The 68,791-nt window shown below is 38.6% G+C and overlaps 5 protein-coding genes and 1 non-coding gene across 6 annotated transcripts; 1 reads left to right on the top strand and 5 right to left on the bottom strand.

The window, feature by feature from the left end:
- Positions 1–344: 344 nt before the first annotated feature.
- On the bottom strand, positions 345–7,881 carry LOC111238040 (meprin A subunit alpha-like). Its single transcript, XM_022767424.1, has 14 exons — positions 7,775–7,881; positions 7,648–7,672; positions 7,496–7,549; positions 7,362–7,399; positions 7,204–7,279; positions 6,997–7,114; positions 6,621–6,796; positions 6,125–6,346; positions 4,744–4,890; positions 4,115–4,330; positions 2,961–3,407; positions 2,316–2,489; positions 2,034–2,241; positions 345–1,135 (listed from the first exon to the last, which is right to left on the bottom strand). Exons 1-14 carry the CDS (start codon positions 7,835–7,837, stop codon positions 985–987), a joined length of 2,115 nt encoding a protein of 704 aa, XP_022623145.1. The 5' UTR covers positions 7,838–7,881; the 3' UTR covers positions 345–984.
- A 1,660-nt stretch (positions 7,882–9,541) lies between these two features.
- On the bottom strand, positions 9,542–14,181 carry LOC111238062 (meprin A subunit alpha-like). Its single transcript, XM_022767463.1, has 14 exons — positions 14,095–14,181; positions 13,977–14,001; positions 13,845–13,889; positions 13,624–13,664; positions 13,312–13,387; positions 12,893–13,010; positions 12,181–12,356; positions 11,823–12,044; positions 11,572–11,718; positions 11,261–11,476; positions 10,610–11,074; positions 10,039–10,212; positions 9,838–9,922; positions 9,542–9,739 (listed from the first exon to the last, which is right to left on the bottom strand). The coding sequence occupies exons 1-13, from the start codon at positions 14,152–14,154 to the stop codon at positions 9,873–9,875; spliced, it is 1,815 nt and encodes a 604-aa protein (XP_022623184.1). The 5' UTR covers positions 14,155–14,181; the 3' UTR covers positions 9,542–9,739; positions 9,838–9,872.
- Positions 14,182–29,594: 15,413 nt separating this feature from the next.
- Positions 29,595–29,676, top strand: trnas-gcu. The gene has a single exon. It is a non-coding gene; the product is annotated as a tRNA-Ser (tRNA).
- Positions 29,677–29,736: 60 nt separating this feature from the next.
- Positions 29,737–31,418, bottom strand: fam177b (family with sequence similarity 177 member B). Its single transcript, XM_022767544.1, has 5 exons — positions 31,210–31,418; positions 30,788–30,946; positions 30,645–30,699; positions 30,447–30,541; positions 29,737–30,244 (listed from the first exon to the last, which is right to left on the bottom strand). The coding sequence occupies exons 1-5, from the start codon at positions 31,222–31,224 to the stop codon at positions 30,041–30,043; spliced, it is 528 nt and encodes a 175-aa protein (XP_022623265.1). The 5' UTR covers positions 31,225–31,418; the 3' UTR covers positions 29,737–30,040.
- An 8,306-nt stretch (positions 31,419–39,724) lies between these two features.
- brox (BRO1 domain and CAAX motif containing) lies at positions 39,725–49,389 on the bottom strand. The gene is made up of 13 exons (XM_022767520.1): positions 49,307–49,389; positions 48,697–48,815; positions 48,303–48,409; positions 46,974–47,070; positions 46,119–46,214; positions 45,902–45,974; positions 45,315–45,420; positions 44,519–44,608; positions 44,315–44,400; positions 43,997–44,078; positions 42,440–42,590; positions 41,679–41,838; positions 39,725–41,518 (listed from the first exon to the last, which is right to left on the bottom strand). Exons 2-13 carry the CDS (start codon positions 48,795–48,797, stop codon positions 41,435–41,437), a joined length of 1,233 nt encoding a protein of 410 aa, XP_022623241.1. The 5' UTR covers positions 48,798–48,815; positions 49,307–49,389; the 3' UTR covers positions 39,725–41,434.
- Positions 49,390–49,995: 606 nt separating this feature from the next.
- LOC111238109 (alpha-1,6-mannosyl-glycoprotein 2-beta-N-acetylglucosaminyltransferase-like) lies at positions 49,996–53,523 on the bottom strand. The gene is made up of 2 exons (XM_022767514.1): positions 53,448–53,523; positions 49,996–53,329 (listed from the first exon to the last, which is right to left on the bottom strand). Exon 2 carries the CDS (start codon positions 53,065–53,067, stop codon positions 51,808–51,810), a length of 1,260 nt encoding a protein of 419 aa, XP_022623235.1. The 5' UTR covers positions 53,068–53,329; positions 53,448–53,523; the 3' UTR covers positions 49,996–51,807.
- Between the last annotated feature and the right edge of the window lie 15,268 nt (positions 53,524–68,791).

Genomic DNA, 68,791 nt, shown 5'->3' with positions numbered 1-68,791 from the left:
CGACAACAAGAGAACATGACTTAGAGTTTACTTTGTGTTAGAATACAGTTCCTAGACTGTTACTAAGGTGAAGGTGGTCGTAGCAAAAGATTGATTATGAACTAAAGCTTATTGAATAGAACACTGATGTTTTTAATATGTTATGCATTGTAGCTGACTTCAAGCGCTGACTATATATAGAACAAAAAACATATTTCTTAATGTGTCTGACTTGGTTTGACAATTTTATTTCGAAAAGAGAGTCTGTGAATGTACGCTATTTGACCTGAACCATAACCTGTATACTATGTGTGCCACTATAACCACTATATGTATCTCAAAATACGCAGTGAAATAAAGACAAGGAATAGAAAGTCTTTTATTGTTCTTCACACATGCGATTTATATATTTGAATCCAAACGTACATTTTTCATAATACAGTTAATTTAGCAGACTACATGTGATTACTTTTAACATACAAATAAACCACTATGGTACACAGAGCTACTGATGCTGTCCTCCTGCATAATGTTGTTAGCTTGGGAGACATCATTTATAATATTTATATTATTTATAATATTACAAGAGTAAAGTCATAATTTAGAGAGAAAAAAAACATTTTTAGGAAAATTACAAGTAATCTTTTCAACGTCCTGATGCAGATGATGTTGTGATGCTGATGTGCCAAAAGATGACGTATCTCCTTATTTGTGAAACCTATGCTAAAGTATAACTTCACAGGACGCTCCAAGTTCCTCATTTTAAAGCTTAAGGTTAGTGCAGCTAAATTTTAAAAGTCAGCCCTGTATTAATTTGCATTTTTGGGGGGAGGTCCAGATTTGAAAAGCCTTACCTTTAGGCTCTTTCTCAAACAGAAAACTACAAATCTTTTAATGTGTACCAGCGATCAGCCCAGGATCCATTTGCATATTTCCCTCTGGTATTGGCACTACTTTTGCTGTGATTTCACTGCTGTAAGAACGTAGAGGACACAATAGTCCGTTTCACTGGGCTCTCCTAATGACGGTGAAGATGGCCAGTGTAAGAACCACCATCCCGGCTGCGCCACCAACCAGAGCTCCCAGAATGCTTCTGTCCATGTTCAGTCGCTCACATGTTTTGCCACTGTAGTAGGTGGTCTGGGTTGTTGCACACCTGAAAAGCAGCAGCACACACACATTCATTTTTATTGTGAAATATAATTTCATAATGCAAGCTAAATTGCTTTCAAATAAATACGCATCTTGAAACCTTTAATTATTTCATTATTTTTATCCACATGTACTGTGTCACCTGACAGGAAGGAGGAATAAGCTCACCCATTAACACAGTGCATTTCATTTGTTTAATCAACACAAAAACAGAAATGTGTAAAAGAGACTGTGTGTGGTTTTACAGGAAGTCATGTGATGTAACTGATCGTGACGACGAGAATCTGGAAAGTCGCCACTGCAGGTGCTGTCGTCAACAAATAGTTACTCAATAAATTCGCCCCATAAAACCACAAATTGTGAATGTTACGTTTCTGTTTGTGGATAAATTAAACAAATGAGTTTCAACATTTTAATTAGTCAGCTTTAAATGTGCTTGTAGGCGTAAGTTTTTGAATTTGGACAGAGGCAGGCTGGTTGTTTCCCCTTGATTCCATTTCTTCATGCTAAGCTTTGCTAACCCCTTTTTTCGAGGCGTGAGTTGAGAAATACCTTAATGTTTTATTTTTAATCATGTCTAGATTTGTTAGAATATATCCATAATGGTCAAAGTAATGCTGAGAAATCGTGTTAATTACTGAGCTTAGCGTTAGCTGTGCTCCTAGGCTTATTTTTCAACTTTATTCTAAGCTAAGCTAATCGATTCCTGGCTCTAGCTCTATACTAGAGTTATGAGTATTGAGCTTCTCATTTAACTGCTGGCAAGAAAGTGAATAAGTGTATTTCTGAAAAATGGGAACATCTGAATACAGCCTCTGTCTAATGTAATTTAGACCTTCTCCAAGTGACCACAGGAACAAAATTTGTTGGATATCCACTCTTTCAAAAGCACAAACACACACCTGCATGATGCTTCCCCTTCACTCTCCACACACACGCCTCCATTAAAACAAGGGTTGGGATAACAGGGGTTGGCAGCTCGTGCTTCTCTGTGTTTTGGAGCCTCCGGCCTCACTTCCACCTCACTGATTGGCTCCTCCTCATCTGTGATGTCATCAATCAGTGCAGCAGGTTTGACAGGCACCTCAGTCTTGATCAGGTGGGTCAAATCTAACAAAACAAGACTTCAGTATGTAAGAAAAAGAATTTGATTTTTGCGTAATAGAATAATTTCCACTTCTCACCATTGAATTCAGCAGTGATGATGAGGTCATTGTTCTTGAGGAAGCTCCTTCTGTGCAGATGCTTGTGAGACATGAATGTGCTCCAGCCAAAGTCGTCGCCGCGGTAACACTTGCAGCTCTCATCAAACACTGCCCCTGAAGTAGCTGTTGGCTTGTTCCAGCGGGCGTGAGTGCCTGAGGGGGAAAACAGGCAAGAAATACACTCAGCACGTTATCAGTTTGTCTTTGTTCAGTACGAGAAAACTGCACCTGAGCGGTGCTGTTACTTTATGTCATATACTTGTGCTTGAAACAACATGTCATGGTGACAGATAACGCAGAGATGGATTGTTCAAACTTAACAGGTTTGGTCAGAACAAACAGAAAGGTGTCAGAGGCGTAGTACGATATGTTGGAATCAAGGTTATTATTATCAACTAAAACAAGCTAAATAACGAAAACTAGATGTGAAAAAATATCTTTAATATATTAACAAGGTTTTATATGAAAAAAAAAATCCATAGCTAGCTGAAACTGTATTGTGTGTTTTCGTCTTTGTCGGTTTATTTCTTAAGAGGTATCAAATTTCAGTTAATGTTTTTATAATTAAGGTGAACCAACCCCTTTCATCCTGCTAGTAAAGTTTGAGTTTCTTCAACGGTCTACCTGTGGTGAAGCTTCTTGTAGAGGACATCCTCAGTTTCACATCAGGGTCCTGATCCACGGCAACGATGGTCGCCTGCCTGTTTTCAGCTGGCCACTGCATCACTGCGTCATTTTCCCCACTGCAGAGATGCAAGCTCATGCCGACGTACTCTGGGTAGACACTGTCTCGTCCATTCGGGTAAACACTGATGCCGAATGAGTAGCCCTCCGAGTTGTAGAAGCACTTGCTTTTCACTGGACTGCCAGCAGGAGTGGTGTCGAGGAGGCTGGTGAAGTTGTGGATTTGCCAGACAGCACTGGGGCAACTAGTCTCTGTAAGAGTGATGTCATCGATTAAGATGGCGCCCGAGGAGTTGGATGAACCTCTGATGCCTTGGAAGAAATAGCGAAACTTCTCTGTCACCTTGAGAGTCACGTGGGCTATTTTCCAGGAGTCATCTCCATCACCTGAGAGACAAAAGGCAGGGGAATCTGTTACCTACTCAGTACTGCAGTTTGTGTTTTAAATGAGTCTTACAATCATGGAACCCAACCCAACCACTACATGGAAAGAATGAAATATTTAAAGGTCCCATATTTTTAACTTTTCAGGTATTTTATTTGATGTTTCAATATCCATAAGAACATATATTTGTATGTAAACTAATGCAGTTTTACATCTCCTCTCTCAGGCTTCTCTCTAGTAATAACAGGTCAGTGAGCCAATCAGAACAGAGGAGGCTCTGAGCCTCTCTTGAGATTGGCTGACTGTTTACTGAGTGATCTAATAAAAATATAGCAGATTTCAGGAAAACACTCAGAGAAACCAAATCTTGCAAGGTTGGACGCCGTGTCCAGGTGGGCGGGGCTTGGGGCATGACTAATAACATTGACTGCTCTGTTGTGACATCACAAGGTTACAGAAGTCCTGATGGCTGGTTTTAAGGCTCAGTTTCTGAATACAAGCTGTGTTCATTTCTCTGTGGACTGAGGCTTTGATACTTTCACAGTATTAATATAGAAGCTAGACCTGCTTTGTAACAAGAAAAGACATAGAGATCTACCTTTATACAATATGGGACCTTTAAAAAAAATAAAATAAACCCTGAAAAATAAGCTTTCCAGCAGTCCAATGCTCAGTGTATGGAAGTGTTAACTCATTGATGACAAAGTACCAGTGATGGTGTGGATTTTCCTGACGCTGCGCACGTTCCCTGTGCCATCATCAGTCCTGATCCATATCACCAGTTTGTCCCCAGCTTCTCCGGTCATCTTGTAGAAGAACTGCAGGCACTGTTCGTCTCTTTTAGGGTAGAGGATACGTGACTCCAGCAAGGCACTGCTGCCAACTGCACCAGAGGACGTGTCAAACTTCATGAAGTAGCCAGCATCTGAAAACAGAAGCAGTGATCGGTGCATATTTTGGTAATGAGCCTTTTCACAGTCTGGTCACAGGAGGAAAAGCGCTGGTGTGAATAATACAATTATCCAGAGGTGGTTTGAATTTTATTCAGCTGTTTCAGTTTCAGTGTCCTGGTATTGTTCATGCTGACTCACTATCACACTGTCATGCCTTACTGGGACACTTGAATAGAACAGAGCCATTATTAATGTAATTAGCTGTACTTTTCCACTATTTAGCAGCTTTTCTTGCTAAGTCAGAGTGTCTGCCCTGTAAAGAAATATTTTGCATTAAATAAATACAAGTATTTTAACCTCCATATGGATATGTTTTCTTCTAGGATTGAATTGAGCTTTACTGTTGCTATACCTTTGTTTATGACCTAGAAAATGTGCTCAGTACCTCTGCAGCGCCCCACCAGGGTGTGATCAGTATCAGCTGGACTGCTCAACGTCTGGACCCAGTCTGCGTTGTCTTGCTCGTTCTGGATCATCCCACAGATGTTGATCAGCTCAAATGAGCACTGGTCCAGGAGAGTGTGTGTACTGGCTGCAATAGGACAGTTATCAACAGTCAATCTACAAAGCTGAAATCACCACCTGCCTGTAAAAATATGACTTCAGCTAAGACAATAATGTAAATAAGGCCTGGCTTCCCTAACCTCCATTTATGGTTCCAGTGTTACCTGCAATAGTTCATGTCAGAACATGTTAAAGGAGCTATTTCAACATAGCCAACGTTAGCGTTTACAGCTGTTTACTTACCAGTCTAGAAGAAAAATTGTGAGTTCAGAATCAAACTTCATTCCTTTCACTTCATTACTTTTTTACTTAAGTTAGCATGCTAACCAGCTAGCCCTGGCCCATCTCACCAATTTCCGATACCGAGTCACTGTAGTATCCAGTCTGCCCTGAAGAAGTAGTACTGCTCACAGGACGTATTATAAACTGTTGTCATGTAAACGCAACAATGGCTGAAGTTCTTGAGAAGTAAAAAAGTAAACAGCTAACGTTAATGCTAACGTTGGCTAATTAGGAATAGCTAAGCTGACAAATAGCTTCCAGGAGCTTATTGTCCAGTATAAAAAGTGGATTATTAGTGATATTGCTATTATTATTTGAGTCAGTCAATGTGGCTACATTGGCTATAATAGTGAGAAATACACAATTAGTCACTTTATACCAAATAATACTTAAAGGACGCCCAGGACATGGTGTTAGTCAGTCGAGCTATCTTCACTGTGCACTTTGTTTTCAATGAAGAAATGTTGCACATCACATTTTTGAATGACCATGCAACTTTTGTTTTAATAGCATATAATATTAACACATGATGAAGGAAAAAAGACTGACATATTCTGATCAGCCGCTGTGGCTATTATAACAGTGATCCTGGCAAAGTGAGAGACAACTGATCTGTTTAGTGCCACTATGTAAATAGCTGTGAACCCTGTCTGTTATATTATAACACTGGTTAGATTTTTTGCTTAAATGCAAATACTAGGTGATCACACACAGCAGCTGTCAGTCTACACAATGACACAGTATTACTTTCAGTTTGAACACAAAGCTATAGCACTTGTTTCTTACTTGAAACACATACGGACAATGCACCCAGCTGACACAGAGCAAAATTAGCATTTATTTACGGGTGTATTTTTGGCCACTTCATGAATGTTTGTCAAATAAGCACTTGTTTTTAACTCTGTTTTCATGTCCAAAAACTCCTGAGAGATATATCTGGCTCTTCCCTATGTTCATCGGCTCGACAGCGAGACACTCACCACAGTCGTACATGCGGTTGAGCCTGATGAGGTCAACAGCACTGAAGTCCAGCCGCTGGCCAATGACCTCATTAAAATACGGTATGGTGGTGGTGATTGTGGGGATGCTCTCGTTCTTGTTGAAAGACAGCGGCCTGTAGTGCATGATGGACTCGTAGTCATACGGCGTGTTCAGATCAGTGACAAAGTCGTCCTCGTACTTATTGAAGTTGTGCTCCCTCCCTGTGAGGAGAGAGTAGCTTTGTCACTGACCAGGTGTAGGTGTTTTGTTGGACCTACAAAAGAAAGGTCCAGAGGAAGCTACCGACTGGTCCATATGGTGAGACTGTCTTGGTTAACAATAATTTCAGATCCATTAATATCAAACGGGAAATTTTCTTCTTATGTTACATACTCAAAAAAATGTAACAGAGTTCGGTTGGTTGCTGGTTCGGGACCTCAGTGTGTCTAAAACTGTGTCCCTGAATGAAACAAAGATGAAATAATATTGACCCACCTTCTTCAATCTGGTCCCACCAGATCTTCACATAGTCGTCTCTGTCTGAGCGAGACTGTTCGTGGTAAAAGCCCAGAGCGTGGAGGAGCTCGTGCTCCACAATGGCCTTAGTGTCACACCTGGCCCCAATGGACACATTCTGCCCGGTTTTATCATCTCCAACATATGACCAGCATCTGAATTGATAAAATGGCAAAATTCAACAGTAAACCTAAGGCACTGTTACTGTGTAATGACCTTTAAATGACATTTCATCAAACCAGCAGTTCCTAATCTTTGGTTCTTAATTCCTTGAGTTTGATGACTTGACAGTATGACCCATAAAAGTTGTGCAACAACCAAGATTTCTGAGTCAATCTGGCACACTGCAGCTCACCCAGAGAGCTTGGTGAAGGAGATGTGGCTGCTCTCTCCCTCGTACGGCTTGAAGTCCACGCAGGATCTCAAACGGTACTCCTCAAAAGCCTGGAGGATCACACCTTTAGCATTCAGATCTGCAGTAATAGAAAGGAATTTCCCAATCAGTAAATGTTTTACCCATTCATCAAATTTCGTCTTGATAGAAATGTTCTCCGCGGCGTACCTAAAGAATCAGTCAGGATGTAGGGGATGGGAAACTTCCATCTTCTTGTTTCATCGAGGATTGCATTTCTGCTGGGCTGCAAGACACGTTGAGAATTCACAGAATAAATACTCTCATGTTCCTGACAAACATAATCTCCACACAGGCTGTATACTTACATTACCAGCGATGTCTCCCTCAAACAGGTGTTTTAAGTCTGAAAATGTGGAAAATCAGTATCAGAAACCAGAAATTCAGAATAAATGAATATCAGTCAGCAAAGTATGTGATCAGAGAGTTTTAAAAAGTGTACCTCTGTTGATGTCAAGTATGTCGTCCCTCAGTTCACCTGCATCTGCATTATCACCTGGAGGAAACACAATTATTTTTTTGTTAAAACTGATGAGTAACAAACAAAGAGCTCATTTTATGTGTGTGTGCTCAGTAAAGTTAATAGGAACCAACCGGTAAATGTCGGAACAGCTTGCACCTAACACACAAAAAGAGATATTTCTTACTCTAAACCATCCACAGAGACAATTTTTCAATTGCTGTGATTGTGATTTCAAATGAAATTTCAAATACTCCCTACCGTCAAAACCGCAAAGACTCCAACCAGCACAGCGATCATCCTCAGACCGTCTCCAGAGCCCATGTCGTTATTCCAAGAGCGGCGTGTTTCCTCAGTGCCACTGTCAACATGTCCATGAAGACAGCGGCTGCAGAGGAACTTTGATCAGGATTATTGTGTTCAATCAGTAACAAACATTTCGCACGTGTCTTGGCCGTCTCTCTCACCGCTGACATGCTGTCAGGTGTTCTCTGGCGCGCACAGGTAATGACAGCAGTAAACAGTTCACCCTGTACAGATGCAACAACAGCTTCGTAAGAGCTGAGCTAGAGTACAATAAAACAGGCAATAATGCTGTTTATGGGTTATGGCAGCTTGAGTCAGAGTCATATCCTCATGGTGCTAAACTTGTAGAGTAACTTCAATCCACCTGTAGTGATGTTTTATAACCGTGATGATGCCTTCAAGACTGTTCTTGGCTAGAGAGTGAAGATTTTAATAAAGTGCTGATAGTTCAGTCCGTCATGCCGTGATATCTCTAATGTTTGATAAGGGTCTATATTACTTTGCACTTATCTTTGAAATACTGCGCTGTTATGTATCAGATGTCCACACAGCTGATTTAGTTGATATTAAAGGATCACTTTAGCTATTTATTATTGCACATGTATAAAGTTCAGGGACTTACAAGAGGCCGAGGTGTCCTGACTTTTAGCTCCTAGTGTTGTTCTAAGTCTCTAAGTCCTGTATCCTGCACCTGGTGGCTTGATTTTGTTATATTTTTGTTATAATGCCCACGAGCCTTGGGCTTGTAAAGCATGCTTTCTGTCATAAATCTGTCGTCTCCGAGCTCAAGCCGAGATAAAACTGACGACATCCTCCGAGTTTTGGTTTCTCAGACTTGACAAGGTTCCTCCAGACATGGTACAACTGTTAACATCAGATGAGCGGCAGTTTTCAGTATAACTTTAGTTTGATTAGGTAATGTAATTGAGATTAAGATGTCTTTTGCAAGAGAGACCCGAGTACACAAAACTGAACTTTTGTGGGAATTTGTAAAATATCTGGGGGAAAAAAATGATTTGCCAATTTTTTGTCTGTAATCGTAGGTTGTTGTTTTTTGGGCCTTATTGGCTCATGAAAATAGTGACGTTCAGTGATGTGAACATTGTCAACTTCTCCAGCAGCAAACAGGAAAAATACAAAGTCCTATCAGTAATTTTAGGGGCAGATCATGTTCCTAACTTTATATGATAATAATAATAATCATAATAATGTTGAGGATTTAGAATTTCAAAGAGCGAAAAGTCATAAGTCTGTGACTTATGACACATTGTCTTAAGATGTGAGAGGGTGTCAGACTCTGTTGGTCATTATATAGTGATGGAACAAAAAAGAGAACATGCACACAGTGGTATGATATTTCATTATTTCTAACGAGACTACCACACTTTACAAAACTTCTAATCAACAATAAAAATAACTCAGTTTACTTTAATTCAAAAGACCTGCACTTTTAAATAATAATAAAGGGTTTCCTTGGTACTAGTGCTGCACTCCAGAATACTCTTGTTAACTCAACTCAACTTACCCCTTTGCACATAGACATTTATTGTATTACATCTACGTTTTTCATTGTTCTGTTTTTTTTGACAAATGAAAAACAAATATAAATAAATACAAGGTTGGCAATTTAAAATTTGAAGTAGAATTTCAGGGACTGGAATGGTCACTGGGTATTTTCATAAATGCACCACAAACCAAACGAAACACCACAGGCTTGTTCTTAGTTTGCTTTTTATTAAGACAACAGTTTAATGAGAAAGAAATGTGTTGTTTAAAATGATGATACACAACTTTTACATACAAATTATATACCACATATAACTTTAACATTTTATGCATCATGTGTGTAATTCTGACATTGTCTCGCAGCAGTAATCTTCCATCTTCACTTCATCTTCAAAGGTTTTTCTTCTCATGCAGCTGCATATGTTGAAAAAATAAAAATCACATTAGCTTCAGTACATACAGGTGTGATGAAATCCTCACAGGTGAAATTGAAATAGTGTCTAGTGTCTTACCTCCACGTCCTCATGATATAAATGCCTGCATGACCTTACTCCTTTGGCTTAATGGGAACTTCTGTTTTGATCAGTGACGTTATGTCTGTGGACGAAGATACTTGTTATGTCTGCTTCCTCACACGCTTCACAACATCACACATGAGGAACAGTATTATATGAAGCAATGCCACATGCAAATGTTAAACACAGATCACAAACCCTCAAAGTCGATAAAGATGATGAGGTCATCGTTCTTGAGGTAATTACGCCGCCGGAGGTCAAAGTGCTTGACGAAGTTGCTCCAGCCCCATGATTGACCTCTGTAGCAATCACAGGAAGGGTCATACCTCCCCACCTTGGAGGGATTGTCCCAAAACAGCTTTCCATCTGACACTAGAAGACACAAAAAGCCCGTGAAGATTGTCAGTCACCCAGGTCATGGTATTTCTAAGAGCTATACAAAGGCAAATTAACTTGTTTGAGGTACTTGAACACGTTTTCACTTCTCATCCAAAAGGCTTCTTCAGTTCTAACTGACGATAAGTGATGAGGAGTCACAGACATTTACAGACATCCCACCTCTTGTGGGATTGTTAACACCTTGACAGTGGTTTTGGCGCTTGTTGATTTTGTTTTCTTCACAGGATCAGTTGAGATTAAAATTGATGTGCATTTAATGTGCAGATTTTCAAATGTACACTATTGTTCTGCCTGTTTTTATGTGTGATGTCATGATAACACCCTGCTTTTGTCTAAATCCCTCTGGGGATAACAGATAAGGAGAACTTACTCGGCCTCATATCAGTAGTGAGGCTGCGAGCTGTGGACATCCTCAGCTTAATGTCGGGGTCTTGGTCCATCACCACCAAGGTGGCCTGTCTGTTTATCGCTGGCCACTGCATCACCACGTCATTCTCCCCGCTGGTCAGGTGGAAGAACAGCCCAGTGTAGTTCCCGGTGTAATCAGTGTAACTCGACAGAGGCATGACGCGGACACCGTAACCGTAGCCTTCAGGGCTGTAGAAGCGAGGGCTGTCGATTACTGTGTTTCTATCAGCCGTTTCCATGATCTGTGTGAAGTTCTGGATTCTCCACACGGCGTTGGGGCAGCGTGTCTCAGTCAGGCTGATGTCGTCGATGTAGATGCCACCGGCGGACGCGGAGGGGTCGCCGCGCACAGCTTGGAAAGCATAGCGGAACTTCTCCCCCATGTTCATCGGGACGTGGGCGATCTTCCATGTGTGGTCAGCATCAGCTGGATAACAGGGACAGGGACACGGTGATAAATCTTACTATGTGGCAATATTCATATATGAAGTAATGGGACGGTGAGGGAGTGAGGGTTTGTTTAAGATTATTCAGTACATGTTGTTAAGGAATAGTTTGACATTTTGGATTCCTAAGAAGCTGCAGGAAACCTGCAACAAACATAAATAAATACCATAAAAGGTCTGTATTTTCTTCATTTTACGAATGGTGCCTGTGCCGTCATCTATCTTGGACCAGATCACCAGCCTGTCCTTGGTGCTGCCAGTCATCTTGTAGAAGAACTGCAGACACTGAAGCTTCCTCTTGGGGTAGAGGGTTCGGGATTCCAGCAGAGCAGACTCCTGAGGCTTCCCGGCCATTGTGTTAAAGTGCATGAAGTAACCAGCATCTGGACGAATCAGACAAAATAAAACAAGCTCTTATGGCACGCAGATTAATTTTTTCTCATTTTCTTTCATGAGAATAAAGTAGTACATTTCCGACCTCTGCATTTTCCCAGGAGTGTGTGATCCTCTGCACCAACTCTGCTCTTTGTATGAACCCAGTCAGCATCATCAGAGGTGGCCTGGATCATCCCGCAGATACTGGCGTACTCAAAGGCACACTGATCCAGCAGGGTGAGAGGGCCAGCTGAGGTGGAGGAGGATGAGGATTTGTCAGGATCATACTTTCTAATGACTAAACTAAGAAAAACACAGAGGAAATTCACTCCGTCATATATGAAATATACATACAGCAGTTGTACATGCGGTTGAGCCTGAAGGTGTCCATCTTGCTGAAGTCGAGGTACTGGCCAATGATGTTGTAGAACTCTGGGATTTTGGTGGTGATGGTGGGAATGGATTCGTTCTTATTGAAGGAGAAGGGCCTGTAATGCATGACGGACTCGTAGTCATAGGCCGTGTTTTGATCAGTTATGTAGTCATCATTGTATTTGTTGAAGTTGTGTTCAAGTCCTGCAGGAAATACCATGTTGTTTTAATTATTCCTATCGCACAAAATGGTGTTACTCCCAATAATAAAACATTGTTTTTATAGAACATGAATGACAAAAGAAAAGGAAATTAGGGACGATGAGGATCCTAGATGTACCTGGTGAAACCTGATCCAGCCAGATGTCGACATAGTCATCCCTGTCTGTGCGGGACTGTTCGTGGTAAAATCCCAGAGCATGGAGTAGCTCATGCTCAATCACCGCCTTGTGGTCACATCCTGACCCCAAAGACAGAATCTGACCATTCTGCTGATCACCAACGCTGGAGAAACACCTACGACAAACCGAATAAAATGGAAAACAAATTGAATTTTTAAAGGAACACTCCAGTGATTCAGTATTGCGCTTCCACAAAGTTTGGGACTCATGAGAGACAATTTAAAATGCAAAAGTAGTCAAAATTGAAGAAGCAGAGGCCATGTTTTCTGGATTTTTAGTCCTGAGTATTGGTTCAACTCCCAAAAGGCCTGGATCTTACATTTCCCATAATGCAACAAATAGCATATTTTTGTTAGATGCACCTGACCTGGCAAAAGCGCACACCTTTTAAATTCCATGACCCAAGTCATAATTTAAGGCATGTCTTAGATCTTTGTTTTTGATTACACTGAGACTTTTAAAGTAACAATATGTCACTTTTGAGAGAAGAAATGCCACATCCTTGCTCTTACAAATAAAATGTTGATTTTCAGTTCTAGTTTTAGCAAAGTTATGCACACTGGGGAGAATTTTAATCAATGGCGCTGGAGATGTGGTTCCAAACAGAAAAACTAGAAGAAAGAAGAAAGAATAACAAAGCTGGAGCCATACCCCCCTCTCTTTTCAAACTTGATATAGGTCTTCTCTCCTTCATAAGGCTTGAAGTCGACACAGGACTTAAGCCGATACATTTCAAAAGCCTGGTGGACGCAGCCCTTGGCATTCAGATCTGAGGAGTGAGAGAAACAAACAGGAAAGTGTGAATGTGTTCTGTGACAAAACATCACATTCCTTCTTTCAAAATAAAAGCATTTTTGCTTAAATTCCAAGTGTGGCAAGACACTGACTCCTGATGGGGGTAATCAATATTAGGAATTCCAACAGTGTAAATTGCTTAAGATGAGTGCATCAGTTAGAAGTTGAAAATGCAGCCTTAACATCACTGTATTGTAACGCTGGGTCACACGTACAACAGTGAGACTTAGCAATTCTCAAAATAAATAAATATTAATACAACTAAAAACACTCACCTAAGTCATCACCCAGAATGTAAGGGATTGGAAATTTCCATCTGTATCTTTTGTCAATCAGGGCATTCCTTCCTTCCTGTTGCAGAAACAAAGGTGTTTAAAAAGCACTTTACTTGTGATCTTAAACCTAATCGTGGCTAATAAAGACACACAACAATAACCAGCTGAGACAAGCTGTCCCAACAGCCACGCATGTGATGATGTGAATGATCAGCAACGATTAAGCAACAACAACAATGAAGAAACAGCATTTCTCTTAAAAAAAAAAAAAAAAAAGAATTAAGAAAACATTTCTGTAAAAATTTAACTCACTGGAACCAAAATGTCCCCTTCAAACAGGTTGGCATCTGAACCTACAGCACAGGCACAGACACATTTTATTTAAATATCATCAGTAACTAAATACCCATTTTTTCTCAAAATTATACATATTATTTTTAAACACAGCATCGCTTGTATTGACTTGGGTCCCAGTTGGGACTTGGGATCCCTGGGTTATGGCCAGGGATCAACAGTGAAACATTGTCACTCACCCAGGTTTAAGATGGGGTTCTCATCCTCACCATTCTCATACACCTCTGTAAAACAAACACAGACACGGTTCAGAGTCTTTTCACATCTAAGAACTTTTATTTCTTCTATTAAAGGTAATTTATTTGACATACCATGTACCACAGAGGAAACTGGTAACTGCATGAAACAAAATCAGTGAAAGTTATCACACAGTTAATGGAAGAATAATGCTTACTATAGTTAATTCATTAAAATTAAATAAATACTTACAGTGTATGAAGTGGCCAGAGCCACTAGTCCAAACAATAACAGCACCCTCTCCATCATCATGCTGAATGTCACAAAGCAAACGTTGCTGTTTTGTTTAAATATGCATATTGACCAGATATGAACTTTGGTTCTGAAGTTTATGCCAGCCATAAAGAGTGACTGAAGGACTTTGACTGAGAATTGTTACTGATTGGTGGGTGGTTTGTGCATGTGTAGCAGCACTTTTCTTTTTTTTTTTACATCACCTGTGTCTGTTATCTGGCTTATTATCCAATTTTATTATAACATCTGACAGGAACCCTTATTGAATTTTTTTTTAATATCATTATTTTATTAACTCACAAAATACAAAATAGAAAAAACAAAGTACATAATAATAATTTTAAACTAATTCTAAACCACGGTACTCCCAGCCAGAAGTACTGCTGAACTTTCAGCTGGACTCCTTGTTACAACAACAAATAGACAAAAACAAATCAAAACCATAACAGCCATAGCAAAAGCAATACAAATACGAAGTAAAAGAAAGCAAAAATAAAAATGTGGTCTCTCCCTCCCAGAACCAATACTTTCGTATGAAAGTACTGGTTCTGACAAGTCTGTTGTTAAAAGTGAAGTGAGGATAAAGTCTGTCACTTTGGTTTTTCCAATGACCCACTTCAACCAGTAGATGGGTAGCCAAAATTAAATATTAGCCTTAAAAACAGGTATTTTTTGGGGGCGTGGCTGTTTGATTGATATACCTGGTCTGCAATGATTGATCAGATGACGCGGCAGGCCGGGAGGTCGATCACCGGAGGATCAGTCACCGGAGGAGAGCTTGGGTCGTGAGCGTTTCGTATTGAATTAGTTGTGATGAATATTATTTTTTCTCAATATTTGTCCGTGGAAGAATAATTTAGCACTGACAGTTTTGCTGTTAGTTATTTAGTTTTAATGAGTTTTCAGTTCACAGTAATTATGGCTCATTCTTCGTCACTAACAAACTTGAGAGATGATGATGATATACAGTTTTTTCGGTAAGTAAATGTTTGTTTTCTGAACGTCCTACAGTTTAATGTGTATGATGCTAGTAAAAAAAAGCTAGTCGTTTTTTCCCTACGTGCTTTGACCGGAGAACGGAGACAGTTAACACTTTGCTAACCTAGCTAGCTAGCTAGCGGGTAGCTTAGTGTTTGTTATGCTAACCGTACCTGGTCCCAAACATGTAAACATTTGCAGACAAGGATAAATATAGTTTAACTTATCTCACTCTCATGTTATTAGAAAAAGTCAGTCGCTGATAGAATTTTCCTACATGCAGCAAAACATTCAGGTTTATCTCATTAACTTATTTTCTGTCTCCTCTTCTCGCTGGTATCTATTGAGTACAACACACAAATGTATACTAGAACATTATCTTGTGGGGGTTTGTCATTAATACTGTAAATTCATACACAGGAGTCCTCAACTGAAGCAGGTATTCATGCACCTGTCCTCACAGCTGGTATATGTGTGTGATTAACTGTGATCCACCATGTGTGAACTAAAGTGTTTGTCTTTTACTGTCATTCAGACGGAATCCACACTGAAAACTGAATGACTGGTGCCCACAGAAGGAGGACCTCATGTAGGACAAAGGAGACTGCACGGACATCCTTAGTTCTCAAATCAGAATTCTCAGAAAAACCACTTCCAGTTCAGCTTCCTCTGATGAGAGGACAGACCAGCTGTTTAGACATTTGATGTCACTTCCTCTTCGTGATGTCAGTTAAAAGCAACAGTATATTGTTTATAGACAAAATATGTTAGTATGTTTAGTGTGACAGGGCGGGTAAATTCATTTATTACAAAAAAGTATTTTTTTGATTAAAAATAAATATCTCATGTAAATAGGGACACACATATAATCCTGACTGAATAATAAAGGATTTGATAAGAAACATTACATTTATTGCTGATATTTTAGATACAAATGTCAAAGTTGTTTCATATGGACATGTGAAAATTGCCATGTTCTAAGAAAGAAGAAATGGCTAAAAAATGGTATGTTAGTCTTTGTAAGGTAGTATATTCTCCTCTAAACATCATGGCAAGAGTACTTGACTTAATAGGTTTTTAAGATTTGGAAACCACACTTTTGCACATTTTTGTGCCATAGTGCATCTCATCTAATGTTGCAGACCCAAATGCACCTGCTTCACAGAATGACTCAGCTATCATCTATATGGGAGATATAGTGGTATAGCTTTATTGCAGATCAACTTTGTAATGCATGTACGTGTGTGTATACATGTCTTGCTATGGTTGGACAAATTTGTGTTTGAAACATCAGTGTGAGGTTATTGTGGCCAGTCGTGACAGGCTTCAAAAGCTTTTTTGAGCGGACATCCGCAGTGACCAAGAGTCAGCGCGTCAGGATAAGTCTCTAGACATGAATAAAACTGAAAGTAACGCTATTTTTGTACAGATTGAAACTGTCGAGGAATGAAGTACTGATGCACGCAGCAGCAGCGTACATCAAATTCCCAGGAGTAACTGCTTCCGAGCATGATATGCTCTTAATGTTTCTCTTCTATACCGCCGCGCAATCTTCCCATAATTATGTCATCAGTTCTGCTTCTTGTTTAACTTTCTGCACATTGATATAAAAATATGTTTCAGTCTGGGATTTTTAAAGTTGTGTTATGTCTATGGCTAATCAGCCTGCACGAACTCGTACTGCGGATTGTCGGAAGGAATAGAGAGAGCCTCCAACTCCACAAGCCGGACTATCTCTATTGGTGCGGCAATGAAATCCTGCCGAGTCATCACCACAGCTGCGGCCGTTTTAAGCATCAGCGGAAGAAGAGTTTAAGAGCCTGGCTGCACATCATTAGTGGCGGCTGACAAATGATAGGCAGCTCGCCTCTACCACGTTTGTGAACATTTGAGTTTGTGTAATATGTGAATTTTGGTTTTTAGGCATGCCTGGTAGTGATTGTTGGGGACCATAGAACCTAAAGACTGGAAGACGTTGTGCCATGACTTACTTTTATATTGCGACGCTGCTGAAACTTGAACCTGGCTCTGTGAGCCAGTAGTAAGTGAAATTTACTCCGTAAGTAAAAAATGTTCCGGGCTGTTTTATCTCTTTTCTTGCCACAAAATCAACTGCCTTGATAACTGGAATGTAAGTCCCACAGTGTCGGAAGGTTTTCCTGTTCTCAGCAAAGTGGTTTCCTACAAAAGGTTTTATATCTTGAACTGCTTCATGTAAAAACAGTGCCACATCTAACTGGCCTTGGAATGCAAAAAAATGGGCAAAAAATACAAATGTTTTCTACATCACAAAATTGAATGTAAAAAGTATAAAGCGAAAAAGCAATGATTGTATTTTGTATTCCAAGCAATAGATTTTATATAACTGTCTCAAAGCAAATCTCAAAAATGTTTGTATGCATCAAATGTGTCAATATCAAGTCAAGTTTAAAGCTCAATGTCTTTGCTTTTAACTTAAAGTGTCAAAACTAAAGTTAGATGCAATGTGGGCAAAGAACATGTTGAGCTTTACTTTTTAAATGTCATCTTTGGTGGTTGTGCTGCCTAAAGGTGCAATATAAGAATGGTCCAGAACATTAGTTTAAAAAGTTCAAAAATGAATTAACAATATCAACAGTGTGTGAAGCAGCCACAGTGACGATGTCATGATCAAGACCTCCATCTGTTCTTTTTCAGTTATCTACTGAAATGAGCACGGTAACCAGCCAGCACCGACCTTTCCTGTGTTGTAATACCACTTTGTGACACTAGAGGCTGTGTGAGTCAGTGGCGCGTCAAGTCTGCCCTCAGTCCCACGAAGAAGAACAACTTCCGGCGGAGCTTGAAGTCAGAATCACAGAAACGCAGGAATGGCTGAACCTCCTAAAAGGTAATATTCATCTATATCCCGCAGGACCGCTCCCGACAAGAAACCACGTTTAACAGCAAAGAAAGGAAGCGACACGAGTAAATCTCGTCGTGGCTTTCCACCGCTGGAGACGGCTCCTGAGAGTAAAGAGATGCGGTTCGATGCCGAGCTCGCAACTTTCCTGTTAGCCAGGTGAGTAGTATCACGGTTGGCTCTTTAGCTAAAAGTATAATCGGTGCAACGACTCACAAACCGTACCGACAAAAACATTTCAGGTGGTGATATTGACGTTGTCGACAGACGTTTTAGCGGTTACAAGAGGTTGTAACTGATGACTGTAAATTGAGATTGTATGGACCAGTAGACCGACTGAATACACGTCGATCGGTTCAACATGTTGTAACCACTTTACATTACTGTTACTCCGGAGATTTCAGCATACCTGTCTTTATCAGGACCTGAGCCAGTACAGATGCAATACCGCCTGTCTCACCAACGGCAGAGTCCAGACAGTGAGGAGCGTCTAGGTGAATAACATGCTATCATTCACTTAAAAGTAAGACTTGTTTATACCACTGATTAAATCAGACTCCCAGTGTATACACGTCCATACGGTTGATTCTTAATAATGAATATACCACTGACTATATTGGTTATGTATTTTACAGTATATCCATATTTGTACTACTGAATATGTTGGTTATATAGTGTGTGTACATTGAATTCTTATCATACCTCTAGCTGTTTACCCTTCATTTACATTTCATAATATTCATACTGTTACTAGTGTTCACATTGTATATATCAGAATATTCATACTGTCTTTATTTTCTTGCATATTCATATCTCTGCTCACAATTTATTATACTCACACAACAGATCTAACATGTTTGAATATAAAGAACTTGTATGATCTAAAGGAATTGTCCTATCACATGTTTGTCTGTATCAGGACCAGAAGTCCAGTCTAATCATCACCAATGATGGACCAGCACCAGCCTTTTCTTCTGCATCTGGCCTCAGCAATCAACCACATTACATCAACACCTTGAGGTATTATCCCTGCACATGACAGATATTGTCTATACTGTGATGTTCTGCACATTCCCTAATCAATACCTTTTGCACATCTTGCCCAGCAGGAGTTTTGTGTAAAACACCTTTGTACATAGTTGTGTGGTATTGTTTTTATATATGGATATTTTGACTGTCGCAGAATTTAATTTTTATTTCCTATGAATACGTGAATTGGATACTACACCAAGTCACATATCTTTTAAGTGAAAACCTACCTGGCAATAAACCTTATTTTCTGAGTCTGCCTTTGTCATGTTGTCGTCCCTTCCTCATGCTGCTATAGCCTGCCAAGGCCCATACATTTGCCATGCTGTATCCCCTTGCTGTGATAAATCTGCAAGTGTATGAAGGTTACAAGTATTTTGATCCTGTTTTCACACCTCCAATTTAAATTGTACTTGTAACCTCAGTGTCACACACTTGCAGGAATTTTGAGCACCAAGTTTTAGTTTTGTGCTTTGCATGTGACTGAGAAGCTGTTCCTTTTCCAGTGTCTTTGAGTTGCCTCACCACTGTTTGTTTTTATATATATATATATGAATCTCTTCTACAACTTCTTCACATGTATCATTTGTTCAGATTTGGTCTTGTTTTTATTACAGTATATGCTAAATAAAGTTTAAATTGTTGTTTGATACATCTTTTATGTTCTGAAGTCCTTAGAATCCTTCAAAAACATTTGATAGTGAAAAGCTTGATATGTCCTTATTTGTGTTTTCATAGGGATGGCAGAATCCACCTCGGGCCAGAAAAGGTAAGTCTGTTAAAAGCAGTTTGTATTTTGTGTAATTGCATTTCCACACAGATCATAGTTAAATGTTTAAGACGAGTTAAAATGATATATTGTTTATTACATTTAAGTTGTTGTCATATCGAATGCATCAGAAAACAGCGTGAATGTGATTAATATTTGGTTTGAATATTACAATTAAAATAGTTGGTTTGAAACTTGCTGTGTCTGATTTGTTAAGGAACTTATTGTGATATAGTGATGGAGTAATGAGGAACTACTCAGTAACAACTGTTTATCACTTCACTGACCAAAGCTCTACAAACAGTAAACTACCATGTAAATGTAAGGTGTAACATAGCGTGCTTTATGCTGAGATGTGTATTAATTAGCAGATGTTTTTAAAAACAAAACTGTTGGCTGTAACTATACATGTACCTAGGCTCAAATTAGGGTCAAAATGATTTTGAGCTTGTAAAGTGATGTTCACAAATAATTCCAGTGTTTGTAGTTGTAAATCAAACTTTGTAAACCTGTAAAATAAATCTGCTTGAGAAATGCAAGTTTGTGTATGTGAAACAATTGCACTTGTGTCAAAGAGAATTGTATTTGTTAAAAGTCTGAATCAACTCCACAAATGATCAGTGTTGAGGTTGAACAAAGACACTGTAACAGAAGAAATGGATTTGTCAACATCTGTGTCGTGATACAGAGAAGAAAACTGTAAAACTCTGGTCAAGTTCCCACAGTGTGACAAAGATAAAAATTTGTACTTGTCAGTGTCACACACTGGGAATGTTGCTGACTGAGTTTTAGTTTTCTGCTCTTTATCTCTGTACACAGATGTCCACAAAAGCATTTCTTCTTTCCCTGTGTCTTTGTTGAACCTCACCACTGATCATTATTTCAGTTTTGATTGAGACTTTAAAGAAATGGAAATCTCTTTGCCACAAGCACAATTTTCTTTCACATGCGCAAACTTGAATTTGTCATGTAGATTTATTTTCCAGGTTTACAAAATTTGATTTCCAGCTCCAAATATTGGAATTATTTGTAAACATGACTTTATAAGCTCAAAATCATTTTGAGCCTAATTTGAACCGGGGGCTAAGTCGGGGGCTAAGTCGGGGGCTAAGTCGGGGGCTAAGTCGGGGGCTTAAGTGGGGGCTTAAGTCGTCCATTCAGGTAAATGCCTGTGCTGGGGGGTGCGGCGAAGGCTTAGCCGCTGGCGGCCACGCTCTGCTTGCTGGGCGCGAATGCCTGTGCTGGGGGGCGGGCGAGCTAGCCGCCGGGCGGCCAGCTCTGCTTGCTGGGCGCAATGCCTGGCTGGGGGCGGCGCGAGCTAGCCGCCGAGCGGCCAGCTCTGCTTGCTGGGCGCAATGCCTGTGCTGGGGGGGGCGCGAGCTAGCCGCCGGGCGCCAGCTCTGCTTGTGCTGGGGCGCAATGCCTGTGCTGGGGTGGGGCGCGAGCTAGCCGGGCGCTAGCTCTGCTTTGCTGGCGGCAATGCCTGTGCTGGGGGGGGGCGAGCTCTAGCCGCCGGGCGGCCAGCTCTGCTTGCTGGGCGCAATGCCTGTGCTGGGGGGGGCGCGAGCTAGCCGCCTGGCGGCTCAGCTTGCTTGCTGGGCGCAATGCCTGTGCTGGGGGGGGCGCGAGCTAGCCGCCGGGCGGCATAGCTCGCTTGCCTGGGCGCAATGCCTGTGGCTGGGGGGGCGCGAGCTAGCCGCCGCGGCGGCCAGCTCTGCTTGCTGGGCGCAATGCCTGTGCTGGGCGGGGCGCGAAGCTAGCACGACCGGGCGGCCAGCTTGCTTGCTGGGCGCAATGCCTTGGTGCTGGGGGGGTCGCGAGCTAGCCACCGGCGGAGAGCCTAGCCCTCGGCTTGCTGGCGCAATGCCTCGTGCTGGGGGGGCGGAGCTAGCCCGGCCGTTTCTGTTAGCTAAAGCGTAGACAATAGCATTAGCCATTAGCATTAGCATTAGCAGATAATTAGCATTAGCATTAGCATTTTTTTTTTTATTGGTGAAAAAAACATGGACAAGCAGAACACAGGGGGGTGGGCTCTAGCTTGCTAGCATTAGCAGATAGCATTAGCATTTTTTCTTTTCTTAATCTTTATTGATTTAAAAAACATGGACAAGCAGAACACAGGGGGGGTGGGCGCTAGCTTGCTAGCATTAGCAGATAGCATTAGCATTCTTTCTTTTCTTAATCTTTATTGATTTAAAAAACCTGGACAAGCAGAACACAGGGGGGGGGGCTCTAGCTTGCTAGCATTAGCAGATAGCATTAGCATTCTTTCTTTTCTTAATCTTTATTGATTTAAAAAACCTGGACAAGCAGAACACAGGGGGGGGGGCTCTAGCTTGCTAGCATTAGCAGATAGCATTAGCATTCTTTCTTTTCTTAATCTTTATTGATTTAAAAAACCTGGACAAGCAGAACACAGGGGGTGGGCGCAAGCTTGTTAGCAATAGCATTAGCAATAGCGTTAGCATTTTTTTTTCTTATTCTTTATTGGTGAAATAAACATGGACAAGCAGAACACAGGGGGTGGGCGCAAGCTTGCTAGCATTAGCATTAGCAGCTACCAATAGATTTCAATTAAAAAATGGTGGGCTAGCATTTCCATTAGCACTGATCATCAGAATTAGCCGCACATTACGTGTGCGGGTACAGCTTATAGAACCTAAATGCACTGTATGTCTAACTGATTGATCTGTCCAACAGACATCTCTAGTATTCTTTCCCAACAGGTGCTTCCCACCAGGGAGTTTCTCTAGGATGAGGTGTAATTTAGGCAGAGTTTATGTTCTTACAGCTGCTTTTACAGCTGCTTTCACACCACTGCTGTGTGTGTATTAATTTCACACACAAATAGTAACATTAACATTTGAAACCTTTCCTTGGCTCTCTCTCCAGGTCACAAAGAAGCTCGCTGGTGCTGCTCCTGAAACAGCTGCCTGGGTTACCAATGTTGGTGTGTTGGCTTTCCAGGACGGCTGCTGGATTGCCTGCCGTCTCATTGGGGCGTAGCAGTCCTAGCTGGAGGGGAAGCACAGGACGCTTGCTGGATTATCTCTGCATCTGGATCTACATATGGAGACACAGGCGACACCTGACAAAGGGCGGAGTCAACCTTCTGGCTTCCACCATAACCAGTTCACCCCAGGTACATGCGTGTGTCTCATAGCTTGTGATCATGTATATTGTGTATTATCATTTCATTCAAACATAAATTTCACTTTTGGTCCAAAACCTTTTTCCTCAAGCCAGTGCCAAGTACTTCCAAGCTCCTGGCAACACCTGCCAGACAGAGCAGGAGGAATAGCGAGTTGTCTTCCCTCCCAGATACCAGGAGAGGCAGCCCAGGTGACAGTTCAAGGCAGCGACGGGGAAGAACACCTCCTGTCCAGGGAAGGAGAGTCTCTAGAGGTGAGATTCACTTCAAATATCACAGTTTCCTCTAACGAATATCAGATCCATATTAACACACACTGCTCTCAGATCTTATCTTTCGGCTGTCTTCAGCTGCCTGATGGAGGCCATTTGCAACCAGCTCTGCCGTCTTCACCCAGTGGCCACGTGGTCCAGAGCGACCGTGAGGACTCGGTGGTCAGCTCTTTGAATTGACTCAGTGGTAAGAGTTTGTCATAAAGCTGTTGGTGTGTGGTAATCTGTTCTGTGATTTATCTATCTTTTATTTATATAAAACAGTCTGTTTGTGTTTGTGTTCCAGGTGCTGGCCAGACTCATTGGTACAGGTGGGACAAGGACAGCCCTTTAACTTCAGTGTCCTGGAAGAGCAGCCTGGGCCCTCCAGCAAGGGTCTGCCTCCTCCTCCTCCAGACAATGAACAGCACGGCCCCTCATCCAGTGCTGTTGGCCCCCCCCTCACTCCAGCGCCGCTCCCCGCTTCTGTTCGGCCACCTCCTCTGCCTGGACCACTTGTACCCAGGACCGGAGCCTACGGCCGGCAGCCAACATCATACGTCCGCAGCAAGTGTATCCAACCCAGAAGGTTTGACACTGACCTCACTCACATTGCAGGTGTGTCACACTGTGTGACTGTTGGTGGAAAGACTGTGGAGGGAAGAGATGAAGAGAAGACAGGAGGAAAACTTTTTCTATCTTCATTCATAACTTTTAATTGAAATTCCTTATAATTATTATATTTCATTTGTTGCATTTGGAGTGGTGTTGGTGTCACTTGATGTCTCATGATGATCTCAGTCCAGTGTTCCCTCTCTTTTAGCTCTGTGTTTGGTCTTCACCAGCTCCTGAGGGAAATCTGTCTCTTTAGCATCTCAATGCTCCACTATGTTCACCAGCTGCTCTCGGACCGTGTCTGTCTGCTGTTTCCTGCTGAGAAGGTCGTGGACAATGGCTGCGGCTGAAAAAGTATATATATATTTAAAAATGACAAAGACGGTAACTGAATCATTGTTAATTTACCGCACAGTTCTTTTTTCTTTTGTTTTAATTATTTTCTTAAATTGGATTCACGATTGCGCAGTGTAAAGACTGGACATTGACTGTTTCCCTGCTAAAAATGTTGTAAATGGAGCGTCGAGTAGCGGTACCTGAGGACCGAAAGACTGTATAATGTCGTCCGATCACCTCTCCTTATTTCCAACTTTCTCCATCTTTGCTCACAGCCAATCCCTGTGGCCCATTTCCAAAATTTACCGCAGCGGACCAATCACGGCTCACCATTTCCATCTTTTCCCATCTTTGCTGACAGCCAAACACGATGGCATCACTTAATACAGATACGCTTGTGATTCGCTTTCTGAGGGAGAGGGCCCTCGGTAACAGTCCCACTCGCCTGGTCAGACAGCTGAGGGAAAACCACAGTGAGGAGTGGCTTAAGCGCCTCTGCCGATACCTCGGGGCACGCTCGGACTTTGCTGCCCGGCCAAGCCTGCTCACTGTCAAGTTCCATGAACCACCTGAGCCAATAGATATTCCTTCACACAGGTGGATGCTGGCTTTAGAAATGAAACATAGTACTATTATACGAGCGCTCACATTTAAATTAAATAAATTGTTTAATCATTCACTGTCTTTTCTGTGCCATTACAGATCACCAAGAAGCTATAGGGCATTGCCAAGGGGACGGCCTTGTGGCTTACATCTGTGAGCAATGAGAAAGGCCAAATCCTTATCAGTGTCCTGACTGCTCAGGAGGGTCCTGCCTCGGACATCGTGGCAACTGACCTCGTCCGCAGATACAGCAATGCTGGTGTGGCTCCTCCTCGGCTACTTTATGTAGACTGTGACTGTTGTCGAGAGGGCAGAGGACAGACCAAATTGAAAGAAAGATTTGGTGGGTGGCCAGACCTGGTTGTCAAGCTTGACATCTACCACTTCATGCGGCAACTGGATGTACAAAGGAAGGACTCAATAGATGGAACCAGGACCGTGAAGCTGCATCCCTGGCAGTCAACCCTCCCTCCCTGCTCAGCTACTCAGGAGACCTTGTTCATTGCGTGAACGCACACAGTGTCAGGGTGCTTGGAAGGAAGCTTGTCCCCTCTTTTCAGCCACCTGCTGTTTACACTGGTTAGTTTTAGCTTTCAATCATGGTGAAGCTATTTGTTGTATCCATTAAATAGAATAATCTTTTTTTATGAATTTTGCGAAAGCTTATTTTCCTCTCTCTAGTATTGTCTTGTGTGTCCCAGGGGAGCTAATAGGTATAGATGACCTATTCCGTCAGACTGGAAAGGCCTTGCAGGATGTACGTCCTGACTCAGAGGAGACCGATCAGATGCTGGAGGATGTCGGCACCGAGGAGGAGCTGGAAGATGAGGGCTTTGAAGATACTGGTTTAGACCCAACCATTGAAGTACTGGACCTGTCCTCTGAACCTTCATCTGTCACCACCAGCTCAGCCCACGTTCCAACTCCCACCTCTCTTCAGGCCTCTGCTGGTCCTGCATCTGCTATTGCTCCAGCATCACCAGAGCAACAACTGGTAATAATTCTCGACATGTTTTTATTGTACTATGTCTGTATTTTCTTATGATTTTTGATTTTATTGCATTATAGTAATAATAATAATAATAATGATAATATTAAACTTTATTTGTATAGCACTTTTCATAAACAAGTTAACAAAGAACTACATAGAAAAACAACATAACGCCATCAAGAAATAGAAACGTAGATAAAAGGCAATGATAAAACTCTAGTTAAATGCAGTTTTATAAGAATTGGTTTTTAAAAGAGTATTACATTTTACAGATTGTGCATGAGAGCACAGATAGTCACTCTGGCCCATCAGCCCTCCCTACCGGCTCTGCACCTGTCCTCCCAACTCCCACCGGCCTTCCTCCAGCTAACCTACGATCCTGCTGCAGACTGCTTGTCCTATTCTTCAACTCACCCATCACCCTTGCTCCCTACAATGAACAGTGATAGTGTTTTATTAATGCTGACATATCAAACTCTGTTTTATTTGTGGTATAGCAGTCGTGCAAGTTTTTATTTCCAATTGTATTGTTTGTTTCAAGGCTTTCAATTTGTGACTCGCAAAAGAAGGTCCTCGACCAGCAGCTTCGCCTCACTGTCCCTCCTTCGCCCCACACCACACATACGAGTCGTGCGACGCGACGCGACAGACCGCACTTTACTGCTGCTGCTCACGCAGCGTGCTGCTGGGTCATCAACCATCCACCCGAGAAGGCAGCCTGGAAGAAGATAGAAATATACGGATATACTTCGAAGAGAGATAATAGCGTGCACCGTACGGACACAAAGACTAGGGAGGGTACTTACATTGGGTTTTAGAGACATATAAGGTACGAAAACAGAGAGAGTATAATTATAGAGATAGTAAGATATTATATATGTATTTATTTTTTGTTCTGTATTGTATGAGCGCGACAACACGCTCCGTCGTGGCCAGAGAGCTGTCATCCAGCACAGGCCTCCGCCCCATCCCATACAGTCACCATCCTACGCATTACTCTCGCACTCAAACATGCTGGTCCTCTGTGCGAAGAACCTGCCATGACCGCCAGCAGCACCTGGAGCAACAGTTGGTAAGTCATATTTGTGAACAAGTCTAGAGCGTGTGGGACAGATGTGTTACTTTTGCTCGTGATCTTTCGAATGTCTTGATGTACGTCTTGATAGTTGTTCCAGGCCGTCGATGGAGCGCGGTAATCTGCCAGGTGCTGGACCGGAGTGGGACGGCCTGGCAGAGTTACTTGGTGGAGGCTGAGAGTAAGCTGGCCAAACACTCCAGGCAACCAACAGCCAGGTACAATGATAGCCCTGAGGCAGAACTTTGGCAATATGACGCAGCGAGCGAGCGGTTATGCTGCGCTGGCACCGGTAACATTGCAAAAGAGCGCCCAAAAAACAGGGCAAGTTACGGCGCACTGACAGAGAATGGACTGAGTCGGTCACGGACTACAGAAGAAGATGCGGCCAGCGTGGTCCTGGGTAATGGCACAGTAATGCAGAGCATACTCTTGCAGATTGTTTTGGAGCATCAGTCTAAACCAACACTTGGGTTTCATATGGTGAAGCAACAGACGAGACTGAAGAGGCAGGGACAGTAAGTGAGGTATTTCTGCTTCAAGGGGTCAAAACTTGCCCTGTCTCTATTCCAGTTGCTCGCTGCGCACTCTCCCACCTGTACAGGTGCGCCCCGCAGCTGCACCCCCACGCCCTGGCCCCCAGCATCAGTACCACTTGCCCCACAGTACAGCAGGACAGGCAGTGGTCAAGAGGAAGTCTGCAGCTCAGAGGCAGTTGTTCCCTCAGCCGGCACCTCCACCTACATCTGCCGCATTGCCTGTTGTCCCCAACCCCAGCCCTGTCATCGCTCCATTTATATTTTTAACCCCACAAGTACCTGGAGCCCAACAGATCGCTCCTTCTGGCCTGCTTCCCTCCCCACCACCTGCCCGCAGGGCTTACACCCAGACAGTTGAAAAGAATAAATGTGGTCAGTGCCAGCAGCCCCGCAATAAAGAAACTGGTCAGTCAGTATTATGGACACATATACTGTCCCCAAAAAGCCAACATGCCAGTTGATCAGTGGATGGAGGAGATGCAGAGGAAAAGGGCAGATAAAAAATTGCTTTGTGACATTCTTTGTCTCTATGTGTACATGATGTAAATAGTTTTAAAAGAAAAAAAATGATGTTGTTATATTTTAGTCTTATTCTAATAGTTTCCTAGCCTTATTTATCTTCTATTTCTAGTTCATTTATTATATTTTATTTATTTTATTTCATACACTTCATTTATTTCTTAGTATGTGTGCTACAATTATAGGTGTGTGTCTGTGTGTGGGGAAGAATTAAGGTGTGAAATTTGTAATAAATTTGCTATATTTCTACAGAAGTATCTTTCACTTATTCAAACACTAGCATATAATGAAAATACAACAAAGGAACAGAATAGTATTTCAAACAGTTCCACATTGCATGAAAGCATGCAAACTAATCAGTCAGAATGACATTGTTGCAGTGCTTTCAATACTTATTGTATTCATTGGTCAGAAATTTAAAAATTAATATAAAATATATTCTATCCAAAAGTAAATTCAAAATGTATGTGTCTAGGTGTGGTGATTTTTACAAATATTTCTTACATTGCTATATAAAGTTTATTATTATTTCATTATTAATAATAAAATTTTGACATTATGTAAACACTAAACAACATAATGAACTGCTATTTGGTTGTATGGCATTCACAAGAAGTCCCCATCCAATTTGTATCACTTAAGTGATATTTGATAGATTTACAATGCTTGGTAATTTCGGGTAGCAACATGTTCCAGTCGGGAACCGAACCGGCGACCTTTGGATCCGCAGCTTCCTATGCCATACTCTAGTTAAGTGTCATGTTTGGTCATATTTCTCAAACTAACGGAGCGTAAACTGTGTCCAATAACTTGTGATGGGCAGCAGAGACAAACCCCCCCCCCATACAGACTATTGTCCCTCAGCTTACAGACAGCAGGTTGCCAGTAAACCTCCTTTATGCACCAGTAGCTTCAGCCTGTTTGACTGGCCACGCACACACATGGATGCACAGAATACACACAGGTAAGGCAGACGTCATACATAGGCGACAAGCTGTGTTGTTTTGGCTTTTTTCTGAGTTTTTTTTTACTGCACAAACGTAATACGTTATTTAGTGCTCTTAAAAATAAGTGTAAACTGAGTTTTGTAAAGGGTTCTACAATTAAAACACTGAAAACAGAAACTCTGAACATGTTAAATAGTTTATATTTATGATATTGCGAATCTGCAAACTGCAGTGGTATAAAAGATGACTCAAAGACACAGTTAAAAGCAGAGGTGTTGTGTTAGTCATGTTGTGTTAGTTATGATAACACACAGACCTCAGTAAAGGTACTGAAGGAAATGTGATGCGTTTAAAGCGTTTAATCTTTGAACAAAGTGTGGCATATTAGTTAGCACAACAACTTCTTGTTAACATTAGCGGTGTTGTGGAAAGCGTAACGTAAGATAACGCCAACTTCTGAAAATCTACGCTAAGGTCCACCATGCATATGTGTTGTGTTTAGTTATTGTGTATAGAAGAAAGGGTAATGGAAGGGGCACAAATGTTAACCACTACTTTCCAAATGTTAGCCGTAGCTAGCGTTAGCTTGGCTTGTTAGCAAAGTAACACGGTCTACCAGCAAAGTACATTCCTCCCATAGCATAAGTTAGGTAACATAAGATAAGCATTTTGAAAAGTGGCTAAGCTCAGCCGTTTGAAACGACAGTAAACATCATTTCAACGGATACACTTATGTAATACATATAGGTTGTAATTTAAAAGTCTTAGTACGCAGACGAGGTGGCCGAGTGGTTAAGGCGATGGACTGCTAATCCATTGTGCTCTGCACGCGTGGGTTCGAATCCCATCCTCGTCGGCAATGTGTATTTTTATTTATATTGCCAAAGATAAAGCTGGGCAAAACGCGGTGTTTTCTGGGGATGTACATATTTTATTTAAGACCTAATTGTATAAAACTCAGCCGTTTCTCTGATTAATTTGACAAACCAGATGTTTATGATTTCATGATAGAGTACTCCATTTTGTCTTGGGGAATTACATAATCCAAATTGGACCATCAGCCACACACTGAAATCTTCGGTTTGTCAAGTGTGATGTTTTTTTCTTCACATACTTCTGTTGTAACATTACCACACTATACAAAGAAAGCAACATGCATTATTTCTGTTTCACAGTGGACTTGCACATCAAATCACAACTCTCTTTCTTTTCTTCAAGTTTTATTTCAAACAATCCTCATCTGCTTGGTAGCTTCTGTTGTGGTATCCTTCTTTTCTGTTCATATGTTTCTCATCCAGGGGATCAGCAGGGTGTCTTGCACCTCCAGTAGCTCCATAATGACTCTCATCATTATGTCCAGGAGAGAGCTGGATTGTCTCTGCCTGTCCCTCCATGAGGCCATCTGTGGTTTGGCTGCTTGTTTTCTGAGCGAGACAGAGGAAATACAGGGAGTGAAACACAAGGAACTAACCACTTATTTGCCAAAAAGTGACTTGTTAACAGCAATTTCATCCCCTTTTAGCCCTGGCAGATCACACTTTTATTTAACAACAAGCCTCTACGATAACACAGAATAGAAAACGTTTTGACAGAGTACTTTTTAGTTGCTGTTAAATTTTACATTACCTTGTGATCATGCCGATATTGATCTATGGCGTACTGGTATTTGGCTGCATTCAGTCCAAGTGCACCAGCTAGTCTCTCTCCACGGAAATCACAAGCTAATTTTGAAAACAAATGACATGGAAACTCAGTGAAACTCTTAAATAGCTAGAATTAGTTATTAATTATGGTTTGAATGTATTTAATTGTAACATTACATACTCAGCAGTGAAATCCTCCCAACTAGAATGGCCACATTCTTGAATGAAAACCTAGTCTAAGAAAGAAGGAACAGATAAAACAGACGTGATATGTCTGATGCTTAACATCTTAACATGAATCTTCTCCCTTAAAACGTTTCTCACCCTCTCTGTAGGTTCTCTGAAGGGAGGTCTGTTTGATGCAGGCTCCTCTTCCTCCTCACTGTCTTCCTCTTCCAGAGTTTCGCCGCTGGAGAAGTGAATTATCTTCTTCTGTTTGGATGGTAGAGGACCGGAAAAGTCTGTCTCCTGGGTGTCTATTACCTGACAGATTGGACCGGTTTTTACATAAACTTTTATTATGATTTTCTTTAATATGTTACCTGACATGTTAACTTTATTGCTCATTAACTATGTCCAGCACGTTGCGTTTTTATATACCAACTATATTAGACTCTAGAGCGAAGATTTACCAGTGACTGGTCACAAACACCTGTTGAAAGTCAATGTACACCTTTGCTGGCGTGTTACTGCACACAGCCTAAGCTAACATCTCTGTTTGTCTATCTCATTATTACAGCACTTACTTCCTGGTTGTTCATTCTGCAGGTATTTTAAGTCTTTCTTTGGCGTTCCAACGCAGCACTGTAGGTTCTCTCTGTCATGTCACAGTTGTACTTTATGCCCATCCACACTCTGCTGTGTGGAGAAAAACAACTACAGGAATCAGGATTAGTCGTGAAACCTGAAACTGCAAATACAGCAGTGCAAACCTTATCACAGGCAAGTGGTTAGAGCGCTGTCACTGTGATGCAACCAAGGGTGTAGGTTTGGTCTCAACATTGGTAGGAACACTGCCACACCGCCAAAACAAAGAGAATTGCTTTTTTTTATTAACATGAAAGATCTGAATTTACATTCGGGAATGCCCGTACGCAAATATAATGTTTGCACCTGTGTTGAATTTCCATATATGAAATATATGTACAGATGAAGTAAAATCATATATGTATTTAAAATAACCTATATATGTAAAAATTACATATGAAACCTGTTAGGAAATTGGAACAATATCTTCATCATATACTGACATATATGTCTAGCTAATAGAAACATGTATTTTAGTATGTCTGTTTATATTATAGACATATGTTAGATAAATATATATCCATCACAAATCCTGTCATTACATGTACAAATTATTATAAAAGATAGACATGTATGTTTAAATTTAAAAAGAAATATATAAAAAAAGAAGTCATAGTACAGTAAGGTATTAAAGTCACCAATTAACCTAATGTGCATATCTTTGGACTACAGGAGGAGCCGGAGAAGGAGAATATGCAAACTCCACACAGAAAGGCCCTAGGCTTGAGGTTTGAACTCAGAACCTTCTCAGAGTAAGGCGACAGTTTTAACCAATGCACCACCATGCTGCCCCATGAAAAATCATAGTATAGTAAGTCATAAAAATCATAAAAACATCATGGTATACTTACGCATAAAATGTCATCAAAACGTCATAGTGTCATAGGGCATAAAAAGTCATAAAAGTGTCATAGTACAATAAGGCATAAAACGTCATTATGTAGTAAGGCAAAAAACTCATGGTATAGAAAGTCTGACAGATCCCTGACCTATCATTGTAATTTCTGTTTCAGTTATTGTTCTGTTTTCCCATTTATGCCGCAGGTGTCTGGAGGGAGGAGCTATACCTAGATCACCTAGTTCGAAGCACCTGGGCCTAGTGTTTCTGCCCTGTAAGAGGTCGCCTCTTCATGCTGTCTTTGGGCTCTCTCTTCGCTCCTCTGCATATTCTGCGTTTGTGTTCATGCAGTCAACACCTCATACTTAATATGTCCTATTCATGCACACATGCACCCACATTACTAATCATACTGACATAATTTTGTTGTTAATAAATGCATTGTTGTTTGTCAAAACTTCATTCCCTTGCTTTTTTTCATTGCCTCAGAGCTGGGTTGTGATGGTAAGTCATAAAAATGTTATAATGTACCAAGACATAAAAAACTCAAAGAATGGTAAGGCAGAAAACGTCATAGTTATGGTAAGGCAGAAAAAGTCATGCAAACGTCACAGTATAGTAAGGCATCAAATGTCATAGTTTAGTATGGCATAAAAACATCAAAAAACGTCATAGTATAGTAAGGTATGAAGACATCATAGTATAGTAAGACATAAAAAGTGAAAAAAAAAAAAACAGGATAAAAAAAAGTTAAAAAACAACATGGTGTAAGAAATTGTAAAAACATCAAAAAAATGTCATAGTATAGTAAAGTATAAAGATGTCATAATATACTAAAATGTGAAAGAAACGACATAGTATACTATGGCAAAAAAAGTGGAAAATAAACATGGTATAATAAAGCATAAAAGCATAAAAACATCAAAAAATGACATAGTATAGTAGACATCATACTACAGTAAGGCCTAAAATGTGAAAAAAAAAAGTATCGTGTGGCAAAAAAAGTGAAAAAACGACATGGTATAATAAAGCATAAAAGCATAAAAACATCAAAAAATGTCATAGTATAGTAAGGTATAAAGATGTCATAGTATAGTAAGGCCTAAAATGTGAAAAAAAACTACATAGTATACTATGGCAAAAAGTGAAAAAATGGCATGGTATAATAAAGCATAAAAACGTCAAAAAATGTCATAGTACAGTATGGTATAAAGACTTCATAGTATAGTAAGGCCTAAAATGTGAAAAAAAACTACATAGTATACTATGGCAAAAAGTGAAAAAATGGCATGGTATAATAAAGCATAAAAACGTCAAAAAATGTCATAGTACAGTATGGTATAAAGACTTCATAGTATAGTAAGGCCTAAAATGTGAAAAAAAACTACATAGTATACTATGGCAAAAAGTGAAAAAATGGCATGGTATAATAAAGCATAAAAACGTCAAAAAATGTCATAGTACAGTATGGTATAAAGACTTCATAGTATAGTAAGGCCTAAAATGTGAAAAAAAACTACATAGTATACTATGGCAAAAAGTGAAAAAATGGCATGGTATAATAAAGCATAAAAACGTCAAAAAATGTCATAGTACAGTATGGTATAAAGACTTCATAGTATAGTAAGGCCTAAAATGTGAAAAAAAACTACATAGTATACTATGGCAAAAAGTGAAAAAATGGCATGGTATAATAAAGCATAAAAACGTCAAAAAATGTCATAGTACAGTATGGTATAAAGACTTCATAGTATAGTAAGGCCTAAAATGTGAAAAAAAACTACATAGTATACTATGGCAAAAAGTGAAAAAATGGCATGGTATAATAAAGCATAAAAACGTCAAAAAATGTCATAGTACAGTATGGTATAAAGACTTCATAGTATAGTAAGGCCTAAAATGTGAAAAAAAACTACATAGTATACTATGGCAAAAAGTGAAAAAATGGCATGGTATAATAAAGCATAAAAACGTCAAAAAATGTCATAGTACAGTATGGTATAAAGACTTCATAGTATAGTAAGGCCTAAAATGTGAAAAAAAACTACATAGTATACTATGGCAAAAAGTGAAAAAATGGCATGGTATAATAAAGCATAAAAACGTCAAAAAATGTCATAGTACAGTATGGTATAAAGACTTCATAGTATAGTAAGGCCTAAAATGTGAAAAAAAACTACATAGTATACTATGGCAAAAAGTGAAAAAATGGCATGGTATAATAAAGCATAAAAACGTCAAAAAATGTCATAGTACAGTATGGTATAAAGACTTCATAGTATAGTAAGGCCTAAAATGTGAAAAAAAACTACATAGTATACTATGGCAAAAAGTGAAAAAATGGCATGGTATAATAAAGCATAAAAACGTCAAAAAATGTCATAGTACAGTATGGTATAAAGACTTCATAGTATAGTAAGGCCTAAAATGTGAAAAAAAACTATATAGTATAGTATGGCAAAAAAAAGTGAAAAAAAACTACATAGTATACTATGGCAAAAAGTGAAAAAATGGCATGGTATAATAAAGCATAAAAACATCAAAAAATGTCATAGTATAGTAAGGTATAAAGACGGCATAGTATAGTAAGGCCTAAAATGTGAAAAAAACTATATAGTATAGTATGGCAAAAAAAAGTGAAAAAAAACTACATAGTATACTATGGCAAAAAGTGAAAAAATGGCATGGTATAATAAAGCATAAAAACATCAAAAAATGTCATAGTATAGTAAGGTATAAAGACGGCATAGTATAGTAAGGCCTAAAATGTGAAAAAAACTATATAGTATAGTATGGCAAAAAAAAGTGAAAAAAAACTACATAGTATACTATGGCAAAAAGTGAAAAAATGGCATGGTATAATAAAGCATAAAAACATCAAAAAATGTCATAGTATAGTAAGGTATAAAGACGGCATAGTATAGTAAGGCCTAAAATGTGAAAAAAACTATATAGTATAGTATGGCAAAAAAAAGTGAAAAAAAACTACATAGTATACTATGGCAAAAAGTGAAAAAATGGCATGGTATAATAAAGCATAAAAACATCAAAAAATGTCATAGTATAGTAAGGTATAAAGACGGCATAGTATAGTAAGGCCTAAAATGTGAAAAAAACTATATAGTATAGTATGGCAAAAAAAAGTGAAAAAAAACTACATAGTATACTATGGCAAAAAGTGAAAAAATGGCATGGTATAATAAAGCATAAAAACATCAAAAAATGTCATAGTATAGTAAGGTATAAAGACGGCATAGTATAGTAAGGCCTAAAATGTGAAAAAAACTATATAGTATAGTATGGCAAAAAAAAGTGAAAAAAAACTACATAGTATACTATGGCAAAAAGTGAAAAAATGGCATGGTATAATAAAGCATAAAAACATCAAAAAATGTCATAGTATAGTAAGGTATAAAGACGGCATAGTATAGTAAGGCCTAAAATGTGAAAAAAACTATATAGTATAGTATGGCAAAAAAAAGTGAAAAAAAACTACATAGTATACTATGGCAAAAAGTGAAAAAATGGCATGGTATAATAAAGCATAAAAACATCAAAAAATGTCATAGTATAGTAAGGTATAAAGACGGCATAGTATAGTAAGGCCTAAAATGTGAAAAAAACTATATAGTATAGTATGGCAAAAAAAAGTGAAAAAAAACTACATAGTATACTATGGCAAAAAGTGAAAAAATGGCATGGTATAATAAAGCATAAAAACATCAAAAAATGTCATAGTATAGTAAGGTATAAAGACGGCATAGTATAGTAAGGCCTAAAATGTGAAAAAAACTATATAGTATAGTATGGCAAAAAAAAGTGAAAAAAAACTACATAGTATACTATGGCAAAAAGTGAAAAAATGGCATGGTATAATAAAGCATAAAAACATCAAAAAATGTCATAGTATAGTAAGGTATAAAGACGGCATAGTATAGTAAGGCCTAAAATGTGAAAAAAACTATATAGTATAGTATGGCAAAAAAAAGTGAAAAAAAACTACATAGTATACTATGGCAAAAAGTGAAAAAATGGCATGGTATAATAAAGCATAAAAACATCAAAAAATGTCATAGTATAGTAAGGTATAAAGACGGCATAGTATAGTAAGGCCTAAAATGTGAAAAAAACTATATAGTATAGTATGGCAAAAAAAAGTGAAAAAAAACTACATAGTATACTATGGCAAAAAGTGAAAAAATGGCATGGTATAATAAAGCATAAAAACATCAAAAAATGTCATAGTATAGTAAGGTATAAAGACGGCATAGTATAGTAAGGCCTAAAATGTGAAAAAAACTATATAGTATAGTATGGCAAAAAAAAGTGAAAAAAAACTACATAGTATACTATGGCAAAAAGTGAAAAAATGGCATGGTATAATAAAGCATAAAAACATCAAAAAATGTCATAGTATAGTAAGGTATAAAGACGGCATAGTATAGTAAGGCCTAAAATGTGAAAAAAACTATATAGTATAGTATGGCAAAAAAAAGTGAAAAAAAACTACATAGTATACTATGGCAAAAAGTGAAAAAATGGCATGGTATAATAAAGCATAAAAACATCAAAAAATGTCATAGTATAGTAAGGTATAAAGACGGCATAGTATAGTAAGGCCTAAAATGTGAAAAAAACTATATAGTATAGTATGGCAAAAAAAAGTGAAAAAAAACTACATAGTATACTATGGCAAAAAGTGAAAAAATGGCATGGTATAATAAAGCATAAAAACATCAAAAAATGTCATAGTATAGTAAGGTATAAAGACGGCATAGTATAGTAAGGCCTAAAATGTGAAAAAAAACTACATAGTATGGTATGGCAAAAAAAGTGAAAAACACGACATAGTATACTATGGCAAAAAGTGAAAAAACAACATGGTATAATAAAGCATAAAAACATCAAAAAATGTCATAGTATAGTAAGGTATAAAGACGTCATAGTATAGTAAGGCCTAAAATGTGAAAAAAACTATATAGTATAGTATGGCAAAAAAAAGGGGAAAAAACGACATAGTATACTATGGCAAAAATTGAAAAAATGGCATGGTATAATAAAGCATAAAAACATCAAAAAATGTCATAGTATAGTAAGGTATAAAGATGTCATAGTATAGTAAGGCCTAAAAAGTAAGTAAAAATGACATAGTAAAAAAGGCATAAAAACTGAAAAAACGGCATAGTATACTATGGCAAAAAGTGAAAAAACGACATGGTATAATAAAGCATAAAAACAATAAAAAATGTCATAGTATAGTAAGGTATAAAGACGTCATAGTATAGTAAGGCCTAAAATGTGAAAAAAAACTACATAGTATAGTATGGCAAAAAAAAGTGAAAAAACGACATAGTATACTATGGCAAAAAGTGAAAAAACGACATGGTATAATAAAGCATAAAAACATCAAAAAATGTCATAGTATAGTAAGGTATAAAGATGTCATAGTATAGTAAGGCCTAAAAAGTAAGTAAAAACGACATAGTAAAAAAAGGCATAAAAACTGAAAAAACGACATAGTATAGCATGGCAAAAAGTGAAAAAATGACATGGTATAATAAGCATAAAAACATCAAAAAATGTCATAGTATAGTAAGGTATAAAGACGTCATAGTATAGTAAGGCCTAAAAAGTAAGTAAAAACGACATAGTAAAAAAAGGCATAAAAACTGAAAAAACGACAGTATAGCATGGCAAAAAGTGAAAAAATGACATGGTTATACCATGTCATTTTTTCACTTTGGCACTTTGGCACTTTGGCCACTTTGGCAAAAAGTGAAAAAACGACATTGTATAATAAAGCATAAAAACATCAAAAAATGTCATAGTATAGTAAGGTATAAAGACGTCCTAGTATAGTAAGGTGTAAAAAAGTGAAAAAATGACAGTGTAATAAGGCATAAAAAGTGAAAAAATGTCATAGTATAGTAAGGTATAAAGACGTCATAGTATAGTAAGGCATAAATAGTGAAAAAAATGACATAGTGTAGTATGGCAAAAAAAAGTGAAAAAATGACAGTGTAATAAGGCATAAAAAGTGAATAAATGTCATAGTATAGTAAGGCATAAATAGTGAAAAAAAATGACATAGTGTAGTATGGCAAAAAAAAGTGAAAAAACATTATGGTATAAGGAGGCATAAAAACATCAAAAAACGTCATAGTATAGTAAGGTATGAAGACATCATAGTATAGTAAGGTGTAAAAAAGTGAAAAAATGACAGTGTAATAAGGCATAAAAAGTGAAAAAATGACATTGTATAGTATGGAAAAAAAACGTGAAAAAACTATATGGTATTTGAAAGCATAAAAACATCAAAAAATGTCATAATATAGTAAGGTAAAAAGATGTCATAGTATAGTAAGGCCTAAAAAGTAAGTAAAAACGATATAGTATAAAAAGGCATAAAAAGTGAAAAAACGACATGGTATATCAAGGCATGAAAACATAAAATAAACGTCATTATATAGCAAGGTATAAAAACATCATAGTATTTTAAGACATAAAAACGTTTTAAAAAAAAAACGTCACATCATAGTAAGGATGGACTGTGGGATGAAGCAAAATTAGAAGATAATCATTGCCAGGAAGACTTGGAATCGAACTAAGACACGTCCCATCGCAAGGTAACTGTGCTAACCACTGTACCATGAAATTTACTAGGATATTATTGAAGAAGATCTTAGTAGAGTAAGGCATGAAAATCTAAAAGAATGTCATACTATAGCAAGGCATAAAAACGTCATAGTATACTATGTCATACAAAGGTCAAAAAACGTCATAGTATAGTATGGCATGAAAACGTCAAAAAAACATCATAGTATATTAAGGTATAAAAACGTCATAGTATAGTATGGCATAAAAAGGTCAAATAACGTCATAGTACAGTATGTCATAAAAACGTCATAAAGATATAAAAAGCGTCAAAAAATGTCATACAATAGCAAGGCATATTACGTCATACTATATTAAAGCATAAAAACGTCATAGTATAGAATTGCATAAAAATGTCAAAAAAACGTCATACTATAGCAACGCATATGACGTCATAGTATATTAAGGCATAAAAATGTCATAGTATAGTATGGCATAAAACCATAAAAAAAACGTCATTCTATGTTAAGGCATAAAAACGCCAAAAAACGTCTTAGTATATTAAGGCATAAAACGTCATACTGTAATACGGCATAAAATCGGCAAAAAATGTTGTAGTATGATAAGGCATAAAAACATAAAAAAAAAAGTCATAGTACAGTGAATGTGAAGGATCCCTGGCCCATCATTCTGACTTCTATTTAAGTTATTGTTCTTTTTTCCAATTTGTGCCACAGGTGTCTGGAGGGCGGAGCTACACCTAGATCACCTAGTTCAAAGCACCTGGGCCAAGTGTTTCAGCCCTGTTAGAGGCTGCCTCTTCTTGCTGTCTTTGGGCCCTCTCTCGGCTCATTCTGCATTTGTGTTCATGCAGACAACAGCTCACACTTCATACATACCATTCATGCGCACATGCACCCACATTACTGATCATACCGACGTCCACACCTCATGGCTTACATCTTAATAATTATATGACTGAACAATCATGTTTTCACATACAAACATAAGACATGAAGCAATTGAGTTTTGTGAATGATTTAATACCATCTGAAATACACTTTACATGACAGACACCATTAGAGGGCAAATAATGAGCAACAAGAGTGTACACTGGAGTGATGACTCAACACACCCTTTTAATAAACAGTTGTCTTAAAAGGAAAAAAGAACTTGCTCTGATTTATGCCTCTATACTCAATTCAACGCTCAAAGTGTCATAAACCAGTATGTCAGTTAGAACCAAACCAGACCACAAGAAGACGAAGTGTCTTAACCAACAGAGCTCCCTGCACAACTGAATACTATGTGCAATATAGAAGTTTAGTAAGAAGGTACGCTTGTCTGCTCTTTCACGACTAGTCCAGCTCAGGTAAGATAATAATGATGTGTGGGGATATGAAGAGTATGAATACACGTGAGTTGTATATTACAGTTTATACAAGTTTCCAGCAATTGATAGTTATCCTTCATCTGATGCGACTACATTAAGTGGGTGAGTTTTGACAATGTGAGCAACTTCTGTGAAGCAGTTGGAGCAGCCCCCCCGTGTGTTCACACTTCCCAGATTTTTGTCTTTAAGGGAGAATATAACAATCAGTACATGTACATAAGCACATACATTGTGTCAACTACTGACAACAGAACTCTCAGCAACAGTTTACAGGAGTAAGCATTGTTTATATATATATATATATATCAGTAGCTACTCTGATGTATCCACTGAAACATAATAAAATCACCAAAAACATGATTCGAGTTTCATAAAGCTGTATACTGTCATAAGTGTTGTAAGTCGTCAACTAAACTATCACTACAGACGAAAAGAAATAAATTAAAACCTATCAGGGATAATATCCCCAAAATGGTAAACACCATGTTAAAGAATGATTCAGCCTTATCCATGAGAAGTCAAAGTAGAAAACAGCTATGTCATGTACAAAAAGAACTACAGTACATACGTCATGTGAGCTAAATTAAATATTGATTGTAAACTGCTACAGCTAAAAACAAACCTGCACCAAGCAATAACACATGCAGTCTTGTTTTTTTACAATGTAGTTCTGAACAAATCTCAGCTGGAAATTTATTCTATTCATCTAAAAGTATTTTAGTTTACAGGTCGATTATGTGACTGCACTTCCTATAATTACTCAGATTTTTCAGATCATTTCATCATAGTCTATGTAGTGGTAGATATTCAGTATAAAAACCAGTCCCTGTATTTTGTTTGGATCTTTGTCCTGAGGTCATTCAGTATGTTTAACAGACCAATTTCCATTGTTTGAATCATCTATCATGAGGCCAGTGCCAAAACCCAGACACTTGTGTAAAACACAGTGAAAAGGTTTACCCTGCAGCCAAAGGCACCATTAATGGAACTACATTGACCATAAGGCTTCTTCAAGATAAGAACCTAATTACTGACCTGAAAGAACTGTTTCAGGTTTATTTTATAGACATGCTGTTTGTGTTTAATGTCATAGAATAGCTGTTTTGAGGATGTTGCCACATTCTATTATGTTTAACTGGCTCTGGCTTAAGTGCAATGATAATGGTTGTTATACCCAAATACAATACACATGTTTCAGCATAAATGTAAAACACCATGGATTAATGTCACAAAAAAATATACATTTTGCTATGGTGGAGGGAATGGGAGGAAATATAGACGCCATCATTATAATCGATGGTACTGAAGCGTGAGGCTGAAAATGAAGTCTGAGGAAGGTTTAGGAGACGATACAGCCTGTGTCCTTCTGAGGCTTCAAATCTGGCTCCTTCACTGGTTTCACCTCCTCCTCCTTGGGTTTGGCCTGAAGTTAAAGCAACAACAACACACATATGAAACAACAAATCTCAGAATCACAATTTAACTATTAAACGTAATCAGTTTACTTTTGTTTGAGAGTTTTGTGTTGGTGTGTAGTGTCATCCAGCCTATGTTGACATATACTCTGGGGTGAGCTGCAGTACCTTGTCATTTTTGGCTCCCTTGGTCAGGTCAAAGGTGGCGTAGACTTCAGCAGTGCACTGCTCGCTGAGAGACGGCAGCTCGAACAGGATTGGCTCAGCCAGGCCGTAGCTCGCCTTCAACTCCAGCTGGGGTGCCTCAGCTGGGACCTTGTGGAAGTATCTGAGGAAATATGTCCAGAGTTGCAATTTAGAAGGAGAAGAATTGGGAAAAATGTTGTGTTGAAGAGCAGATTTTCTGGAGTTTTGATAATGTCGATCTCTGCCACTTAAATCACAGAGGCTTTAGTGTAGATTTATTTAGCAACCAAATATTTTACAACTGGGGATGAGTATGCATGTTTTGTTTAGGGTACAACCACACTACTAAGTTTTAGTTTTAAAATGCATCTCTTTTGCTACGTTCACACCTGATGTCCACACTACTCCAGAGTTTTCGAGCCCATAACATTGAGACTTTTGGAAACAATGCTGGGGTCAGGATTTTCAGAGAAGCTGATATTCTTCACTAAACAAAATCAATCATGAAAGGGAGTAAAATGATCAGATCTCATACAAAAAGAAAATGACCAAATATATCTACGAAAGATGTCGCCATCAACGCTACTAAATTAACATTACTGTAGATTTTCTTGTACATCTGAAACTGTGTAAACACATAAATACTTCCACTAACATATGACTGTGTTTGCCATTTTGTCAGAGATACAGATACAATATGTGAGTCTGCGTGCATGTGTGCGTGTCTGCCCTGACTCACTCACATGAAGCCATTTTCTCTCTGGCACTTCTCCAGTGTGTTTTTAATGACGCCGCCCAGTTTGAGGAAGAACAGCTGCTCTGATGGTTTGGCTGTGGTGCCCGGGCCTTTGGTCTGACGATACTCTTTACACAGCGCCTCAGCACGGGAGTAACCTAAACAGAAACGTCTTCATGTTAACACACAACAAAATCTAGGGAAGCAAGAAAAAAATAAAAACACAACTCTACAGCAACACACAGGAAACAAACACAGAGGAAACATCTGCATCATGACCTCTGTTCAAGTAATGTGCTTCAGCAACATGTTACTGAACCCAAGAGAGCATAGCATTTAAACATCACTGCACCCTGTCAACTCTAACCCTTTATACTCGCTGCTCTTGTCCACAGACTAATTAGATGCATACTGATTTAAGCTATTTTGCAGAAGACAAAGTGAACGTAACAATAAATGCATTCATAATAACTGTGCATAATATAACTAACACACTTCTGTCATATGATTGACTCGTGCTTTCCGTGACCACACACAATGAGTGTATTAATGTCAGTATTATGTGTTCGTTGTTGTAGTTAAATGGACAAAACCACAGTTAACCAGAGCTTAAAGCTGAATCACTGGCTGTGGTATGTAGTTAAAAAACAGCAGCTCCAACCAGTCAGGTCATCTTTCATTCATTTCATACAGTTGTGATTCTATTGGAACTTGTTATTTTTCTACTACTAATTATCAAAATGTATTTGCATCTGCACTAATATCTACTATCAACTATTTTCACTGCACCTGGACGCACACATACATGTATATAAGGGAAAAAACAAAGGAAGAGGAGCTGGTGTTATTATTATTATTTGTAGGTTATTACTATGTTATTATTGTCACTCTACCTACAATTATCAACATTGTTATTGATATTATTGATGTTAGTTAATGCTATCAACATCATCATAATGTCAACATTATTGTTACTGTTGCCACTGTTATAATTGCAGTGGTGATGATAATAATAGTATTAATATTGTTATTGTTCATTGATAGATTAATTATATATGTGGCTCTGGTTGTTATTATCATCCACTGAGACGTGTGACACATGTCCCGCCCCTCCCTACAATAAGCCAGTCATCTGCTTTATAACACCCGAATAGGAAAAATATTAAACAAAACATAATGTTTGCACTGATGCAAGTGAAACCTTGTGCACACATAGGAAAAAGGTTTTAAACCCTATTTTGGGGCAATAATCTACAATTTTTATTTTTGTTTTTTATCAAGTTTGACTGCTGATTGTATACATACAGTTTTTATCTGCACAAAACCCACATCATCACCATGTCCCATTGTCACTGCTATTATTATTTATTAAAATATTTATGCATTTAATCATTACAGAACATCTTTTATACAACACAACAATTAACTTGTGTTCAATTAACCAGATTAACATCTTCACTGTAACTACATTAGTTGTTTTGCTTTGTCTGTGTGTCCTAACACAACTGTGTCTTTTGTCAATATAGCACCAATAAGGGACAAAAGCATGTTTTAACATACGTACACTTTTCTGCTTCCTGGAGAGATCTTATAGCCTCACCACACTTGTCACTTGCCAGCAGTGTCTGCCCATGATAGCAGTATGCCTGCAAACACAATTAATGAGTATAACCATATGACAGTATATGCAGAAGAAACAAAGGATGGATTATAATTTTCCTTTCTTGTTGTTGTAAATGGGAGAGGGCTACATCAGAAGCACATATATGCTCAGTGAACTTCCTATATATAAATACACTGCAAGTTAAAAGACCTCTGTTAGTTTGGTGTTAAAATCCACAAGGATGATTTGTGAACTGCATCAGGATGTGCATGAACTTACATAAGCCATGTAAAAGTGCTGCTTCAGCTGAAGATACTTCCTCCACTTGCTGCTGCACTCTGGCTCCAGGGTGTTCAATGTGTGGTCTGAAAACAGAAACACTGACCTTTAATAGACAGTTATAAAATCTTAATGGCTTCAACTGTGCCTTTGGTAACTGACCTTATTTGCATAAGTATCATTCATAAGTGCAAAAATACTGACCAGCTTTTTGATAGAAGTTTGCTGTTTCAAATGCCAGCGCTGCGATGAGTGTGGCATTGTGCTTCAGTTCAATTGCTCTGGCAATTGTCACTGTAAAAAAGATGATTATGGATTACTAGTTATTTTCATCAGTCCCATGAGTATCTGCTGTCACCAGACTCTGAGCTTGGTCTGGGAATACCCCCATATATATATATTTTTAAATCAAAAATCCTGATCTGTAATCCGTTGTAATGTCAGAGCTGCCCAGCTTAAAGGTTAAGTGTTTCTAAATAACATATTACACAAGTGATTGATTATTCTGATTGTATTATTATTGTCTCGTGATACAATGGATAATAACAACTTTATTGGGCCTCAGGGGGACATTCTGTCTCGGACTTAGATCTGCTATTGACACGCTCAGGCTTCGATAAAAAAAAAACTAAATTAACAATACAAGACATCAGGCTGACATCATGACTGCTATTGTTTCACAGTGTTAAGCTCGGTTTACTATCACAGCTCACAATGGTTACATAGTAAGGAAAGAAAAATACACCTCTGGAGCCAAGCAACACAAGAAAGGTTAAGAAGATAAAGTAATTTTAGATGTCAAAAAAAGAATTACAGGTAAAAACTTCAACAGATAGCTATTATTAGATAAAAATAGTTAAAGAAAAAAAAGTGTATTAAAATCATAGAAATGTGTCTGACAAACATGCCACATGCTAGCTATGGTTAAAAATTAGTACAAGTTCATAAAGCTTTATAGTGGCTAGTGCAGTACTCAAGTCTAAATATGTAGCTACTGCACCTTCCTGTGCTTCTGCTTGGCACTGGATGATGTAAGCATCGATCACTCTGGGCTCCAGGTCTCGGCCCTTCTCAGCCGGGGTGATGAGGCGAGGGATGTGAACCTCCTGTAGGAAACATGCCGGAAAAATAGTTGTATTACATAAAAGCTACTGCTTTGTGCTTGAGAGACTTTGTTATTCCGACTGAGGTTTGTGTGCTGCAGAGGACATAAAGGAACAGGATGTGCTGTTGTTTCAGGCTGCTGGGAAAAAAATCCCACATGACTGCTGTAGTCACTAGAGGACTTTCATAAAACGCACTTTATTTAATTTGAACTTTGGTGTGTGCTCTGCGTCTTCTTTAGCTGGTGGTGGATATACAGTAATCTGATTGATTATCATCTGCACCAGCAGAAAATGATCAATCAAAATTAATTCATCAGCCTAATTATTCACACAAAACAGATATTAGTGAACAGTGTATTTAATTGTTGTGCACAGTATATCGTACAGATACTATATGTCAGTAAAAAACTAGGAGTGAATTGGTCCTACAACTCTATCATGACTTAAGGAGAAGACTTCTTCGTCTGTCAGAACAGCTCACCTTGAGGTTTTTGAATATTCCAGCAGCAACCTTCAGGCTACGGTGAACGTCTTTCGCTTCAGGCTCTGTTATGCTGTTGGACAGGCAAACATGACAGTAACAAATATGTAATATAGAGGAGCAAGAAGCGATGCACAATTTAAAAGTCTTGGATTAATTAATATATGACTAATTCAACATAACTCAATGCAACAATGTACACAAAACAACCACATACTTTTCTTTCCCTGCTAGTCTCGAGGCAAACTTGGTGTACCAGAGGGCGACATTGAAGGCCATGGAGACCAGTTCAAAGACTGCATCCTGCTGGGCACTGAGGGGAAGTGAGGACAGACAACAGGTTATGCAGATTGATACACTCAGTGTCCATTTTATTAGGTACACCTCTACAGGCTCAATACAACTGCTAAGTTCTACTTTTAGGATTTTTCAGGGTTTTTTTTGACACTGTCATAGATGTGTTATTTAAATTACACATTTTAGCACTGAGGTCATAGTTAGTGGTGATGTTGTGCCGAGCTGCATTATATTGAAGTGTTTCTAATATTCTGAGCCCCATTGAATGTGAAAACAAACATGCAAACAAGTCAACATTACCAACACTAAATATTTGCACCTACACAACACAGGTTCACTGTGGCCGGAGCCTCTGACTTCATCCACAGTACAAACAACTTTTTCTAGGTAATAACTGCATATGTGTTGTGACAAACAATTTAATGAGGTGCTCAGTACAAAGCACGGGGCTCAGTGTAATCAACATTGCTGTGAAGACTTTTACATGTTAGCTAATGCTTGTGTGTGAAACACAAATAATAATACGGTTCCTTCCTGTGTTTTGATGTTTTTATAATTTTAGTAAGTGATTAATTCTGCCCAGAATGCCTCGTTTTAGAGTTTCTTAACTTTCCAGCAACTACTGTAAAGAGGTACAATACTTTGTTTAGAGCAATGGTAACTAGCTCTTAGGTAGAGCACCGATCCATCATTTAAATATGAATAAAAGTTCTTTGTACGTCATGTGTCTTTTCAGCTACTATGGGGCTGGCAGCACTCATTCTCATCTTTCTACCTTGGTGTGTTTCCTTGTAAGGTGTCAGTCCACTTGAAGTTCTGGATGAACCTCATCTTGTTCTCCTGTGTAGTTCCATCCAAGGACAAGATAAAGCCTATTGTATGTTACAGTGATATATAAAGAAAAAGAAGCAGCTGGTTAGGTGCAAAGCAAAATCAAAAAAAATGAAAGCAATGTCAGAAGACAAACAAAGAGAGACAATTTACTGCATTAAACTGTATTCAAATACATGAAGTGTGTTTGTCAAATAAATGTTCACAATATAAGATTGCAAAAACTTTTTTCAGTCACTGTGTTTTTAGCCAATGACATTCTAAGACCATGCTCATTAAGTGAATTATTAGCATAATTAAGTGGCTTTTAACCCTTTCCGTTAAGTATCTTAAAGGTTAAATACTTTATGACAATATCATATACAGAATTGCGTCTCTATCTGCTTGTTCTTTTTTGAGGCTATGTGATGTTTATACTGAGTGAAAGATTAAAACTAAGGACTGAGGATGTTTTATGGCTGCACTGCTCCATCACATGTTTTGTGGATCAATTTACACACATTTCTTTAAAATTCAGCCTGACCTATTTGGTATCATGAGAAACATTGGGATATGCACTAACCCTCAACTTGTATGAAACGAAGGGGACCCTACCACACACCCACAAAGAAATACACACACGCACCCACCGTGTTGTCACCATTTAGCAGTCTAACATAGGCTGTTTGCAAGTGCGTGTGCAGAAGTTTGCCACCTCTCTCAAGGCAAATCTCCCTATCTCTCCTAATGGAAAATCTTTTACTTAGCCAACTACTTTGGCAAAGGCAGTAGAAATATAACATAAATACAAGAGTAGAGTTAAAGAAAGTGAATGTTTCTGAATGTCCACGGTGAAGTGATTGTTACAAGCCAAGCTAAATGATTACTAGTTAATCCTGTTATGCTTCGCATAAACACAGTTGTGCCGCCTTTTCTGCACACTGCCTTTACAACTGCACATCAATTTCACATCAGTTACTCAGATCGGGTGTCTAATTTAACAGTCTGATGAATGAGTCACCACTTTGGAGTCATTTAGATGTTAATGGTGTACTAAGATAATAGGCCTATGCCTAAAAATGTAATGATTCATTTCTCAAAAATGGTGAGAGCACAAATTAGTATTTTCCCTGCACAAGCTGTGCACAATCCAATCAAAATGGTTTTTATCAATATCCTTATCAAACTTGTTGTTTTAAGCTATTCCTCCGCCAACGCATGTAAAAATAGTAATGTTCATTCAAATCCTAGCAACACACGAAGAACATATTAATTTGTTGGAATGTAAAAATACCTTGCAAAAGGGAAAAGTATGCATCTGTGGCATTTTTCATGATCTCTGGGTTGCAGGTGACATCAGTGAACATCTCCAGCAGTCTCGCCCTTGTTGTCCGAAGGTCACTGAATGTGTCAAACAAATATCCATCAACTGATACTCTAAGTTATATTGATGATTACAGTATTTGGACTGATCATATCCAACAAGACATTTCCAGCTTGTCAGTCAAAGAGATGACTGATGATCATATGACTGACAGAAGTATGCAATTGATGGTCATTACATCATCATGAGAAAAGGTAAGAAGACTTGACAAACACAATGTACCAGTTCTGTATCTGATCATTGTCATAGTCACAGTCCATTCCAACAATACTGTTGTCAGTGTATTACATTGAGATAGACATACTTGCATATCTTGTTGGCAGCGGGGCTCCCTGCCACGCCATAAAAATTAAATGACACAGGCGCTGTTGCCTTCAGTGGGTTTCTGTGAAACCAATGTGCCATCCTGGGATGAGGGCACACCTAAAGAGGGTTTAAGATACAGTATGACATGCAATGAGTTACATTTCTGGTGTTAACACACTTTGGGTACAGTGGAATGGACAGTCTCCCGAATAGCTAATACATTGTAGTTATTTATTCATTAAGTAGGGAGCATTAACTAGCTAGCTAATGTGTCATCTTGGCTAACGTCATTTTGCCGAGACGGTCCCTAGCGAACCGTGTTAGCACACCAACAAGAGACTCGTTGCCCCTTCCCAAAGTTGCTGAAAATTTGATACAAAGCCTCTGGTGTGACGTTGGGCAAACATGAATGATGTTTTTAATAATTATATGTTTATCTGTTGTAGACAAAAGTCCATTACGTAAGCTACGGAGAGCAAAAGCTAACGGCTAACACTGGCTACATCTACAAACGTAAACGTTAACTGAAACAATAAGACAGCTGACTGACTATCCAGCTAAATAAAAGGACAGAGATCGTTTAAATACAGTGTGTTTTCAACTTTTACCTGTCGTTACGGTGTTGAAGACTTGAGGCTTGATAGTCCTTATGGAAAGTCTGGCTGACACTGACAACAATTTACTTCCGGAAATAAACAGGGAGCAGAAGCTGACCAATGAGAGCACACGCTTCAGTCACATGACGTGTGTCCGGAAAATACCTCAGATCTCTGATCAGCTTGTCTTTTGTTTTAGTAGCACAAAAGGCTTCAAACATGCCATGATATGTCTATTTTTAACAGCTGTCAAATCAGTCACTGGTATTCTGTGGTATTCTGTCTGGATTGAATGTGTTGTCTGACTAGTTATCTTGTAAATGTTTTATTAAAGGTGTAGTTGTAATTTCCTAAAATATCATTGGATGTTCCCTTGAAATAACTGTAATTCAGTAGTGATTATAGCCAAAATAAAGACCAGTGTTATTAGAGTTTAAGTTAGTTAGTTGTGTTGAGTTCATTAGCAGTTGTTGACTTTAAGAAGAATTTCCATGAAAGAACTATTAAAATAATGGATGATTGACTATACTTTTTTTCTATGCTCAGTTAATGTGCTGCGTAATGACTAAAAGAATCAGGGTAGATATTGGAATAATTAATAATTAAAAATGTGTCTCAATTAAACAAAATTATACTGTCACTTCAAGGAAACCTGGATAAAGTATTACCAGTTTTTCTTTTTTTAAATCCATGACAATACAAACATTCAACGTCTTTTATTTTCCCATTTGGCAAACATTAAGTGAAAAATAAACAGCTATTTCAAGTGATGATCAGAGGGAACAAGAGCAAAAACAACAATAAATGTTGGTCTCATTCTCAACAGCTATACATCTTACCAAGTAAGGAACCATCCAACAACATACTGTACATACACACATCAGAGAAAGTCATTATCATGTTTATTTTTGCATATTAGGCCATGTTCTTTCATAATGTATTGTGCTTTTCAACATAAAATATAATCTCATTTACTTTATTATCACATTCATTTCATATTTCTTGAACAGGAATCTCCATAAGACACACTGCAATGCACTGATATCAGGTTAAGGCACTTATCTGGGGCACAAGCAAGATGCCACAGTGAGGCAATAATTTTACCAAATTGTAAAATTAAGATTTTTTTGTGAAATTAACATCCACCATCAATTTTTCCCTCAACATCTCATGAATAGACACAATCATAAGTATCTATCAGAACAAACATGAGTCCCCAGCATTGACAAATAGTCATACAAGTACTAGATCAATAACAATAATGTCATCAGTTCACCTTTAAAAATCACTTCAACACAGGTGTGGGCACAAAGGAAGTATCAAAAGGCACTTTTGGTCAGCTTGAAGGCAATAACAGAATCATTACGATCATGTTAGTTTTCTTAGTTTTATACTGTAAAAAGGCAAGTTCAGCTTAAGTGAGATATTTTTTTTTTAAACTACTGAATGAATGCCAGAAAATGAAACATCTGTGTTTGCTTTTCTCTAAAATCCCAATGGAATTCATTCTTTTTTAACTAAGAAGGTGCAAATATAGAAATGCAGAGTCACACATGACTGATGTTTTCAGAAACAAAATCTTGAACAAGACTCCAAAAGGTCACTTCCTCCTATCAGAAAGCAAATTTACACTGACAACCAAAAAAATAAATCAATATCAAGCTCTCGTTGTTGCAACCAGGGTTCAGTACATCAGAGAGTAGGAGACTGATAAAGTAAGTGGTGTCAGTCAGACTCTCCTCAGAAAAAAGACCTCTAGTTACAACAGAGAGAAACTGAAGTTTACATTCAGTAACAAACTCCATTATGTGTAAAAAAAAATCACGTTGACAGGAAAGTCAACTCCAAAGACAGCGACTGCTCAATAAACTAGAGCTTCCCATTATTTTGAAGATTGTCATACACATTTTGATTATACCTATACCTATGTACATTACATGTGCTTTTTCTTTTTTGCACATAAAACCGTACCATAAAAAGCACACATGAAAAAAAACATTGCGAGTGAATGTTCCATGACATTGCTTCCCCACACACTAACACACTGAACTTTTTGTGAATAAAGAACATCCTATGCAGCGCTTCCACTCAAGGAAATATATCTGCAAATAAAAATTGCAAATGATTCTGTGTATATGCACACACTTACAGGTCACTGTTTTCCCATCACTGTGCAATAAATCTAACCCACTGTTTTGGCTTGTAAGACACCCAGAGATAAATAAATCTGGTGACATGTAATTGAACAGCATGGCTGAGCTTGCACGGATTATACACAACACAAACATCAACAAAGTCTTTGGCAACTGTGCAGCTTTGGTGATTAAAAGAAAATTAAAGATCTAAAAACAAGTTCAACTCTAGTTGTGCACATGCAACATGCTTGGACTTGATTTGGTTCTATTTCTTGGAAGACAACACATTACAGCCTCTAAACCCCTGAAAAGTTGTGTATGATGGCACATTTGCAGAATAGCAATGAACATGCATATTACTGAGAGAAAAGATACAGTTCAAAGACGTTTGGCGTAGTTATTGCAAAGAATATGGTCTCGAATGTCTCCCCATCCTCCGTTCTTCATGTGTGCCTTGTGCTCGACTGCTTCTGCACCATTAAGGGTAAGAGATGGAGGGAAGAGGCCATCCTTGGCCATTTTAAGCCCCTCCTCGACCTTCTGCGAGGCCCATTCTGGCCTGCAGTTCTCCTTCTGGTGAAGACCACAGTCTCCCGTGTGAAGAACCCTGGACCCCTGTGCTACGAGCACTTTGAGAGGCTTTGGTATGCAGGTTCCCGAGAGGTGCTGCAGAGTCCAGTCCCAGTTGTAGTCGTCATAGGTGCAGAACTCGTTGCTGCAGCCCATGAGTTTATAGTACACCTCCCTGGATATGGCCATACCTATGTTGTGTTTAGTGGACATCCACCCAGTGGTCAGCACCTTATTGTACAGTCTGGTAAAATCAGTCAGGCCATTGTGGTTACCCAAAGCTAGCATGTCACAGTCCGGGCAGGTGTTCTTCCTGAACTCTATCATCGACTTATAAAAATGGAAAAAGTCAGGTAAGATGTAGTTGTCCTCCTCCAGGAAGATTGCAAAGCCACTGTAGCCCTGCATAGCGTGCACTCGCTCCCACACAAAGTGCAATTTCCACCACCAGTGGTGTTTGGTTTGAGTGATGTGGGCTTCCCTATAGTGCCCATAGGAGTCAGGGTGTTCTGCGTTGAGGCATCCTGTTTTGACAGCGCTGTCCTTGGATATGTCTCGGGGGCAGTCTCGTGGATCCTGCCCAGGAAATTCATTGGGATACAGCTCAGTGCTGAAAGGGAAATAAATTTGCAGTACCTTGCAGAAAGTTATCCCTTGCACAATAGCATTTATTTCCTTTGAAAAATAGTCATGGCTGAAGATAAGAAGGAAGCTGTGGACCTCAGCAGCTTTCTCCAGTGACTTGATAAGCAGTCTGAGGTATTCAGGCCTGTTGTGGACCTGCACAACCAGCACCAGTTGAGGCTCCCCTGGAAACTTATCCGCATTGTGAACACACTGCTTGTAATTGGCATTGTACACGGACTGAGTCAGTTCTGGCAGCGAACCAAAGTTGAACTTCACCACTTCATCAGAATGTATGCCCCGGTTTACCTGAACCACGTTACTGGGTCCACTTGTGTCATTATCGGAGACTATTAATACACGTGTTGAAAACAAGAGAGTCACGACTACAAAGGAAACACCCAAGAGCGCGAGCAGATTCCTTTTGACCAGCCGAAACCTCATTTTCTCAAAGTAAAAACAGACTCAGGAGCAGAACAGCAATGGCTTTCATTCACCTTGTCGCGCGTGTCTTCATTGTAAACTTGCCTGAAACATTGTTTTCTCGTGCGCAGAAAATCAAACTCCAACGTCGCGTGACGCGTGTCATAAACCAAATGTCAAGCGTTTCTTTGATGGTTTCTTTTCCTCTCTCAGGGATTGTCTCTCCACTTGAAAACCGTGTCATTTGGCACAAACAGTCGCTTCAGCCGCTTGTTTTTAGCACCTGTGGGGAAAAAAAGTAGAACAAAAGCGAACCGAGAAAGTTCGCATTATACACAAGTTTGCGTAATGCCACACTAAAAAACAAGCTAACGCGCAACAGTTAGCTTAATTTGACTCACCCGAGCTAGGTGTAATGTGTCAACACGTTCATACCAGGAAGAGGATGATGGGACTATGATACATCTTGGGTAAAACTCATTGACTGCTGACGTGTACAGTCCAGCCAACGGGAGAGAGACAGAGATCCTGCTCTGCGAATCATTGTCCTACCTATAGTTGTGTAATATGAGAAGGAAATGTAAATAAAGCTCAATTTGAATAGAGAACAAGATAAACTTTTATAGAAAGTAAGTAAGCCTGTCTATAATGTATTTACACTTTCTTAAAAACATATTAGGCCTATGTAAATAAGAATTCTCACCCGCAAAAGTAATATATATAGGCCCACGTGTGAAATATATGTACATAGAAAATAAAAACATGTAAAAGTGATATATGAAACGTAGTATAAATTGGAACAATTTGTTATATTGACATACAGTGTATGTCTTGCCCTTAAAAATATGTATGTTTATGTATACAGTATGCTCATGTTGTAGACATATGTTACATAGATATATATCCATCCTAAAGCCTTTCAATACATGTTGATATTATATAAGAGTCACTTTTCCAGAATGGGAAAATGGACATGTTTAAGATTAATGAGAAATTAATGAGTAAAACACGTTTAAACATATAGAATTTTTATATATTGTTTTAATAAATTGCATATATGAATTATATATCATTAATATATATGGTTGCAACATGTTATACCATATAAAAATCGTCATATACTTATAATAATGTATGTAGCCAACATATAAAAATTTTACTATGTGTTTTTCATGTATGTTATAAACTTATATTTTCATATATTCAGAGGATGCATATTAGATAATAATATATCCCTTTATAGGTGATATATATGGCAACATCGTATTGATATAGGGACATATATGTCATATTTTACCCTTTGTTAGGACAATTGAAATGTAGCTCAGGTGCTTCCCATTTCTCTTGATCATCTTGTTTCTATACCTTGATTGGAGTCCACCTGTGGTAATTGAATTGAATTGATTGGGCAGGATTTGGAAAGGCAGGGGAGAACTGCCTTGGTAACAGAGGTGACCAAAAACCCAATCGTCACTCTGAGCTCAGCTTCAGAGATCCTGTGTGGAGATGGGAGAAACCTCCAGAATGACAACCATTTGAGGCAGCTCAGTCTTGGTTTCATCAGACCAGAGAATCCTGTTTCTTGCAATGTGAAAATCCTTTAGATGCTTTTCTTTTTTGTTGTTGCAAACTTTCACCATCAGGATGATCTGCCATAAAGCCCAGATGGGTGAAGTGTCCAGTCTGGGGTCTGAATACTTTCTGTATGCACTGTAACAAAGTACCTTTACTCAAATAGGCCTACTGTACAGAAGTACCAGTTTGAGGTATTTAACATATTTTCTTTTCATGCCACTTTATACTTCAGTTACATTTTAGTGGGAACTATTGTACTTTCTACTCCACAACATTTTTTTTTACAGCTGAAGTTACTTTACAGATTAACATTTTAATATACAAAGCAAGACTTTATAAAATATGATGCTTTTCTACAAATTACAATTCTTTTTCTTACAGTATATAAAATTTATTTTATTTCATTTTATCATTTTAAAGTTTGGACTATGGTGGTTTGACAAAACAAGGATTGTAAGAGAGTCTCTTTTGGCTCTGGTGAATATTGATAGTTATTTTTTACAAACCGGACCATTAATTAATTGACGAAGAAAATAATCAAGATTAATCTATATTGAAAATAATCAATTCTCCTATACAGAATAGTTAAAAAATTAGTTCCATTTCAACCAATTACAACAGTAAAATGCTGCTTATATATTAAAGGAGTAATAAAATTCCATCACTGATCCTGGACATTATCCACCCATAAGAACTGCTCAGCCCTGAAAGAAAACGTCCCAACAGGTTACCTGTATACAGGTTTGACTGGTTGAATTGGAATCAGTTGTGTTGTTATAAGTCTTGCCTCAAACATATAACAAAAGGGGAAGGGGTGTTATACCTGAAAAGCTACAAGGCTGGAAAACTTGATACCCCTGATAGGAGGGGACTTTACAACAGGATATGGAACTAGAGATGCTGGGAGTGGTGTCAGATACTGGGGCAGAATTAAGCTTATATAGGACACTGTAGTGTTGGAGAATACCTCTGCTATTTCTTAAGCCACCCTTTGTTATCCTGTTTTTATCCTCTCATGGTATTCATCATCATAATGTCCAACCCTAGAGGATACTGTGATAGATATGCAATATCCACAGTATAGTAACAGGAATTAAATTAAAATCTTTTTTTGACACAAATTGCTGCTGGTTTATGTTTAAGTTTAGTTTAAGTGTACACACTTGTGATAAAGGCGTGATGTGAGTCGTGACAATACATTATCACATTTCTATTCTTTCTTTTCTGTGGTTATTTAAATTTTTCTACCACATTTGATGCTTTTATTCTATTTACTTTTGTGTCAGTATAGGAAGGAGTGTGAAGATATTTGACTTGCTATGAAAATGAGGCATAAAACCAATATGTAGTTCCCCTTTTTACACTATTCAATTACCTAAAACCTTATCAGCAATATTTCTAAATTACTGGGCATTCAACCACATGTCATTTCCTTTTACTTAATTTACATAACTACTTTGTACCTTGGAAAGTCAATGACAGGCTGTGAATGGCAGGCTTACATACAGCAGTTACTGTAACATATGTTAATGCCTGAAATGGCAGTTGAGAGAGCCTCTTTGTTTCCAGGAAATAGTGTAGGCACCACACTGACATCTATCAATATTTCCCAGGGTTTATCAGGGAGGCTGTGGACACAGTTCAGCTTAACAAATTCTCTCTTCTGTGTAGTAATTATTCATAACAGTTCATCTTTCACATAAACTACAAATAGTATCAGAGGGTTTTATTTAAATAGAGACTTCCAGTGTGCTTCTGTCAGGAGCTGAAGTGGAGGCGTTTACTGAGGCCTCCCTGTGGCTGATCAGCAGATAACATGAACCATGCTGATGAACACAAAACAGACCTACAGAAGCAAATGATGTTGGTCAGATTCAGATTCAGCACATTTTCAATTACAGCTACAATCAAAACCATCCATCTATCCATCTTTACTCTACACTTCCTGTTTCCTAATATGGTCACAGAGGCTGCAGTCCACCCCAGCATGCACTAGGGGAAAGAAGAACAGCACTATTATTAACGCATTATTTTACAGGTCCCATTGTTTCCTAATAGTTTCCTACAAAGGAACTGACATATCACAGTAAATTCTCAAGTAGGTTAGTCAGACAGAAGTGTGTGATCTGATACTAATTATAGGTTAAATAGACACAATGTTCAGTTGGTACACTTCCTGGGGCGTCTCTGTGGTCTGCTCACTCCCATTTAAACTTCTGCATGTCTGGTTCAAATACAGCCGGGAAGTTTTGTTGCACATCACCCCCCTCTGTCTCTCTTCATTTCCTGCCTGCCGCTCCATTATATACAACCAGGAGTTCAGAATTTGCAGTACAAAGTACAATAAATACTCATACGCTCTGTATCTGAAATTGGTGTCGGCAGTTCTTTTTAATTCAGCACTATCCCTCCCAAATACACACATACACACATATACACAATCGAGTCCAGGTGGCGTTGGAGTTTCTCATGGGAACAGACTGTAAATATTGTATATACTCTATATATAAATATAAACTGTATATAAATAACAGTTTTTCAGATGGAAAAGGTCGTCTTCATCTGGCAGTTCAGTTTTAAATTAACAACAATTTAAATCTCTGAAAGGAGCCATTAGACTTCTTTGCACTATAGACATATTGACTTGTCATAGCAGGAAGAGCAGAGTTGGAACCGACCATTGAGCTGGTTATGAATCAGATTTGTGCATTTTTAAATGTGTGATGACTGATGGGACCGAGTTAAACTGGGTTTGTTGCAGTTTGGGTCACTTGGTGTTGACAGTCTGTAAATCATATAGTTTGTGATATGTAAACACTGGAATCTTAAGTCTTCAGATTCAGTTGATGCCAATTGTTTTCATAAAGAACTTTTTGATATTTGCGACTGAAATCAGCAGCCGATGACATCACTTTTGTGTTACCAGTGGGGCACATGTCGGTAGATAAAGGGCTTCACCTGAAGTTTGCTTCGTTTTAGGTTCACGCAACTCCTATTCCCTCTATAGGCTGCGTTGCCCAAGCCTCTCCATCCAAACTCTGTACGTTTTTCCTCCTTCTTTGACCTTCTCAGTGCAAATCGTGCTGCATATGAATAGAGCAAGCTGTTGGTTGCCATCCATGCTTCTTTTGGTAAAAGAAAATGCAACACTTGAGGCGTTCTTGCAGGATTTACTCACCAAACCTCCAGCCATTACTGACCAGTCGTTCAGTGTGTTGCCTGGTGTGTTTCCTCAGTTGTTAGGGTTATTCTTCTTCCTGACAGTCAAAGACAAAATCTGGGCAAGTTATGAGAAACAATCTTTATGTGTGGTTTGTTCAGTCTTTGTAGGTTTCAGCTAGACTATTGTTTTTACTGGAAATGGGGAAAACTATGATGGCCAAAGCAGTGGCAGCTGAGTCAAATGCCGAATTCTTCAACATCAGCACTGCCAGTTTGACCTCTAAATGGCAAGAAGCTTGGACAAGCACTCTTTGCGGTTGCCAGAGAATAACAGCCCTCTGTCATCTTTAGTGGACAGATTGCTTTGTCAAAGGAGGGAGCAAGAACACGATCCCTCTCGTCAATTAAACACAGAGCTCCTCACTGGCGTCGATGGGGTGCAGTCAGCAGTCATTAGAGAGTTGGGACCAGAACAAGATCAATGTTTGGCTGCTACTGAGATGGGTAACATTAAGAGGAAAGACTCTGAGGATTCACTAATATGCAGTGTTACCTCTTGATATGTTTACGAAATGGAACGAAGATTTTTGTTATACAACAGCTTTTTTGACCTTTTTAGTTCACTCTTACTTGTAACAGGAGAACAGTTCAAAAGAATTCAGGCCCTGAAGAGTAAAAAGTTTACAAATGACTAAGAAGCAAAATGTCAAACTATTACTTTGAGTTTAAAGAGGACAGCTCTGTGGTTTAGTGGCTCATAATGTGGCCTCACAGCAGGACGGTTGTGGTCTTCATCCACTGCAGCTGCCTTTCTTCTTTGTGGAGACTGCATGTTCTCCCTGTGGGTTTTCTCTGGGTGCTCCAGTTTCCTCCAATGCTCCTACAAAAGAACAGAAAAAATGAAAAAATATTATTATCATTTACTGTAGAAGTGCTGCTAGTGCTATTAATTACACTTGTGCATTCCTGCTATGAAAAGGCAAACTGTCTACTGTGAAAAAGGCCAAGGCGTCTTCACTTTCACTTTGACATGTGTTGATTTGCATTTTTCTCAACTGATCTCTCTCACCAAACTGATGTAATATAAAATGTTTTAAATTGTTTTGGATATCAATGGCGTCTCTTCTGTTTATGATGATGATTGACACTGTATTTTAATTAAAATGTGACAGATAATTTATGCCTGAAGTTAGTTTTGATATTTATATGCACATACCTACTTGTGGCATGGTGAGAGACAAGCTGGATTTCTTATCCTGCAGCTGCTTCCTGCAACTGAAGTCATGTCAAATCTGCATCTGCAACAGTCCCACGTTATCACAACCACACTTTACAGGAAGTGTTATATTGCAGCTGATCAGATAACCTTGCGTCAATTAAAGGGAGAGTCACTGGCAATAGAGGGAAGACAGTCATGGTGGAAAAATGTTAAACTGCGCTCTATCTTGTTGATTATATCTTCTGGAGAAACATGCCAGAACCCTTTAACCCTCTTTGTTCTACCAACATATTCAGACATGTGATAAAAGCTCTCTCATGTTATTGACATTCTCTTTATTACAGGTTTTGTTTTGCGCTGTTGATTTTTATTTTTATTATTATTTTGGGTTTCTTTGCACTGTTGTTTTTTCATGTCATTGTCATTGTTTTCTTAATGTGTACACTTTTTAATGTCTACTCTTTGTGCCCTTTAAATTGGCCCCTTGGGCACAAATAAAGTTTCTGGACTTGAATTGAAAAAGTAAAAATGAGTCATATTCTCCAAATGAATGAGACATACATGTGCAGTTTTTTGTAGCCACTAGGTGGCAGCAGTGAACCAAAGAACACTTTACGTCTTATTCTGAAGTTTTGACTGTGGTCACAAGAGATGGGACTTGGTATTAGTATTGGTATTAGTATTAATATTGTGATGTCCTGTATCTTAACAAACTTTTATATACACTCAGCATAGTGGCTCACCAGTGTCTACATTGCTCAAATTCTGAATTAAAATAATTTCATTAAAATGATTGATTTCTATTATATTAATTGGATGTGAGTTCTCCTGAATGTACGTGCATTTACTGATACGAACAGGTTTGTTGCCACATTTGGACATTGACGATTAGCCTGGTGCACGACACAGGCAAGGACAAGTTGCCTAAAAAAGACTGAAGGTCCCTGTGTGCCCGTAATACATTCCACACACAACAGCTTTTTCCACTCTGAAATTTGGATCACAGTCTCATCCAACAGGCCCCGGACAAATATTTCTCTCTGTGAGCCGCAGGTGGCTGCATTTCAAGATTTTTTTTTTTTTTCTTTTTTCCCAAAGCGCAATATGAGGCCAAGAGCAGGCATTTCAGAGTTACACGCCATCTGAGAAAAAGCCCGGATGTGATAAAGAACAGTTCAGTTTGATAATATTTATAAGCTCCATTCTTATAAATAGGATTTAATCGAATTTTCTGCTTAGGCCTGTGGTGCATTTGTTGCCAGCAGCACAATCTTCCCACATGAGTTTGCACAGGGATGTGCTCTGGGTTTACAGCCTCTGTCTTTTGGCTCCCATTAAAGAAAAGAACACTGGTTCTATTTATAAACCTGATTTAAGAGCTGACTTTCTGACAGTTAGATAAGAGGGTCCAACCACTCAATGCACAATATTATTTATCAATGTCATCAAGTCACAGATATTTCCGAGATATTGGTATTGGTATTGTATAGATATACTTTAAGTAAACGGGCTGATTCCTGGTTGCAGTTTAGCACCACCTGCTGTCAGATTAGCTGAGAACCACACTATAGACCAAAGACTTTGCATGAAGTGTTGGAAAGTCAGTTCAGTTCAATTTTTTTATGGTTTCCTATAATTTTTTTATAGGAATATGGCAATATTTATTATAATAGCTGTGCAGAGGAGTTTTATTGTGGAAGCTTTGGGCAGGAGTCAGACAGTGTGAACAAAATACTGAAATTCAGCTGTTCTGCATCACTCAAGGAGACATTAAAAGACTTTAAAAAGCTACCAAGACTTAAAAAAAAGGATATAAATAGAAACTGCTAAATGACCACAAGAGACTCACAACAACCCAGATATGTGCAACATGACTAGAGAAATGCAAAACACCTAAGAGACACAAAATGACCAAAAAGAGACACAGAACAATCAACATGAGAAGTACAACAATTACTAAGAGACACAAACAACCACAAAGACACAAAAAACATCTAAAAAGAGACACAAAAATGACTACAAAGAGAGGCAAAAACAACTAAAAAGAGGTACAAAACCAAATAAAAATGTAGGTGTCTTGCTCTTATAAGCAGGAGGGACAGGGGGGATTTTATATCTTGGTGCCCAGGGGCTCTATGTCTCACAATAAGCATTCAGAAATCAAAGCATCAAACACCAGGATATTCTGACTTTTAGTCCCTAGTATGAACCAACCTTCAAAAACAGTGGATCCTACATTTCCCATGTGTCTTCAGTTTGACCATAACCGGATGGTAATTGTTGCAATTACGTCCATTTTTCAAACTCAATGACCCCAGTTAATGGAATTTATTAAAAATATGTCATCTCCACGCCTGAGCCAAGTCAACCCTGATTACATCAGTGGGTTCATTTCCCATGACTTTAGAAAGCTCGACACACTGAGTCGTGCTCTTCATGAAGATTAAACCAAACTTCACGTGTAAAATTGGAGGAGCATCTCTTTAGCAATCTAACCTTTGAAGTCAACGCAGTTGTATTGTTAAAATCCTCCACATATGCATCTTTCTTTCAGCGACACTGGGAATAATAATGGCAGTGCAGTGGAAAATGATGTTAGAATTCAGGTCTGTTTACACTTCAGCAAATAGGTTTCAATAAAAACACATGACCTTCTTACAGGAGGCAGCTGAAAGGGCTCCCTGTAGACGCACTGTTGTACTTCACCGTACACAGTGTTAGAGGATTTGTTTCAAACCTTTGTCTGAATGTATACTGCGGCTGTAACTTAACATGTTCACCAGTGGAAACAGCATTCCTCTGCAGGGAGGTCCCCGCATCTGAAATGAACAACTGCAATCATGACGGTCTCCTCTTACAGGCCGACCCCCCTCCACCCCAATAAAAAACACTGCTGTCACAGTCTGCACATGTTCAACACTCGGCCGGCAGTCTTATAAGAGTTACCAGGCATCCCCCACATTCTTAAAAGACACATCCCTGTGTAATTGTTGCAATAAACACTCAGTTAGACAGTGCTGGACGTTTGCCCACAAGAACAAGAGAACTCCTTATCCTGGTGCACACGCTTCCTTCTGCCGCACAAGACATTTTACTACTCGACCTTGACAGGAATAAACTGGAGAATGACAAATGAAGAAACAATAGGATATGTTTGTGGAAATCATTCTTGCATTATGTAATCTTGAGCTCTCTGTGCACATCAAATCAAAGCGCATGGTCTCACTCACCATGTGTGGAGCCAAATGTTTACTTTAACTTCTCTGGCACCACCTCCAGACTGTTAATGTGATCACTGTGGATTATAGGATTAAAAATTAATAACACTCAGGTTACATGTTGAGATTATAATGTACGTTTATATGTTTGTGCGGGAACGCTACCTCTCCCGTTACAACTGTTGAGGTGTCCGAGAGCAAGACGATTGGCCCCAGCTGATCATGGAGCGAGGGGGCTTCCTGGAGGAGGCTTCAGGAAACACAAGAGCATCCTATGTAGAAACCTTTTGTTAGAACACATCACTCAATTACAAATCTATCATGAAAGCAGGAAAAACCAAAACACCAAACCAAAGAGCCCAACAATGAAACAGGCTTCCTGATTACTACGCCAAGTACAGTTCACAGATTTAATGTTTAGATGACAAATCTACATTTAAATCCAGACCATAATAACTGCTCTAACTGAGCATTTATGGATCCACAACAAGGCCAAGTGAATGTTTTGACGACAGAAGAGCAACAGAAGAACAATTACTCTAATGATAATACAATTTCTTTAAGGAATAGCATCAAAGGATAAAGAACATGGACATGTACTGTAAGATCATCGGACAGTATTTTATTTGATCTACCCCGGATCACTCTGTTCTCATTCCCTCCTCTTTTCTTCTCTCACTCTCTCACCTCCACTCATCTATCTCTGGAAATATCCTGCTGACTGCTTCTGCTGCTTTGCTCATATTCATCAAGTCAAGTCCAGTGTAATCCTAGAACATGTGTTCAAACGTTTTCATCTTCAAGTTTACATGATCATCCTAATAAAGTTCCCAATAGGCTTCTATAATGACTTTAATATTTATAATTTTAGCCTGTTATTTTTTCCACATGCTTTTAGGATGGAGCACTAAATCATAATCATGGATTGTGCATTTAAAGGAGAATCCAATGTGAAACATGCTGAACTCTCCTCTAGAGTAAGAAAGCAAAGGGAGAACCTTAAAATGTGCAATGTCATCCCAGTTTGCTCTATAACACTGAGTGGGGCTCTGATGCTGCAAGGCCATAAACTATTTGTGCTTTAACATAATACTGCAAAATAACAAAATGTAAAACAAAGTGACTTAATACTTTCTAAATGTACTGATGTATCTGTCAAACAGACATCTCTTAGTATTCTTTCCTAACAGGTGCTTCCCACCAGGAAGTTTCTCTAGGACGAGGTGTAATTTATACCATGTACAGCTGAATTCATGCATGATAACTTGTTTTTGTAGAAAATTTATAAAATGTCATTAAATGCACATTTACAGCGACCTCTTTTTGTATAGTGTATGTTTGCATTTATTCTTTACGAATAAAAATCTTTTCTAAAAATATAACACAGAGTTTAACGTCTCAACATTAACAACATTATTATCTAGTTAATATTTATCTTTATGTTAAGTCATCTCTGACTGGATATTTATAACGTATATGGAGAAGTGCTAGTTGTCGTTCCGTTTATGCCACTCACCAAACAAAATTATACACTGTAACTGAGTGAATAAATGATGAAGATGTCATAAAAATAAAACAATTTTTCACGGTGGAGTCTCATCTACAACCCTGTGTCAAATGATGAATAGATGAAGCTTGTATACAAGGCGGTTTTGAACGAAACTCTGTGTGTGTAAAGGCTAATCCACAAGCGTAGAATTGAAATCCACAAATGCCTTTTCGCTTCACAAATAGAAAATTGATTCAAAAATGTCTGTTTGTAAATGTTGTACATGTTAGGATGATGTTCACAAATGACTTTCATTTATTTGTAAATTAATTGAATGTATGAATGTATTCCCAGATATGTTTATATTTGATGTTTTGATTTGCTGGTCCATTCAGAGGGATTGAGAGAATTAATAAATATATATAAATTATGCACGTACTGCCTCCATGCGTGTATGGAACCGTGTGCCGAGGTCATAAAAGGTCAGCAACACTTATGAGGCTTGTCAGCCTTCATTTACTGTTGATTTATGTGTTGTGAAATTGATTTTTATATCTCCAGTTTTCTGTTCCAGCAATAGCAACAGGCGTTTGCTGTTTTCTGACTTTTCCATTTGAATGGAAAAACAAAGTCCTGCTTCTCTCTTGGCAGAAGGAGCCATGGGAAACTTCTCTCTATTCCACAACATTTACAGGCATTACAAAGATTATGAAAATGAATGAGACCTTATCATGATATATTTATACAGACGAGGACAAAAGCTTTAATCCTCGATACCTCAGCATTCCCATGTGCACCAAATGACGCAGATACAAAATCTAACAACAACTGGAAAACTCATGCCCATCCAGGATGAGATTTTGGTTACAAAGATTTGAAATAAGAAACACCCAAAAGAAACATACATGTCCTCCTGTAAAAAAAAGAGCCCATAAGTCGTTTGTGCAGCAGGCTATTATGAACTATAGTTATGTTTTGTTGCTAACAAAGACCCCTAACAAAGAAGAAATTTTAATAAAAATCTCAACCTTTTTCCTGAACCTAGTTTTCTGTGAAACCATGGCAACCGGAGTCCGGTACGTCATTTGTATTGCTGCTGCTGCGTGTGTGACAAGAGTTAATTAGAAGTTAATTTTATCATAATCAAAATCAAATCAGGCCATTTCCATTTGCTCAAGCAGATCTGATACAGTTTCTGAATTCAAGTGATTTAAAGTAACTTTCCAGTATGATTCATGGCATCCAGACAGGAAAGCCATTTTTTTTTCCTTGTGTTCCACTTTTACCACAAATGTTTCATTAAGAAGTTTAGATGTTTTCGTGGGATACAGACATAGTCTGCAAAAATCAACTCCAAAACTGAAACAATCCAAGCCTCAAGTGTTTTGTGCTGCTGTTTGCAGTTCATCATAGTTCAACAATTGTTTCCAAAAGTAGTTTGAAAAGAGATAAGAAGTTGAAAATGGATCTACCAGGAGGGATTATCCAGAGACACTGGGGGATTACAGTATAACAGCACACACACAGATGTGGTTCCCAGCTCTAAGTCTACATGTGCGTTCCTCTGTTACATCAGAAATGTAGAATTAAATTACACACTGAGGTCAGAGCTGAAGAACATGAGGACGATTTAATGCTGAAACCCTGCCAGTAAAAACATTGTGTAGATTGTGTAATGTTTTAAGATTCATACCTAAAAGTGTACACCCTTCAGCTGTTGTTTTACTAAAGAATCGTTATATAACTTTTGTATTACTACTTTTAGAGCTGCACTCATCAATATTTTTTGTATAAACAATGGGTCAAATGAACCCTCTGCAAATTATCACCCGACTGTGCAGCTTTCCTGAATTTCACAGAGTGCTCTGTTATCTTTTAGTTAATTCTTTTGGCTTTACAGAAAAATTACTGTTTTGGTTTATCAGTGTTCAATCGTTGATGGATGCAGCATCTGTTTTCATCCAAAAACAAACCAAGTATATGCTACCTGCTCAGCACTGCATGACAGACTAGCTGGGAGTGTTGAAGAGCAGTGAACTACGTGTAATTAAACGAGTAGTTTAAGTACATTTTGCAGTAGCTTGCTGGTAGTTTAACTACATTCATATACACACAGTGATTCAAGTAGCCTAGTTAAATAACTTTCTTGCCATTTTTGTTTAGTGAACTACTGAAACTTCAAACAATTATATTATAGACCAGCCCGCACCACTATGAAGGCATACGCAAGCAATGCATTCGTCAGACAGTCACCACCACACACTTGCTCTTCCTGTAGTGCATGTGCAAAAGCCAAGCATGGGCGTTGCTCAGTGCTCACACTGAGATACTAACAACATCATCATGCATAAACCGCCCGAATCTCAGCCTGAGGAAGAATCACCATATTTTCCCAACAACCAAAGCTGACATTCGAGCACTTTCCCATGAACAGTGGGGTATATTTTTTTTGGTAGGCACTTTTTGTGATGCATGTGACTTTTTTGTATATTGTCAATTTCATCTTTTTTTTTTTTTACAAAGTAGTTTGAGCTACTTTTTCTAAGTAGCTTTAGTTAACTAAATTTGATTTCTTCTTAGCATAGCTTCACACTAGTTCAGCTTCTTCCATTGTAAAGTAATTGTTAGCTCACAAAGCTACACTGCTAGCTGGTGAACATGTAGCATTTAGCACCAATAGAGGGACAGAAACACAACTCCCAATGAATGCTAATGTTCTCTGCTGGATCTGTAAACTGTTATGTCAAAGTTCCCATACTTTACACTTTATTTTGTTATTTGCTATCTAGTTTTATGTGAGCCAATCAGAAGAGAAGCTCTGAGTCTCTTCTCTGATTCGCTGACTGTTGATCTAATAAAAATATAGCAGATTTCAAGTGAACACCAAATCCTGCAAGGTTGGATGGTGGGTCCAGGTGGGCGGGGCTTTGGGCATGGCCGAGAGCGGTGACTGCTTTGTTGTGACATCACAAAGTTACAGAAGTCCTGACGGCTGTTTTAAGGCTCAGTTTCTAAATACAGGCTGTGTGCATTTCTCTGTGGACTGAGGCTTTGTTACTTTCACAGTATTAATATAGAACCTAGACCTGCTAAACCTGCTCAAAGAAGACATGGACATCTTCCTTTATACAATATAGGACCTACAAGATGATAGTGTATCAGTGTTGTCCAAAAAACATCTTTAAAACCACTCATTCAGCAGAGTTCATTTTTCAAATGTTCATTTGTGAGTTCAGTGTGTCCCAAATAGTGATACTTTCAACAAAATGTGACTTAAGATTTTAGGTGGAGTGGCACTTTAAAAATTAACACACCACATGTTTCAAATATTTGTGGTTCTCGTAATTGTGAACAGTTGTTCCTGATGTTTTAGAGAATCTCTTCAAAGTAGTAACTCAATGAAAAGCTTGTCTGAAGACAGCTCTGTGGACACGTCAGTTCACCAGGGGAATAAAAATTAACAGCAGCACTGCTGAAATGTGTCTTTTTTTTTTTTTTTTGACTGATCCCATTAGTTGAATCAGCCTATTGTACAAAATTTTCCCTTGCGTGTTGCCCTGGTGATTAAACAAATGACTTCATTGTGCTAAAACCCACAACGGTGCAGCTCAGCCCTGCTGGGGTTAAAAGCAGTTGGTTTCGTTCAGAGAAAAGCTATGAGCTAACTGCACATACATCATGATCCTGTCAGATTATCAAACAGACAGAAAACTAATTTCTTCACTTATCAGGACTAAATGAGAACATTATTCTGGTCAGCACAGTTTTTAATCTCAGTTTTAGGATCAGAGACATTTGGGCTTGGGTTTACACTACAACTAGCATAATGTTTTGGATAAGGGTTTAGGGGTTAAAGCAACCCTATTTACATTTCTTTTAAACAAACAGCTGTGAAGAAGAAGAGCAATATTGAATCACTAGAGTAGGGGAGACTGGGGATGGTTGTAACATGGGTCAGTTGTAGCACTTCCAATTTCTCCAATCAGGAACAAGTTACAAATCACCTGATTCACTCTATACCTGCTCTGCCTGTCTATTTTCATTGTCCTTCCATTCCTCTGTATAATATTTTTTTATTGTAAAGCACTTTGACCTACATCTTTTATATGAAAAGTGCTCTACAAATAAAGTTTATTATTATTGTTATTATTATTATTATTATTATTAACAGCTGTAGGCGGAGAAAAGAGGTGAGAGTGGGGGTTCGGGAGATAGAGGGAAGGTTGAGGGGTAAGTTAAGGAGGGATGGGGGTAAGGTAGAGGAAGGGTGGAGAGGTGGAGAGTTGAAGGGGGGGGGGGGGGGTGAGAGCTACTGTCCTCCAGTCTGAGTGGAGCAACCAGCCGCCTCCTCCACCTGACTGTCGCCGTCACACTTCTTATTTCTGTGCATCCAACTACAGATCCCGTCTTCTCCTTTCCTTTGCTCTCCATCTTTGCCTTCTCCTGTTTTTGTTTCTTTTTCTCTGCCTCCTTCTCCTCCCTTTTCCTCTTCTTCTGTTCTTCGTTCTCCTCTTTTTCTGTGCCTGCTTCTCCTCTTCTTTTTTCTTCTTGAGTTCTGCCTTCCCCTTCTTTTGTTTCTTCTTGATATCCTCCTTCTCCTTTTGTTTCTCCTCCTGCTTCTGCTTGTCTTTCTCCTCCTCCACCTGTGTTCTTCTCCTCTCTGAGCTCTCTTCTCTGCCGGCGACCTCATTTAATGGTCAGATGAGTCAAATACATGTAAATTATGATTTTTTTATTAAACGTCGCATTTCCTGCTTTTCCAGACTTAATAAATTAAGTCTATTGTTTAATTATGTGGAAATTAAGTCAATCCAAAGCTTTTCTCTCTTTACTTCACCACTAAACACTATTTTTTTTCTAAATAAAAAGTTATTGAAGCGTCAAATAAAACTCACTAACATGCTAATGGCCGGTTAAAAAATGTGTTAGCCTGTTAGGTTGCTAAGGAGACAGTAACTTTACACCGGTTATTCAAAAGATAAGTTTCTATGTGTACAGCTTCTGTCTCGTATTTGTCTGTAAATCACTGTTTTCTAGTGGAGCAGTTTTTACTATAATGGAGGAGGTTGTGGAGGATTCAGC

The sequence above is a fragment of the Seriola dumerili genome, unplaced genomic scaffold (genome assembly GCF_002260705.1).
Source record: "Seriola dumerili isolate Sdu_G_001 unplaced genomic scaffold, Sdu_1.0 BDQW01000025.1, whole genome shotgun sequence".
Classification (NCBI taxonomy): domain Eukaryota; kingdom Metazoa; phylum Chordata; class Actinopteri; order Carangiformes; family Carangidae; genus Seriola; species Seriola dumerili.
This window is presented reverse-complemented; position numbering and strand designations above follow the sequence as displayed.

Coding starts and splice junctions, on each gene's coding strand:
- LOC111238040 (XM_022767424.1), bottom strand. CDS start 7,837: ATGGGCTCTGGAGACGGTCTGAGGATGATCGCTGTGCTGGTTGGAGTC. Junction 7,550..7,647: donor AGCTGTTCCGACATTTACCG/GTTGGTTCCTAT, acceptor TGTTTCCTCCAG/GTGATAATGCAGATGCAGGT. Junction 6,797..6,996: donor TCCTTCACCAAGCTCTCTGG/GTGAGCTGCAGT, acceptor TTATCAATTCAG/ATGCTGGTCATATGTTGGAG.
- LOC111238062 (XM_022767463.1), bottom strand. CDS start 14,154: ATGATGATGGAGAGGGTGCTGTTATTGTTTGGACTAGTGGCTCTGGCC. Junction 12,357..12,892: donor AAGTTTGAAAAGAGAGGGGG/GTATGGCTCCAG, acceptor GGTTTGTCGTAG/GTGTTTCTCCAGCGTTGGTG. Junction 11,075..11,260: donor GAAAATACAGACCTTTTATG/GTATTTATTTAT, acceptor CCTGTTATCCAG/CTGATGCTGACCACACATGG.
- fam177b (XM_022767544.1), bottom strand. Junction 30,542..30,644: donor TGGGAGGATTTCACTGCTGA/GTATGTAATGTT, acceptor TTTCAAAATTAG/CTTGTGATTTCCGTGGAGAG. Junction 30,245..30,446: donor AATATCGGCATGATCACAAG/GTAATGTAAAAT, acceptor TGTCTCGCTCAG/AAAACAAGCAGCCAAACCAC.
- brox (XM_022767520.1), bottom strand. CDS start 48,797: ATGGCACATTGGTTTCACAGAAACCCACTGAAGGCAACAGCGCCTGTG. Junction 45,975..46,118: donor AGACTAGCAGGGAAAGAAAA/GTATGTGGTTGT, acceptor CCTGTCCAACAG/CATAACAGAGCCTGAAGCGA. Junction 42,591..43,996: donor TCTCCAGGAAGCAGAAAAGT/GTACGTATGTTA, acceptor GTTTCTGTTTAG/GTTACTCCCGTGCTGAGGCG.
- LOC111238109 (XM_022767514.1), bottom strand. CDS start 53,067: ATGAGGTTTCGGCTGGTCAAAAGGAATCTGCTCGCGCTCTTGGGTGTT.